Here is a 71122-nt window from a genome sequence, read left to right on the forward strand (position 1 = left end):
GACTTGAGACAGTGATCTTGGGTTTTCTCTATAGTGCCATAAAGGAAATCAAGGCTCCCCTCACGTTTGATGTGGAACACGGAATTGCTCTGCACGCAGTGCAGGGGAATCGGGCCTCATCTCGCGGCGAGGGGGAAGTCTCATGGTTTTTCTCGAGTTGCGGCTGGAACCTGGGGTATATTCTCAAGTTACGAAGGGGAGGGCCCTTACAGACACGTGTTTGTTCAGCGATGTCAGGACTCCTGCCTAGGTGCGAGGGACACCTCGGGATTCTCCTCGAGTCTTGGCATGGCAATTGGGACGCGTCTCCACGTGAGACGGGAGACACAGGGTCCCTTTCCACGTGCCACAGGTATCCTGGGACTCCTATCTATTTTCAAGAGGAGTCAGGCATCGTCTCCTTTGGAAGCATTGATCTCCGCGGACCTCTCGAGTTTTCAATGATGTGAGGCCTCCGATCGCGATGAGGCGGAGAACTAGGTCTTTCTCTGTGGTCTCCACAGGGGATTCAGACATCCCTTCGTCGTGGTAGATGCAAAAGAGGCCTGCATTCAATTCACTGCAGGGATATCCGGCCTTCTTTCGAGTCAGAGCATCACGGTGTCCATTCCACTTGAGGCCACAAACTCAGGGTCCCTCTCACATACCTGTAGCTGAGAGAAGCCTCCTCTTGAGGTGCTTGTGGAAAGTGGGTATTCCTCTTGAGTCGAAGCCAGGGACGAAGCTCGCATCTCGAGTTGATTTGGGGTCCACGGAGCCCTTTCGTGTTGCTACAGTGACCTCAGTATCCCTCTAGACATGAGACAGTGATCTTGGGTGTTCTCTGGAGTGCCATCAAGGAAATCAAGGCTCCTTTCATGATTGATGTGGAACACAGAATTAGTCTGCACGCAGTGCAGGGGAATCGGGCCTCATCTCCCGACGAGGGGGAAGTCTCATGGTTTTTCTCGAGTTGCGGCCGGAACCTGGGGTATATTCTCGAGTTACGACGGGGAGGGCCCTTCCAGACCCGTGTTTGTTCAGCGACGTCAGGACTCCTGCCTCGGTGCGAGGGACACCTTGGGATTCTCCTCGAGTCTTGGCATGGCCATTGGGACGCGTCTCCATGAGAGGCGGGAGACCCAGGGTCCCTTTCCACGTGCCACAGGGATCCTGGGACTCCTATCCATTTTCAAGAAGAGTCAGGCATCGTCTCCTTTGGAAGCATTGATCTCCGCGGACCTCTCGAGTTTTTAAAGGACGTGAGGCCTCCGGTCGCGATGAGGTGGAGAACTAGGTCTTTCTCCTCGGTCTCCACATGGGATTCAGACATCCCTTCGTCGTGAAAGATGCAAGACGAGCCTGCATTCAATTCACTGCAGGGATATCCGGCCTTCCTTCGAGTCAGAGCATCTCGGTGTCCATTCCACTTGAGGCCACAAACTCAGGGTCCCTCTCACATACCTGTAGCTGAGAGAAGCCTCCTCTTGAGGTGCTTGTGGAAAGTGGGTATTCCTCTTGAGTCGAAGCCAGGGACGAAGCTCTCATCTCGAGTTGTTTTGGGGTCCACGGAGCCCTTTCGTGTTGCTACAGTGACCTCAGGATCCCTCTAGACTTGAGACAGTCATCTTGGGTTTTCTCTGGAGTGCCATCAAGGAAATCAAGGCTCCTTTCATGTTTGATTTGGAACACGAAATTGCTCTGCACGCAGTGCAGGGGAATCGGGCATCATCTCGCAGCGAGGGGGAAATCTCATGGTTTTTCTCGAGTTGCGGCCGGAACCTGGGGTACATTCTCGAGTTTCGACCAGAAGGGCCTTTCCAGACACGTGTTTATTCAGCGACGTCAGGACTCCTGCCTGGGTGCGAGGGACCCCTCGGGATTCTCCTCGAGTCTTGGCATGGCCATTGGGACGCGTCTCCACGAGAGGCGGGAGACCCAGGGTCCCTTTCCACGTGCCACAGGGATCCTGGAACTCCTATCCATTTTCAAGAGGAGTCAGGCATCGTCTCCTTTGGAAGCCTTGTTCTCCGCGGACCTCTCGAGTTTTCAAAGGACGGGAGACCGCCAGTCGCGATGAGGCGGAGAACTAGGTCTTTCTCTGTGGTCTCCACAGGGGATTCAGACAGCCCTTCGTCGTGGGAGATGCAAGACGAGCCTGCATTCAATTCACTGCAGGGATATCCGGCCTTACTTCGAGTCAGAGCATCTCAGTGTCCATTCCACTTGAGGCCACAAATTCAGGGTCCCTCTCACATACCTGTAGCTGAGAGAAGCCTCCTCTTGAGGTGCTTGTGGAAAGTGGGTATTCCCCTTGAGTCGAAGCCAGAGACGAAGCTCGCATCTCGAGTTGATTTGGGGTCCACGGAGCCCTTTCGTGTTGCTACAGTGACCTCAGGATCCCTCTAGACATGAGACAGTGATCTTGGGTGTTCTCTGGAGTGCCATCAAGGAAATCAAGGCTCCTTTCATGATTGATGTGGAACACGGAATTGCTCTGCACACAGTGCAGGGGAATCGGGCCTCATCTCGCGGCGAGGGGGAAGTCTCATGGTTTTTCTCTAGTTGCGGCCGGAACCTGGGGTATATTCTCGAGTTACGACGGGGAGGGCCCTTCCAGACCCGTGTTTCTTCAGCGACGTCATGACTCCTGCCTAGGTGCGAGGGACACCTCAGGATTCTCCTCGAGTCTTGGCATGGCCATTGGGACGCGTCTCCATGTGAGGCGGGAGACCCAGGGTCCCTTTCCACGTGCCACAGGGATCCTGGGACTCCTATCCATTTTCAAGAAGAGTCAGGCATCGTCTCCTTTGGAAGCATTGATCTCCGCGGACCTCTCGAGTTTTCAAAGGACGTGAGGCCTCCGATCGCGATGAGGGGGAGAACTAGGCCTTTCTCTGTGGTCTCCACAGGGGATTCAGACATCCCTTCGTCTGGGGAGATGCAAAAGAGGCCTGCATTCAATTCACTGCAGGGATATCCGGCCTTACTTCGAGTCAGAGCATCTCGGTGTCCATTCCACTTGAGGCCACAAACGGAGGGTCCCACTCACATACCTGTAGCTGAGAGAAGCCTCCTCTTGAGGTGCTTGTGGAAAGTGGGTATTCCTCTTGAGTCAAAGCCAGGGACGAAGCTCGAATCTCGAGTTGATTTGGGGTCCACGGAGCCCTTTCGTGTTGCTACAGTGACCTCAGGATCCCTCTAGACATGAGACAGTGATGTTGGGTGTTCTCTGGAGTGCCATCAAGGAAATCAAGGCTTCTTTCATGTTTGATGTGGAACACGGAATTGCTCTGCACGCAGTGCAGGGGAATCGGGCCTCATCTCGCGGCGAGGGGGAAGTCTCATGGTTTTTCTCGAGTTGCGACCGGAACCTGGGGTATATTCTCGAGTTACGACGGGGAGGGCCCTTCCAAACACGTGTTTCTTCAGCGACCTCAGATCTCCTGCCTAGGTGCGAGGGACACCTCGGGATTCTCCTCGAGTCTTGCCATGGCCATTGGGACGCGTCTCCACGTGAGACGGGAGACCCACCGTCCCTTTCCACGTGCCACAGGGATCCTGGGACTCCTATCCATTTTCAAGAAGAGTCAGGCATCGTCTCCTTTGGAAGCATTGATCTCCGCGGACCTCTCGAGTTTTTAAAGGACGTGAGGCCTCCGGTCGCGATGAGGTGGAGAACTAGGTCTTTCTCCTTGGTCTGCACATGGGATTCAGACATCCCTTCGTCGTGGGAGATGCAAGACGAGCCTGCATTCAATTCACTGCAGGGATATCCGGCCTTCCTTCGAGTCAGAGCATCTCGGTGTCCATTCCACTTGAGGCCACAAACTCAGGGTCCCTCTCACATGCCTGTAGCTGACAGAAGCCTCCTCTTGAGGTGCTTGTGGAAAGTGGGTATTCCTCTTGAGTCGAAGCCAGGGACGAAGCTCGCATCTCGAGTTGATTTGGGGTCCACGGAGCCCTTTCGTGTTGCTCCAGTGACCTCAGTATCCCTCTAGACATGAGACAGTGATCTTGGGTGTTCTCTGGAGTGCCATCAAGGAAATCAAGGCTCCTTTCATGTTTGATTTGGAACACGGAATTGCTCTGCACGCAGTGCAGGGGAATCGGGCCTCATCTCGCGGCGAGGGGGAAGTCTCATGGTTTTTTCGAGTTGCGGCCGGAACCTGGGGTATATTCTCGAGTTACGACGTGGAGGACCCTTCCAGACCCGTGTTTGTTCAGCGATGTCAGGACTCCTGCCTAGGTGCGAGGGACACCTTGGGATTCTCCTCGAGTCTTGGCATGGCCATTGGGACGCTTCTCCACGTGAGGAGGGAGACCCAGGGTCCCTTTCCACGTGCCACAGGGATCCTGGGTGTCCTATCCATTTTCGAGAGGAGTCAGGCATCGTCTCCTTTGGAAGCATTGATCTCCACGGACCTCTCGAGTTTTCAAAGGACGTGAGGCCTCCGATCGCGATGAGGCGGAGAACAGGTCTTTCTCTGTGGTCTCCACAGGGGATTCAGACATCCCTTCGTCGTGGGAGATGCAAAAGAGGCCTGCATTCAATTCACTGCAGGGATATCCGGCCTTCCTTCGAGTCAGAGCATCTCGGTGTCCATTCCACTTGAGGCCAAAAACTCAGGGTCCCTCTCACAAACCTGTAGCTGAGAGAAGCCTCCTCTTGAGGTGCTTGTGGAAAGTGGGTATTCCTCTTGAGTTGAGGCCAGGGACGAAGCTCTCATCTCGAGTTGATTTGGGGTCCATGGAGACCTTTCCTGTTCCTACAGTGACCTCAGTATCCCTCTAGACTTGAGACAGTGATCTTGGGTTTTCTCTGGAGTGCCATCAAGGAAATCAAGGCTCCTTTCATGTTTGATTTGGAACACGGAATTGCTCTGCACGCAGTGCAGGGGAATCGGGCCTCATCTCGTGGCGAGGGGGTAGTCTCATTGTTTTTCTCGAGTTGCGGCCGGAACCTGGGGTACATTCTCGAGTTACGACCAGAAGGGTCTTTCCAGACACGTCTTTATTCAGCGATGTCAGGACTCCTGCCTGGGTGCGAGGGACAACTCGGGATTCTCCTCGAGTCTTGGCATGGCCATTGTGACGCGTCTCCACGTGAGGCGGGAGACCCAGGATACCTTTCCACGTGCCACAGGGATCCTGGGACTCCTATCCATTTTCAAGAGGAGTCAGGCATCGTCTCCTTTGGAAGCATTGATCTCCAAGGATCTCTCGAGGTTTCAAAGGACGTGAGGCCTCCGGTCGCGATGAGGCGGAGAACTAGGTCTTTCTCCTTGGTCTCCACAGGGGATTCAGACATACCTTCGTCGTGGGAGATGCAAGACGAGCCTGCATTCAATTCACTGTAGAGATATCCGGCCTTCCTTCGAGTCAGAGCATCTCGGAGTCCATTCCATTTGAGGCCACAAACTCAGGGTCCCTCTCACATACCTGTAGCTGAGAGAAGCCTCCTCTTGAGGTGCTTGTGGAAAGTGGGTATTCCTCTTGAGTCGAAGCCAGGGACGAAGCTCTCATCTCGAGTTGTTTTGGGGTCCACGGAGCCCTTTCGTGTTGCTACAGTGACCTCAGAATCCCTCTAGACTTGAGACAGTGATCTTGGGTGTTCTCTGGAGTGCCATCAAGAAATCAAGTCTCATTTCACGTTTGATTTGGAACACGGAGTTGCTCTGCAGGCAGTGCAGGGGAATCGGGCTTCATCTCGCGGCGAGGGGGAAGTCTCATGGTTTTTCTCGAGTTGCGGCCGGAACCTGGGGTACACTCTCGAGTTACGACGGGAAGGGCCCTTCCAGACACGTGTTTGTTCAGCGACGTCAGGACTCCTGCCTAGGTGCGAGTGGCAACTCGGGATTCTCCTCGAGTCTTGGCATGGACATTTGGACGCATCTCCATGTGAGGCGGGAGACCCAGGGTCCCTTTCCACGTGCCACAGGGATCCTGGGACTCCTATCCATTTTCAAGAGGAGTCAGGCATCGTCTCCTTTGGAAGCATTGATCTCCGCGGACCTCTCGAGTTTTCAAATGACGTGAGGCCTCCGATCGCGATGAGGCGGAGAACAAGGTCTTTCTCTGTGGTCTCCACAGGGGATTCAGACATCCCTTCGTCGTGGGAGATGCAAGACGAGCCTGCATTCAATTCACTGCAGGGATATCCGGCCTTCCTTCGAGTCAGAGCATCTCGGTGTCCATTTCACTTGAGGCCACAAAATCAGGGTCCCTCTCACATACCTGTAGCTGAGAGAAGCCTCCTCTTGAGGTGCTTGTGGAAAGTGGGTGTTCCTCTTGAGTCGAAGCCAGGGACGAAGCTCGCATCTCGAGTTGATTTGGGGTCCACGGAGCACTTTCGTGTTGCTACAGTGACCTCAGTATCCCTCTAGACATGAGACAGTGATCTTGGATGTTCTCTGGAGTGCCATCAAGGAAATCAAGGCTCCTTTCATGATTGATGTGGAACACAGAATTGCTCTGCACGCAGTGCAGTGGAATCGGGCCTCATCTCGCGGCCAGGGGGAAGTCTCATGGTTTTTCTCGAGTTGCGGCCGGAACCTGGGGTATATTCTCGAGTTACGACGGGGAGGGCCCTTCCAGACACGTGTTTGTTCAGCGATGTCAGGACTCCTGCCTAGGTGCGAGGGACACCTCGGGATTATCCTCGAGTCTTGGCATGGCCATTGGGACGCATCTCCACGTGAGGCGGGAGACCCAGGTTCCCTTTCCACGTGCCACAGGGATCCTGGGACTCCTATCCATTTTCAAGAGGAGTCAGGCATCGTCTCCTTTGGAAGCATTGATCTCCGCGGACCTCTCGAGTTTTCAAAGGACGTGAGACCTCCGGTCGCGATGAGGCGGAGAACTAGGTCTTTCTCCTTGGTCTCCACAGGGGATTCAGACATCCCTTCTTCGTGGGAGATGCAAGACGAGCCTGCATTCAATTCACTGCAGGGATATCCGGCCTTCCTTCGAGTCAGAGCATCTCGGTGTCCATTCCACTTGAGGCCACACACTCAGGGTCCCTCTCACATACCTGTAGCTGAGAGAAGCCTCCCCCTGAGGTGCTTGTGGAAAGTGGGTATTCCTCTTGAGTCGAAGCCAGGGAGGAAGCTCGCATCTCGACTTGATTTGGGGTCAACGGAGCCCTTTCGTGTTGCTACAGTGACCTCAGTATCCCTCTAGACATGAGACAGTGATCTTGGGTGTTCTCTGGAGTGCCATCAAGGAAATCAAGGCTCCTTTCATGATTGATGTGGAACACGGAATTGCTCTGCACGCAGTGCAGGGGAATCGGGCCTCATCTCGCGGCGAGGGGGAAGTCTCATGGTTTTTCTCGAGTTGCGGCCGGAACCTGGGGTATATTCTCGAGTTACGACGGGGAGGGCCCTTCCAGACCCGTGTTTCTTCAGCGACGTCATGACTCCTGCCTAGGTGCGAGGGACACCTCGGGATTCTCCTCGAGTCTTGGCATGGCCATTGGGACGCGTCTCCATGTGAGGCGGGAGACCCAGGGTCCCTTTCCACGTGCCACAGGGATCCTGGGACTCCTATCCATTTTCAAGAAGAGTCAGGCATCGTCTCCTTTGGAAGCATTGATCTCCGCGGACCTCTCGAGTTTTCAAAGGACGTGAGGCCTCCGATCGCGATGAGGGGGAGAACTAGGCCTTTCTCTGTGGTCTCCACAGGGGATTCAGACATCCCTTCGTCGTGGGAGATGCAAAAGAGGCCTGCATTCAATTCACTGCAGGGATATCCGGCCTTACTTCGAGTCAGAGCATCTCGGTGTCCATTCCACTTGAGGCCACAAACGGAGGGTCCCACTCACATACCTGTAGCTGAGAGAAGCCTCCTCTTGAGGTGCTTGTGGAAAGTGGGTATTCCTCTTGAGTCAAAGCCAGGGACGAAGCTCGAATCTCGAGTTGATTTGGGGTCCACGGAGCCCTTTCGTGTTGCTACAGTGACCTCAGGATCCCTCTAGACATGAGACAGTGATGTTGGGTGTTCTCTGGAGTGCCATCAAGGAAATCAAGGCTTCTTTCATGTTTGATGTGGAACACGGAATTGCTCTGCACGCAGTGCAGGGGAATCGGGCCTCATCTCGCGGCGAGGGGGAAGTCTCATGGTTTTTCTCGAGTTGCGACCGGAACCTGGGGTATATTCTCGAGTTACGACGGGGAGGGCCCTTCCAAACACGTGTTTCTTCAGCGACCTCAGATCTCCTGCCTAGGTGCGAGGGACACCTCGGGATTCTCCTCGAGTCTTGCCATGGCCATTGGGACGCGTCTCCACGTGAGACGGGAGACCCACGGTCCCTTTCCACGTGCCACAGGGATCCTGGGACTCCTATCCATTTTCAAGAAGAGTCAGGCATCGTCTCCTTTGGAAGCATTGATCTCCGCGGACCTCTCGAGTTTTTAAAGGACGTGAGGCCTCCGGTCGCGATGAGGTGGAGAACTAGGTCTTTCTCCTTGGTCTGCACATGGGATTCAGACATCCCTTCGTCGTGGGAGATGCAAGACGAGCCTGCATTCAATTCACTGCAGGGATATCCGGCCTTCCTTCGAGTCAGAGCATCTCGGTGTCCATTCCACTTGAGGCCACAAACTCAGGGTCCCTCTCACATGCCTGTAGCTGACAGAAGCCTCCTCTTGAGGTGCTTGTGGAAAGTGGGTATTCCTCTTGAGTCGAAGCCAGGGACGAAACTCGCATCTCGAGTTGATTTGGGGTCCACGGAGCCCTTTCGTGTTGCTCCAGTGACCTCAGTATCCCTCTAGACATGAGACAGTGATCTTGGGTGTTCTCTGGAGTGCCATCAAGGAAATCAAGGCTCCTTTCATGTTTGATTTGGAACACGGAATTGCTCTGCACGCAGTGCAGGGGAATCGGGCCTCATCTCGCGGCGAGGGGGAAGTCTCATGGTTTTTTCGAGTTGCGGCCGGAACCTGGGGTATATTCTCGAGTTACGACGTGGAGGACCCTTCCAGACCCGTGTTTGTTCAGCGATGTCAGGACTCCTGCCTAGGTGCGAGGGACACCTTGGGATTCTCCTCGAGTCTTGGCATGGCCATTGGGACGCTTCTCCACGTGAGGAGGGAGACCCAGGGTCCCTTTCCACGTGCCACAGGGATCCTGGGTGTCCTATCCATTTTCGAGAGGAGTCAGGCATCGTCTCCTTTGGAAGCATTGATCTCCACGGACCTCTCGAGTTTTCAAAGGACGTGAGGCCTCCGATCGCGATGAGGCGGAGAACAGGTCTTTCTCTGTGGTCTCCACAGGGGATTCAGACATCCCTTCGTCGTGGGAGATGCAAAAGAGGCCTGCATTCAATTCACTGCAGGCATATCCGGCCTTCCTTTGAGTCAGAGCATCTCGGTGTCCATTCCACTTGAGGCCAAAAACTCAGGGTCCCTCTCACAAACCTGTAGCTGAGAGAAGCCTCCTCTTGAGGTGCTTGTGGAAAGTGGGTATTCCTCTTGAGTTGAGGCCAGGGACGAAGCTCTCATCTCGAGTTGATTTGGGGTCCATGGAGACCTTTCCTGTTCCTACAGTGACCTCAGTATCCCTCTAGACTTGAGACAGTGATCTTGGGTTTTCTCTGGAGTGCCATCAAGGAAATCAAGGCTCCTTTCATGTTTGATTTGGAACACGGAATTGCTCTGCACGCAGTGCAGGGGAATCGGGCCTCATCTCGTGGCGAGGGGGTAGTCTCATTGTTTTTCTCGAGTTGCGGCCGGAACCTGGGGTACATTCTCGAGTTACGACCAGAAGGGTCTTTCCAGACACGTCTTTATTCAGCGATGTCAGGACTCCTGCCTGGGTGCGAGGGACAACTCGGGATTCTCCTCGAGTCTTGGCATGGCCATTGTGACGCGTCTCCACGTGAGGCGGGAGACCCAGGATACCTTTCCACGTGCCACAGGGATCCTGGGACTCCTATCCATTTTCAAGAGGAGTCAGGCATCGTCTCCTTTGGAAGCATTGATCTCCAAGGATCTCTCGAGGTTTCAAAGGACGTGAGGCCTCCGGTCGCGATGAGGCGGAGAACTAGGTCTTTCTCCTTGGTCTCCACAGGGGATTCAGACATACCTTCGTCGTGGGAGATGCAAGACGAGCCTGCATTCAATTCACTGTAGAGATATCCGGCCTTCCTTCGAGTCAGAGCATCTCGGAGTCCATTCCATTTGAGGCCACAAACTCAGGGTCCCTCTCACATACCTGTAGCTGAGAGAAGCCTCCTCTTGAGGTGCTTGTGGAAAGTGGGTATTCCTCTTGAGTCGAAGCCAGGGACGAAGCTCTCATCTCGAGTTGTTTTGGGGTCCACGGAGCCCTTTCGTGTTGCTACAGTGACCTCAGAATCCCTCTAGACTTGAGACAGTGATCTTGGGTGTTCTCTGGAGTGCCATCAAGAAATCAAGTCTCATTTCACGTTTGATTTGGAACACGGAGTTGCTCTGCAGGCAGTGCAGGGGAATCGGGCTTCATCTCGCGGCGAGGGGGAAGTCTCATGGTTTTTCTCGAGTTGCGGCCGGAACCTGGGGTACACTCTCGAGTTACGACGGGAAGGGCCCTTCCAGACACGTGTTTGTTCAGCGACGTCAGGACTCCTGCCTAGGTGCGAGTGGCAACTCGGGATTCTCCTCGAGTCTTGGCATGGACATTTGGACGCATCTCCACGTGAGGCGGGAGACCCAGGGTCCCTTTCCACGTGCCACAGGGATCCTGGGACTCCTATCCATTTTCAAGAGGAGTCAGGCATCGTCTCCTTTGGAAGCATTGATCTCCGCGGACCTCTCGAGTTTTCAAATGACGTGAGGCCTCCGATCGCGATGAGGCGGAGAACAAGGTCTTTCTCTGTGGTCTCCACAGGGGATTCAGACATCCCTTCGTCGTGGGAGATGCAAGACGAGCCTGCATTCAATTCACTGCAGGGATATCCGGCCTTCCTTCGAGTCAGAGCATCTCGGTGTCCATTTCACTTGAGGCCACAAAATCAGGGTCCCTCTCACATACCTGTAGCTGAGAGAAGCCTCCTCTTGAGGTGCTTGTGGAAAGTGGGTGTTCCTCTTGAGTCGAAGCCAGGGACGAAGCTCGCATCTCGAGTTGATTTGGGGTCCACGGAGCACTTTCGTGTTGCTACAGTGACCTCAGTATCCCTCTAGACATGAGACAGTGATCTTGGATGTTCTCTGGAGTGCCATCAAGGAAATCAAGGCTCCTTTCATGATTGATGTGGAACACAGAATTGCTCTGCACGCAGTGCAGTGGAATCGGGCCTCATCTCGCGGCCAGGGGGAAGTCTCATGGTTTTTCTCGAGTTGCGGCCGGAACCTGGGGTATATTCTCGAGTTACGACGGGGAGGGCCCTTCCAGACACGTGTTTGTTCAGCGATGTCAGGACTCCTGCCTAGGTGCGAGGGACACCTCGGGATTATCCTCGAGTCTTGGCATGGCCATTGGGACGCATCTCCACGTGAGGCGGGAGACCCAGGTTCCCTTTCCACGTGCCACAGGGATCCTGGGACTCCTATCCATTTTCAAGAGGAGTCAGGCATCGTCTCCTTTGGAAGCATTGATCTCCGCGGACCTCTCGAGTTTTCAAAGGACGTGAGACCTCCGGTCGCGATGAGGCGGAGAACTAGGTCTTTCTCCTTGGTCTCCACAGGGGATTCAGACATCCCTTCTTCGTGGGAGATGCAAGACGAGCCTGCATTCAATTCACTGCAGGGATATCCGGCCTTCCTTCGAGTCAGAGCATCTCGGTGTCCATTCCACTTGAGGCCACACACTCAGGGTCCCTCTCACATACCTGTAGCTGAGAGAAGCCTCCCCCTGAGGTGCTTGTGGAAAGTGGGTATTCCTCTTGAGTCGAAGCCAGGGAGGAAGCTCGCATCTCGACTTGATTTGGGGTCAACGGAGCCCTTTCGTGTTGCTACAGTGACCTCAGTATCCCTCTAGACATGAGACAGTGATCTTGGGTGTTCTCTGGAGTGCCATCAAGGAAATCAAGGCTCCTTTCATGATTGATGTGGAACACGGAATTGCTCTGCACGCAGTGCAGGGGAATCGGGCCTCATCTCGCGGCGAGGGGGAAGTCTCATGGTTTTTCTCGAGTTGCGGCCGGAACCTGGGGTATATTCTCGAGTTACGACGGGGAGGGCCCTTCCAGACCCGTGTTTCTTCAGCGACGTCATGACTCCTGCCTAGGTGCGAGGGACACCTCGGGATTCTCCTCGAGTCTTGGCATGGCCATTGGGACGCGTCTCCATGTGAGGCGGGAGACCCAGGGTCCCTTTCCACGTGCCACAGGGATCCTGGGACTCCTATCCATTTTCAAGAGGAGTCAGGCATCGTCTCCTTTGGAAGCATTGATCTCCGTGGACCTCTCGAGTTTTCAAAGGACGTGAGGCCTCCAATCGCGATGAGGCGGAGAACTAGGTCTTTCTCTGTGGTCTCCACAGGGGATTCAGACATCCCTTCGTCGTGGGAGATGCAAGACGAGCCTGCATTCAATTCACTGCAGGGATATCCGGCCTTCCTTCGAGTCAGAGCATCTCGGTGTCCATTCCACTTGAGGCCACAAACTCAGGGTCCCTCTCACATACCTGTAGCTGAGAGAAGCCTCCTCTTGAGGTGCTTGTGGAAAGTGGGTATTCCTCTTGAGTCGAAGCCAGGGACTAAGCTCTCATCTCGAGTTGATTTGGGGTCCACGGAGCCCTTTCGTGTTGCTACAGTGACCTCAGGATCCCTCTAGACTTGAGACAGTGATCTTGGGTGTTCTCTGGAGTGCCATCAAGGAAATCAAGGCTCCTTTCATGTTTGATTTGGAACACGGAGTTGCTGTACACGCAGTGCAGGGGAATCGGGCCTCGTCTCGCGGCCAGGGGGAAGTCTCATGGTTTTTCTCGAGTTGCGGCCGGAACCTGGGGTACACTCACGAGTTACGACCGGAAGGGCCCTTCCAGACACGTGTTTGTTCAGCGACGTCAGGACTCCTGCCTAGGTGTGAGGGGCAACTCGGGATTCTCCTCGAGTCTTGGCATGGCCATTTGGACGCGTCTCCACGTGAGGCGGGAGACCCAGGGTCCCTTTCCACGTGCCCCAGGGATCCTGGGACTCCTATCCATTTTCAAGAGGAGTCAGGCATCGTCTCCTTTGGAAGCATTGATCTACGCAGACCTCTCGAGTTTTCAAATGACGTGAGGCCTCCGATCGCGATGAGGCGGAGAACTAGGTCTTTCTCTGTGGTCTCCACAGGGGATTCAGACATCCCTTCGTCGTGGGAGATGCAAAAGAGGCCTGCATTCAATTCACTGCAGGGATATCCGGCCTTACTTCGAGTCAGAGCATCTCGGTGTCCATTCCACTTGAGGCCACAAACTCAGGGTCCCTCTCACATACCTGTAGCTGAGAGAAGCCTCCTCTTGAGGTGCTTGTGGAAAGGGGGTATTCCTCTTGAGTCAAAGCCAGGGACGAAGCTCGAATCTCGAGTTGATTTGGGGTCCACGGAGCCCTTTCGTGTTGCTACAGTGACCGCAGTATCCTTCTAGACATGAGACAGTGATGTTGGGTGTTCTCTGGAGTGCCATCAAGGAAATTAAGGCTTCTTTCATGTTTGATGTGGAACACGGAATTGCTCTGCACGCAGTGCAGGGGAATCGGGCCTCATCTCGCGGCGAGGGGGAAGTCTCATGGTTTTTCTCGAGTTGCGGCCGGAACCTGGGGTATATTCTCGAGTTACGACGGGGAGGGCCCTTCCAGACACGTGTTTCTTCAGCGAACTCAGGACTCCTGCCTAGGTGTGAGGGACACCTCGGGATTCTCCTCGAGTCTTGCCATGGCCATTGGGACGCGTCTCCACGTGAGGCGGGAGACCCACGGTCCCTTTCCACGTGCCACAGGGATCCTGGGACTCCTATCCATTTTCAAGAGGAGTCAGGCATCGTCTCCTTTGGAAGCATTGATCTCCGCGGACCTCTCGAGTTTTCAAAGGATGTGAGGCCTCCGGTCGCGATGAGGCGGAGAATTAGGTCTTTCTCTGTGGTCTCCACAGGGGATCAGACATCCCTTCGTCTTGGGAGTTGCATGACGAGCCTGCATTCAATTCACTGCAGGGATATCCGGCCTGACTTCGAGTCAGACCATCTCGGTGTCCATTCCACTTGAGGCCAGCAACTCAGGGTCCCTCTCACATACCTGTAGCTGAGAGAAGCCTCCTCTTGAGGTGCTTGTGGAAACTTGGTATTCCTCTTGACTCGAAGCCAGGGACTAAGCTCTCATCTCGATTTGATTTGGGGTGCACGGAGCTTTTTACTGTTGATCCAGTGACCTGAGGATCCCTCTAGATTTGAGACAGTGATCTTGGGTTTTCTCTGGAGTGCCATCAAGGAAATCAAGGCTCCTTTCACGTTTGATGTGGAACACGGAATTGCTATGCACCCATTGCAGGGGAATCGGGCCTCATCTCGCGGTGAAGCGGAAATCTTACGGTTTTTCTCGAGTTGCGGCCGGAACCTGGCGTATATTCTCGAGTTACGACAGGGAGGGCCCTTCCAGACACGTGTTTATTCAGCGATGTCAGGATTCCTGCCTAGGTGCGAGGGACACCTCGGGATTCTCCTCGAGTCTTGGCATGGCAATGGGACGCGTCTCCATGTGAGGCGGGAGACTCAGGGTCCCTTTCCACGTGCCGAAGGAATCTGGGACTCCTATACATTTTCAAGAGGAGTCAGGCATCGTCTCCTTTGGAAGCATTGATCTCCGCGGACCTCTCGAGTTTTCAAAGGACGTGAGGCCTCCGGTCGCGATGAGGCGGAGAACTAGGTCTTTCTCTGTTGTCTCCACAGGGGATTCAGGCATCCCTTATTCGTGGGAGATGCGAGACGAGCCGGCATTCAATTCACTGCAGGGATATCCGGCCTTCCTCCGAGTCAGAGCATCTCGGTGTCCATTCCACTTGAGGCCACAAACTCAGGGTCCCTCTCACATACCTGTAGCTGAGAGAAGCCTCCTCTTGAGGTGCTTGTGGAACGTGGGGATTCCTCTTGAGTCGAAGCCAGGGACGAAGCTCTCATCTCGAGTTGATTTGGGGTCCACGGCGCCCTTTCGTGTTGCTACAGTGACCTCAGGATCCCTCTGGACTTGAGACAGTGATCTTGGGTGTTCTCTGGAGTGCCATCAAGGAAATCAAGGCTCCTTTCATGTTTGATGTGGAACCCGGAATTGCTCTGCATGCAGTGCAGGGGAATCAGGCCTCATCTCGCGGCGAGGGGGAAGTCTCATGGTTTTTCTCGAGTTGCGGCCGGAACCTGGGGTATATTCTCGAGTTACGACGTGGAGGGCCCTTCCAGACACGTGTTTTTTCAGCGACATCAGGACTCCTGCCTAGGTGCGAGGGACACCTCGGGATTCTCCTCGAGTCTTGGCATGGACATTGGGACGCGTCTCCACGTGAGGCGGGAGACCCAGGGTCCCTTTCCACGTGCCACAGGGATCCTGTCACTCCTATCCATTTTCAAGAGGAGTCAGGCATCGTCTCCTTCGGAAGCATTGATTTCCGCGGACCTCTCGAGATTTCAAAGGACGTTAGGACTCCGGTCGCGATGAGGCGGAGAACTAGGTCTTTCTCCTTGGTCTCCACAGGGGATTCAGACATCCCTTCGTCGTGGGAGATGCAAGACGAGCCCGCATTCAATTCACTGCAGGGATATCCGGCCTTCCTTCGAGTCAGAGCATCTCGGTGTCCATTCCACTTGAGGCCACAAACTCAGGGTCCTTCTTACATACCTGTAGCTGAGAGAAGCCTCCTCTTGAGGTGCTTGTGGAAAGTGGGTATTCCTCTTGAGTCGAAGCCAGGGACGAAGCTTTCATCTCGAGTCGATTTGGGGTCCACGGAGCCCTTTCGTGTTGCTACAGTGACCTCAGGATCCCTCTAGACTTGAGACAGTGATCTTGGGTGTTCTCTGGAGTGCCATCAAGGAAATCAAGGCTCCTTTCATGTTTGATGTGGAACTCGGAATTGCTCTGCACGCAGTGCAGGGGAATCGGGCCTCATCTCGCAGCGAGGGGGAAGTCTCATGGTTTTTCTCAAGTTGCGGCCAGAACCTGGGGTATATTCTCGAGTTACGACGGGGAGGGCCCTTCCAGACGCGTGTTTGTTCAGCGACGTCAGGACTCCTGCCTAGGTGCGAGGGACACCTCGGGATTCTCCTCGAGTCTTGCCATGGCCATTGGGACGCGTCTCCACGTGAGGCTGGAGACCAAGTGTCCCTTTCCACGTGCCACAGGGATCATGGGACTCCTATCCATTTTCAAGAGAAGTCAGGCATCGTCTCCTTTGGAATCATTCATCTCCGCGGACCTCTCGAGTTTTCAAAGGACGTGAGGCCTCAGGTCGCGATGAGGCGGAGAACTAGGTCTTTCTCTGTGGTCTCCACAGGGGATTCAGACATCCCTTCGTCGTGGGAGATGCAAGACGAGCGTGCATTCAATTCACTGTAGGGATATCCGGCCTTCCTTTGAGTCAGAGCATATCGGTGTCCATTCCACTTGAGGCCACAAACTCAGGGTCACTCTCACATACCTGTAGCTGAGAGAAGCCTCCTCTTGAGGTCCTTGTGGAAAGTGGGTATTCCTCTTGAGTCGAAGCCAGGGACTAAGCTCTCATCTCGAGTTGATTTGGGGTCCACGGAGCCCTTTCGTGTTGCTACAGTGACCTCAGGATCCCTCTAGACTTGAGACAGTGATCTTGGGTGTTCTCTGGAGTGCCATCAAGGAAATCAAGGCTCCTTTCATGTTTGATTTGGAACACGGAGTTGCTCTGCACGCAGTGCAGGGGAATCGGGCCTCATCTCGCGGCGAGGGGGAAGTCTCATGGTTTTTCTCGAGTTGCGGCCGGAACCTGGGGTACACTCTCGAGTTACGACCGGAAGGGCTCTTCCAGACACGTGTTTGTTCAGTGACGTCAGGACTCCTGCCTAGGTGCGAGGGCCAACTCGGGATTCTCCTCGAGTCTTGGCATGGCCATTGGGACGCGTCTCCACGTGAGGCGGGAGACCCAGGGTCCCTTTCCACGTGCCACAGGGATCCTGGGACTCCTATCCATTTTCAAGAGGAGTCAGGCATCGTCTCCGTTGGAAGCATTGATCTCGTCGGACCTCTCGAGTTTTCAAAGGACGTGAGGGCTCCGGACGCGATGAGGCGAAGAACTAGGTCTTTCTCTGTGGTCTCCACAGGGGATTCAGACATCCGTTCGTCTTGGGAGATGCAAGACGAGCCTGCATTCAATTCACTGCAGGGATATCCGGCCTTCCTCCAAGTCAGAGTATCTCGGTGTCCATTCCACTTGAGGCCACAAACTCATTGTCCCTCTCACATACCTGTAGATGAGAGAAGCCTCCTCTTGAGCTGCTTGTGGAACGTGGGTATTCCTCTTGAGTCGAAGCCAGGGACGAAGCTCTCATCTCGAGTTGATTTGGGGTCCACGGAGCCCTTTCGTGTTGCTGCAGTGACCTCAGGATCCCTCTGGACTTGAGACAGTGATCTTGGGTGTTCTCTGGAATGCCATCAAGGAAATCAAGGCTCCTTTCACGTTTAATGTGGAACACGGAATTGCTCTGCACGCAGTGCAGGGGAATCGGGCCTCATATCGCGGCGAGGGGGAAGTCTCATGGTTTTTCTCGAGTTGCGGCCGGAACCTGGGGTATATTCTCGAGTTACGACGGGGAGGGCCCTTCGAGACACGTGTTTGTTCAGCGATGTCAGGACTCTTGCCTAGGTGCGAGGGACACCTCGGGATTCTCCTCGAGTTTTCGCATGGCAATTGGGACGCGTCTCCACGTTAGGCGGGAGCCCCAGGGTCCCTTTGCACGTGCCACAGGGTCCTGGGACTCCTATCCATTTTCAAGAGGAGTCAGGCATCTTCTCCTTTGGAAGCATTGATCTCTGCAAACCTCTCGAGTTTTCAAAGGATGTGAGGCCTCCGGTCGCGATGAGGCGGACGACTAGGTCTTTCTCTGTGGTCTCCACAGGGGATTCAGACATCCCTTCGTCTTGGGAGATGCAAGACGAGCCTGCATTTAATTCATTGCAGCGATATCCGGCCTAACTTCGAGTCAGAGCATCTCAGTGTCCATTCCACTTGAGGCCACAAACTCAGGGTCCCTGTCACATACCTGTAGTTGAGAGAAGGCTCCTCTTGAGGTGCTTGTGGAAACTTGGTATTCCTCTTGAGTCGAAGCCAGGGACTAAGCTCTCATGTCGAGTTGATTTGGGGTCCACGGAGCCCTTTCGTGTTGCTCCTGTGACCTCACGATCCCTCTAGATTTGAGACAGTGATCTTGGGTTTCCTCTGGAGTGCCATCAAGGAAATCAAGGCTCCTTTCACGTTTGATGTGGAACACGGAATTGCTCTGCACGCATTGCAGGGGAATCGGGCCTCATCTCGCGGCGAGGGGGAATTCTCATGGTTTTTCTCCAGTTGCGGCCGGAACCTGGGGTATATTCTCGAGTTACGACGGGGAGGGCCCTTCCGGACACGTGTTTGTTCAGCGACGTCAGGACTCCTGCCTAGGTGCGAGGGACACCTCGGGATTCTCCTCGAGTCTTGGCATGGCAATTGGGACGCGTCTTCACGTGAGGCGGGAGACCCTGGGTCCCTTTCCATGTACCACAAGGATTCTGGGACTCCTATCCATTTTCAAGAGGAGTCAGGCATCGTCTCCTTTGAAAGCATTGACCTCCGCGGACCTCTCGATTTTTCAAAGGATATGAGGCCTCTGGTCGCGATGAGGTGGAGGACTAGGTCTTTCTCTGTCGTCTCCACAGGGGATTCAGACATCCCTTCGTCTTGGGAGATGCAAGATGAGCCTGCAGTCAATTCACCGTTGGGATATCCGGCCTTACTTCGAGTCAGAGCATCTCGGTGTCCATTCCACTTGAGGCCACAAACTCAGGGTCCCTCTCACATACCTGTAACTGAGAGAAGCCTCCTCTTGAGGTGCTTGTGGAAAGTTGGTAATCCACTTGAGTCGAATCCAGGGACTAAGCTCTCATCTCGAGTTGATTTGGGGTCCACGGAGCCCTTTCGTGTTGCTCCAGTGACCTGAGGATCCCTCTAGACTTGAGACAGTGATCTTGTGTTTTCTCTGGAGTGCCATCAAGGAAATCAAGGCTCCTTTCACTTTTGATGTCGAACACGGAATTGCTCTGCACCCATTGCAGGGGAATCGGGCCTCATCTCGCGGTGAAGCGGAAATCTTACGGTTTATCTCGAGTTGCGCCCGGAACCTGGGGTATATTCTCGAGTTACGACGGGGAGGGCCCTTCGAGACACGTGTTTGTTCAGCGATGTCAGGACTCTTGCCTAGGTGCGAGGGACACCTCGGGATTCTCCTCGAGTTTTCGCATGGCAATTGGGACGCGTCTCCACGTTAGGCGGGAGCCCCAGGGTCCCTTTGCACGTGCCACAGGGTCCTGGGACTCCTATCCATTTTCAAGAGGAGTCAGGCATCTTCTCCTTTGGAAGCATTGATCTCTGCAAACCTCTCGAGTTATCAAAGGATGTGAGGCCTCCGGTCGCGATGAGGCGGACGACTAGGTCTTTCTCTGTGGTCTCCACAGGGGATTCAGACATCACTTCGTCTTGGGAGATGCAAGACGAGCCTGCATTTAATTCATTGCAGCGATATCCGGCCTAACTTCGAGTCAGAGCATCTCAGTGTCCATTCCACTTGAGGCCACAAACTCAGGGTCCCTGTCACATACCTGTAGTTGAGAGAAGGCTCCTCTTGAGGTGCTTGTGGAAACTTGGTATTCCTCTTGAGTCGAAGCCAGGGACTAAGCTCTCATGTCGAGTTGATTTGGGGTCCACGGAGCCCTTTCGTGTTGCTCCTGTGACCTCACGATCCCTCTAGATTTGAGACAGTGATCTTGGGTTTCCTCTGGAGTGCCATCAAGGAAATCAAGGCTCCTTTCACGTTTGATGTGGAACACGGAATTGCTCTGCACGCATTGCAGGGGAATCGGGCCTCATCTCGCGGCGAGGGGGAATTCTCATGGTTTTTCTCCAGTTGCGGCCGGAACCTGGGGTATATTCTCGAGTTACGACGGGGAGGGCCCTTCCGGACACGTGTTTGTTCAGCGACGTCAGGACTCCTGCCTAGGTGCGAGGGACACCTCGGGATTCTCCTCGAGTCTTGGCATGGCAATTGGTACGCGTTTCCACGTGAGGCGGGAGACCCAGGGTCCCTTTGCACGTGCCACAGGGATCCTGGGACTCCTATCTATTTTCAAGAGGAGTCAGGTATCGTCTCCTTTGGAAGCATTGATCTCCGCGGACCACTCGAGGTTTCAAAGGATGTGAGGCCTCCGGTCGCGATGAGGCGGAGAACTAGGTCTTTCTCTGTGGTCTCCCCAGGGGATTCAGACATCCCTTTGTCTTGGGAGATGCAAGACGAGCCTGCATTCAATACACTGCAGGGATATCTGGCCTTACTTCGAGTCAGAGCATCTCGGTGTCCATTCCACTTGAGGCCACAAACTTAGGGTCCCTCTCACATACATTTAGCTGAGAGTTGCCTCCTCTTGAGGTGCTTGTGGAAAGTTGGTATTCCTCTTGAGTCGAAGCCAAGGAATAAGTTCTCATCTCGAGTTGATTTGGGGTCCACGGAACCCTTTCGTGTTGCTCCAGTGACCTCAGGATCCCTCCAGACTAGAGACAGTGATCTTGGGTTTTCTCTGGCGTGCCATCAAGGAAATCAAGTCTCCCTTCACGTTTGCTGTGGAACGCGGAATTGCTCTGCACGCAGTGCAGGGGAATCGGTCCTCATCTCGCGGCAAGGGGGAAGTCTCATGGATTTTTACGAGTTGCAGCCGGAACCTGTGGTATATTCTCGAGTTACGACGGGGAGGGCCCTTCCCACGTGTTTGTTCAGCGATGTCAGGACTCCTGCCTAGGTGCGAGGGACAACTCGGGACTCTCCTCGAGTCTTGGCATGGCAATTGGGACACGTCTCCAAATGAGGCGGGAGACCCAGGGTCCCTTTCCACGTGCCACAGGGATCCTGGGACTCCTATCCATTTTCAAGAGGAGTCAGGCATCGTCTCCTTTGGAAGCATTGATCTCCGCGGACCTCTCGAGTTTTCAAAGGATGTGAGGCCTCCGGTCTTAATGAGGCGGAGAATTAGGTCTTTCTCTGTGGTCTCCACAGGGGATTCAGACATCCCTTCATTTGGGAGATGCAAGACGGGCCTGCATTCAATTCACTGCAGGGATATCCGGCCTTACTTCGAGTCAGAGCATCTCGGTGTCCATTCCACTTGAAGCCAGAAACTCAGGGTCCCTCTCACATCCCTGTAGCTGAGAGAAGGCTCCTCTTGAGGTGCTTGTGGAAACTTGGTATTCCTCTTGAGTCGAAGCCAGGGACTAAGCGCTCATCTCGAGTTGATTTGGGGTCCACGGAGCCCTTTCGTGTTGCTCCTGTGACCTCAGGATCCCTCTAGACTTGACACAGTGATCTTGGGTTTTCTCTGGAGTGCCATCAAGGAAATCAAGGCTCCTTTCACGTTTGATGTGGAACACGGAATTGCTCTGCACGCTGTGCAGGGGAATCGGTCCTCATCTCGCGGCGAGGGGGAAGTCTCATGGTTTTTCTCGAGTTGCGGCCGGAACCTGGGGTATATTCTCGAGAAACGACGGGGAGGACCCTTCCAGACATGTGTTTGTTAAGCGACATCAGGACTCCTGCCTAGGTGCGAGGGACACCTCGGGATTCTCCTCGAGTCTTGGCATGGTAATTGGGACGCGTCTCCACGTGAGGCGGGAGACCTAGGGTCCCTTTCCACGTGCCACAGAGATCCTGGGTCTCCTATCCATTTTCATGAGGAGTCAGGCATCGTCTCCTTTGGAAGCATTGATCTCCGCGGACCTCTCGAGTTTTCAAAGGATGTGAGGCCTCCGTTCGCGATGAGGCGGAGAACTAGGTCTTTCTCTGTGGTCTCCACAGGGGATTCAGACATCCCTTCGTCTTGGGAGATGCAAGACGAGCCTGCATTCAATTCACTGCAGGGATATCCGGCCTTACTTCGAGTCAGAGCATCTCGGTGTCCATTCGACTTGAGGCCACAAACTCAGGGTCCCTCTCACATACCTGTAGCTGAGAGAAGCCTCCTCTTGAGGTGCTTGTGGAAAGTTGGTATTCCTCTTGAGTCGAAGCCAGGGACTAAGCTCTCATCTCGAGTTGATTTGGGGTCCACGGAGCCCTTTCCTGTTGCTACAGTGACCTCAGGATCCCTCTAGACTTGAGACCGTGATCTTGGGTTTTCTCTGGAGTGCCATCAAGGAAATCAAGGCTCCTTTCACGTTTGATGTGGAACACGGAATTGCTCTGCGCGCAGTGCAGGGGAATCGGGCCTCATCTCGCGGCGAGGGGGAATTCTCATGGTTTTTCTCGAGTAGCGGCCGGAACCTGGGGTATATTCTCGAGTTACGACGGGGAGGGCCCTTCCAGACACGTGTTTGTTCAGTGCCGTCATGACTCCTGCCTAGGTGCGAGGGACACATCGGGATTCTCCTCGAGTCTTGGCATGGCAATTGGGACGCGTCTCCACGTGTGGAGGGAGAACCAGGGTCTCTTTCCACGTGACACAGCGATCCTGGGAATCCAATCCATTTTCAAAAAGAGTCAGACATCGTCTCCTTAGGAAGCATTGATCTCCGCGGACCTCTCGCATTTTCAAAGCATGTGAGGCCTCCGGTCGCGATGAGGCGGAGAATGAGGTCTTTCTCTGTGGTCTCCCCAGGGGTTTCAGACTTCCCTTCGTCTTGGGAGATGCAAGACGAGCCTGCATTCAATTCACTGCAGGGATATCCGGCCTTACTTCGAGTCAGAGCATCTCAGTGTCCATTCCACTTGAGGCCAAAAACTCAGGGTCCTTCTCACATACTTGTACCTGAGAGAAGCCTCCCCTTGAGGTGCTTGTGGAAAGTTGGTATTCCTCTTGAGTTGATGCCAGGTACTAAGCTCTCACCTCGAGTTGATTTGGGGTCACAGAGCCCTTTGGTGTTGCTACAGTGACGTCAGGATCCCTCTAGATTTGAGACAGTGATCTTGGATTTTCTCTGGAGTGCCATCAAGGAAATCAAAGCTCCTTTCACGTTTGATGTGGAACAAGGAATTGCTCTGCACGCAGTGCAGGGGAATCGGGCCTCATCTCGCGTCGAGGGGGAACTCTCATGGTTTTTCTCGATTTGCGGCCGGAACCTGGGGTATATTCTCGAGTTACGACGGGGAGGGCCCTTCCAGACACGTCTTTGTTCAGCGATGTCAGGACTCCTGCCTAGGTGCGAAGGACACCTCGGGATTCTCCTCGAGTCTTGGCATGGCAATTGGGACACGTTTCCACGTGAGGCGGGAGACCCAGGTTCCCTTTCCACGTGTCACAGGGATCCTGGTACTCCTATCCATTTTCAAGAGGAGTCAGGCATCATCTCCTTTGGAAGCATTGATCTCCGCGGACCTCTCGAGTTTTCAAAGGATGTGAGTCGTCCGGTCGCGATGAGGCGGAGAACTAGGTCTTTCTCTGTGGTCTCCACAGGGAATCAGACATCCCTTCGTCTTGGGAGATGCAAGACGAGCCTGCATTCAATTCACTGCAGGGATATCCGGCCTTACTTCGAGCAGAGCATCTCGGTGTCCATTCCACTTGAGGCCACAAACTCAGGGACCCTCTCACATACCTGTAGCTGAGAGAAGCCTCCTCTTGAGGTGCTTGTGGAAAGTTGGTATTCCTGTTGAGTCGAAGCCAGGGACTAAGCTCTCATCTCGAGTTGATTTGAGGTCCACGCAGCCCATTCATGTTGCTCCAGTGACCTCAGGATCCCTCTAGACTTGAGACAGTGATCTTGGGTTTTCTCTGGAGTGCCATCAAGGAAATCAAGGCTCCTTTCACGTTTGATGTGGAACACGGAATTGCTCTGCACGCAGTGCAGGGGAATCGGGCCTCATCACGCAGCGAGGGTGAAGTCTCATGGTTTTTCTCGAGTTGCAGCCGGAAGCTGGGGTATATTGTCGAGTTACGACGGGGAGGGCAATTCCAGACACGTGTTTGTTCAGCAACGTCAGGACTCCTGCCTAGGTGCGAGGGACACATCGGGATTTTCCTCGAGGCTTGGTATGGCAATTGGGACGCGTCTCCACGTGAGGCGGGAGACCCAGGGTCCCTTTCCACGTGCCACATGGATCCTGGGACTCCTGTCCATTTTCAAGAGGAGTCAGGCATCGTCTCCTTTGGAAGCATTGATCTCCGCGGACCTCTCGAGTTTTCAAAGGATGTGAGGCCTCCGGTCGCGATGAGGCGGAGAACTAGGTCTTTCTCTGTAGTCTCCACAGGGGATTCAGACATCCCTTCGTCTTGGGAGATGCAAGACGAGCCTGCATTCAATTCACTGCAGGGATATCCGGCCTTACTTCGAGTCAGATCATCTCGCTGTCCATTCGACTTGAGGCCACAAACTCATGGTCCCTCTCACATGCCTGTCGCTGAGAGAAGCCTCTCCTTGAGGTGCTTGTGGAAAGTTGGTATTCCTCTTGAGTCGAAGCCAGGGATTCAGCTCTCATCTCGAGGTGGTTGGGTCCACGGAGCCCTTTCCTTTTGCTACAGTGACCTCAGGATCCCTCTAGACTTGAGACAGTGATTTTGGGTTTTCACTGGAGTGCCATCAAGGAAATCAAGGCTCCTTTCACGTTTGATGTGGAACACGGAATTGCTCTGCAGGCAGTGCAACGGAATCGGGCCTCATCTCGCGGCGAGGGGGAAGTCTCATGGTTTTTCTCGAGTTGCGGCCGGAACCTGGGGTATATTCTCGAGTTAGGACGGGGAGGGCCCTTCCAGACACGTGTTTGTTCAGCGACGTCAGGACTCCTGCCTAGGTATGAGGGACACCTCGGGATTCTCCTCGAGTCTTGGCATGGCAATTGGGACACGTCTCCACGTGAGGCGGGAGACCCAGTGTCCTTTTCCATGTGCCACAGGGATGCTGGGACTCCTATCCATTTTCTGAAGCAGTCAGGCACCGTCTCCTTTGGAAGCATTGATCTCCACAGACCTCTTGAGTTTTCAAAGGATGTGAGGCCTCCGGTCGCGATGAGACGGAGAACTAGGTCTTTCTCTGTAGTCTCCACAGGGGATTCAGACATCCCTTCGTCTTGGGAGATGCTAGACGAGCCTTCATTCAATTCACTGCAGGGATATCCGGCCTTACTTTGAGTCAGAGCATCTCGGTGTCCATTCCACTTGAGGCCACAAACTCAGGGTCCCTCTCACATGCCTGTAGCTGAGAGAAGCCTCCCCTTGAGGTGCTTGTGGAAAGTTGTATTCCGCTTGAGTCGAAGCCAGGGACTAAGCTTTCATCTCGAGTTGATTTGGGGTCCACGGAGCCCCTTCCTGTTGCTCCAGTGACCTCAGGATCCCTCTAGACTTGAGACAGTGATCTTGGGTTTTCTCTGGAGTGCCATCAAGGAAATAAAGGCTCCTTTCACGTTTGATGTGGAACACAGAATTGCTCTGCACGCAGTGCAGGGGAATCGGGCCTCATCTCGCGGCGAGGGGGAAGTCTCATGGTTGTTCTCGAGTTGCGGCCGGAACCTGGGGTATTCTCTCGAGTTACGACTGGGAGGGCCCTTCCAGACACGTGTTTGTTCAGCGACGTCAGGACTCCTGCCTAGGTGCGAGGGACATCTCAGGATTCTCCTCGAGTCTTCGCATGGCAATTGGGACGCGTCTCCACGTGAGGCGGGAGACCCAGGATCCCTTTCCACGTCCCACAGGGATCCTGGGACTCCTATCCATTTTCAAGAGGAGTCAGTATCCTCTCCTTTGGAAGCATTGATCTCTAAGGAACTCTCGAGTTTTCCAAGGATGTGAGGCCTCAGGTCGCGATGAGGCTGAGAACTAGGTCTTTCTCTGTGGTTCCAAAGGGGATTCAGACCTCCCTTCGTCTTGGGAGATGCAAGACGAGCCTGCATTCAATTCACTGCAGGGATATCCGGGCTTACTTCAAGTCAGAGCACCTCGGTGTCCATTCCACTTGGGGCCACAAACTCAGGGTCCCTCTCACATACCTGTTGCTGAGAGAAGCCTCCTCTTGAGGTGCTTGTGGAAAGTTGGTATTCCTCTTGAGTCGAAGCCAGGGACTAAGCTCTCATCTCGAGTTGATTTGGGGTCCATGGAGCCCTTTCGAGTTGCTCCAGTGACCTCAGGATCCCTCTAGACTTGAGACAGTGATCTTGGGTTTTCTCTGGAGTGCCATCAAGGAAATCAAGGCTCTTTTCACGTTTGATGTGGAACACGGAATTGCTCTGCATGCAGTGCAGGGGAATCGGGCCTCAACTCGCGGCGAGGGGGAAATCTCATGGTTTTTCTCGAGTTGCGACCGGAACCTGGGGTATATTCTCGAGTTACGACGGGGAGGGCCCTTCCAGACACGTGTTTGTTCAGCGACGTCAGGACTCCTGCCTAGGTGCGAGGGACACCTCGGGATTCTCCTCGAGTCTTGGCATGGCAACTGGGACGCGTCTCCACCTGAGGCGGGAGACCCAGTGTCCCTTTCCACGTGCCACAGGCATCCTGGGATTCCTATCCATTTTCAAGAGGAGTCAGGCATCGTCTCCTTCGGAAGTATTGATCTCAGCGGACCTCTCGAGTGTTCAAAGTATATGAGGCCTCCGGTCGCGATGACGCGGAGGACTAGGTTTTTCTCTGTGGTCTCCACAGGGGATTCAGACAACCCTTCGTCTTGGGAGATGCAAGATGAGCCTGCATTCAATTCACTGCAGGGATATCCGGCCTTACTTCGAGTCAGAGCATCTCGGTGTCCATTCCAGTTGAGGCCACAAACTCAGGGTATCTCTCACATACCTGTAGCTGAGAGAAGCCTCCCCTTGAGGTGCTTGTGGAAAGTTGGCTTTCCTCTTGAGTCGAAGCCAGGGACTAAGCTCTCATCTCGAGTTGATTTGTGGTCCACGGAGACCTTTAGTGTTGCTCCAGTGACCACAGGATCCCTCTAGACTTGAGACAGTGATCTTGGGTTTCCTCTGGAGTGCCATCAAAGAAATCAAGGCTCCTTTACCGTTTGATGTGGAACACGGAATTGTTCTGCACGCAGTGCAGGGGAATCGGGCCTCATCCAGCGGCGAGGGGGAAGTCTCATGGTTTTTCTCGAGTTGCGGCCAGAACCTGGGGTATATTCTCGAGTTACGACGGGGAGGGCCCTTCCAGACACGTGTTTGTTCAGCGACGTCAGGACTCCTGCCTAGGTGTGAGGAACACCTCGGGATTCTCCTCGAGTCTTGGTATGGCAATGGGGACGCGCCTCCACGTGAGGTGGGAGACCCAGGGTCCCTTTCCACGTGCCACAGGGATCCTGGGACTCCTGTCCATTTTCAAGAGGAGTCAGGCATCGTCTCCTTTGGAAGCATTGATCTCCGCGGACCTCTCGAATTTTCAAAGGATGTGAGGCCTCCGGTCGCGATGAGGCGGAAAATTAGGTCTTTCTCTGTCGTCTCCACAGGGGATTCAGACATCCCTTCGTCTTGGGAGATGCAAGACGAGCCTGCATTCAATTCACTGCAGGGATATCCGGCCTTCCTTCGAGTCAGAGCATCTCGGTGTCCATTCCACATGAGGTCACAAACTCAGGGTCCCTCTCACATACCTGTAGCTGAGAGAAGCCTCCTCTTGAGGTGCTTGTGGAAACTTGGTATTCCTCTTTAGTCGAAGCCTGGGAATAAGCTCTCATCTCGAGTGGATTTTGGGTCCACGGAGCCCTTTCGTGTTGCTCCAGTGACCTCAGGATCCCTCTAGACTTGAGACAGTGATCTTGGGTTTTCTCTGGAGTGCCATCAAGGAAATCTAGGCTCCTTTCACGTTTGATGTGGAACACGGAATTGTTCTGCACGCAGTGCAGGGGAATCGGGCCTCATCTCGCATCGAGGGGGAAGTCTCATGGTTTTTCTCGATTTGCAGCCGGAACCTGGGGTATATTCTCCAGTAGAAGGGGAGGGACCTTCCACGCACGTGATTGTTCAGCGACGTCAGGACTCCTGCCTAGGTGCTAGGGACACCTCGGGATTCTCTTCGAGTCTTGGCATGGCAATTGGGACGCATCTCCTCGTGAAGCGGGTGACCCAGTGTCCCTTTCCAAGTTCCACAGGAGTCCGGAAACTCCTATCCATTTTCAAGAGGAGTCAGGCATCGTCTCCTTTGGAAGCATTGATCTCCGCGGACCTCTCTAGTTTTCAAAGGATGTGAGGCCTCCGGCCGCGATGAGGCGGAGAATTAGGTCTTTCTCTGTGGTCTCCACATGGGATTAAGACATCCCTTCGTCTTGGAAGATGCAAGACGAGCCTGCATTCAATTCACTGCAGGGATATCCGGCCTTACTTCCAGTCAGAGTATCTCGGTGTCCATTCCACTTGAGGCCACAAACTCAGGGTCCCTCTCACATACCTGTAGCTGAGAGAAGCCTCGTCTTAAGGTGCTTGTGGAAAGTTGGTATTCCTCTTGAGTCGATGCCAGGGACTAAGCTCTCATCTCGAGTTGATTTGGGGTCCACGGAGCCCTTTCATGTTGCTCCAGTTACCTCAGGATTCCTCTAGAATTGAGACAGTGATCTTGAGTTTTCTCTGGAGTGCCATCAAGGAAATCAAGGCTCCTTTCACGTTTGATGTGGAACACGGAATTGCTCTTCACGCAGTCCAGGGGAATCAGGCCTCATGTCGCGGCGAGGGGGAAGTCTCATGGTTTTTCTCGAGTTGCGGCCGGAACCTGGGGTATATTCTCGAGTTACGACGGGGAGGGCCCTTCCAGACACGTGTTTGTTCAGCCACGTCAGGACTCCTGCCTAGGTGCGAGGGAAACCTCGGGATTCTCCTCGAGTCTTGGCAAGGGAATTGGGACTCGTCTCCACGTGAGGCGGGAGACCCAGGGTCCCTTTCCACGTGCCACAGGGATCCAGGGACTCCTATCCATTTTCAAGAGGAGTCAGGCATCGTCTCCTTTGGAAGCATTGATCTCCGCGGACCGCTCGAATTTTCAAAGGATGTGAGGACTCCGGTCGCGATGAGGCGGAGAACTAGGTCTTTCTCTGTGGTCTCCACAGGGGATTCAGACATCCCTTCGTCTTGGGAGATGCAAGACGAGCCTGCATTCAATTCACTGCAGGGATATCCGGCCTTACTTCCAGTCAGAGCATCTCGGTGTACAGTCCACTTGAGGCCACTAACTCAGGGTCCCTCTCACATACATGTAGCTGAGAGAAGCCTCCTCTTGAGGTGCTTGTGGAAAGTTGGTAATCCACTTGAGTCGAAGCCAGACACTAAGCTCTCATCTCGAGTTGATTTGGGGTCCAAGGAGCCCTTTCGTGTTGCTCCAGTGACCTCAGGATCCCTCTAGACTTGAGACAGTGATCTTGGGTTTTCTCTGGAGTGCCATCAAGGAATTCAAGGCTCCTTTCACGTTTGATGTAGAACAGGGAATTGCTCTGCACGCAGTGCAGGGTAATCGGGCCTCATCTCGCTACGAGGGGGAAGTCTCATGGTTTTTCTCGAGTTGCGGACCGAACCTGGGGTATATTCTCGAGTTACCACGGGGAGGGCCCTTCCAGACACGTGTTTGTTCAGCGACGTCAGGATTCCTGCCTAGGTGCAAGGGACACCTCGGGCTTCTCCTCGAGTCTTGGCATGGCAATTGGGATGCGTATCCACGTGAGGCGGGAGACCCAGGGTCCCTTTCCACGTGCCACAGGCTTCCTGGGACTCCTATCCATTTTCAAGAGGAGTCAGGCATCGTCTTCTTTGGAAGCATTGATCTCGGCGGACCTTTCCAGTTTTCAAAGGATGTGAGGCCTCCGGTCGCGATGAGGCGGAGAACTAGGTCTTTCTCTGTGGTCTCCACAGGGGATTCAGACATCCCTTCGTCTGGGGAGATGCAAGACGAGCCTGCATTCAATTTACTGCAGGGATATCCGGCCTTACCTCCAGTCAGAGCATCTCGGTGTACAGTCCACTTGAGGCCACAAACTCAGGGTCCCTCTCACATACCTGTAGCTGAGAGAAGCCTCCTCTTGAGTTGCTTGTGGAAAGTTGGTATTCCTCTTGAGTCGAAGCCAGGTACTAACCTCTCATCTCGAGTTGATTTGGGGTCCACGGAGCCCTTTCGTGTTCCTACAGGGACCTCGGGAACCCTCTAGACTTGAGACCGTGATCTTGGGATTTCTCTGGAGTGCCATCAAGGAAATCAAGGCTCCTTTCATGTTTGATGTGGAACACGGAATTGCTTTGCACGCAGTTCAGTGGAATCGGGCGTCATCTCGCGGCGAGGGGGAAGTCTAATGGTTTTTCACGAATTGCGGCCGGAACCAGGGGTATATTCTCGAGTTACGACGGGGAGGTCCCTTCCAGACACGTGTTTGTTCAGCGACGTCAGGACTCGGGCCTAGGTGTGAGGGACAACTCGGGATTCTCCTCGAGTCTTGGCATGGCAATTGGGACTCGTCTCCACGTGTGGCGGGAGACCCTGGGTCCCTTTCCACGTGCCACAGGGATCCTGGGACTCCTATCCATTTTCAAGAGGAGTCAGGCATCGTCTCCTTTGGAAGCATTGATCTCCTCGGACCTCTCGAATTTTCAAAGGATGTGAGGCCTCTGCTCGCGATGAAGCAGAGAACTAGGTCTTTCTCTGTGGTCTCCACAGGGGATTCAGACATCTCTACGTCTTGGGAGATGCAAGACGAGCCTGCATTCAATTCACTGTTGAGATATCCGGCCTTACTTCGAGTCAGAGCATCACGGTGTCCATTCCACTTGAGGCCACAAATTCAGGGTCCCTCTCACATACCTGTAGCTGATAGAAGCCTCCTCTTGAGGTGCTTGTGGAAAGTTGGTATTCCACTTTAGTCGAAGCCAGGGACTAAGCTCTCATTTCGAGTGGATTTCGGGTCCACGGAGCCCTTTCGTGTTGCTCCAGTGACCTCAGGATCCCTCTAGACTTGAGACAGTGATCTTGGGTTTTCTCTGGACTGCCATCAAGGAAATCAAGGCTCCTTTCACGTTTGATGTGGAACACGGAATTACTCTGCACGCAGTGCAGGGGAATCGGGCCTCATCTCGCAGCGAGGGGGAAGTCTCATGGTTTTTCTCGAGTTGCGGCCGTAACCTGGGGTATATTCTCCAGTTAGAAGGGGAGGGACCTTCCAGACACGTGTTTGTTCAGCGACATCAGGACTCCTGCCTAGGTGCTAGGGAAACCTCGGGATTCTCTTCGAGTCTTGGCATGGCAATTGGGACACCTTTCCACGTGAGGCGGGTGACCCAGGGTCCCTTTCCAAGTTCCACAGGAGTCCGGAAACTCCTATCCATTTTCAAGAGGAGTCAGGCATCGTCTCCTTTGGAAGCATTGATCTCCGCGGACCTCTCGAGTTTTCAAAGGATGTGAGGCCTCCGGCCGCGATGTGGCGAAGATCTAGGTCTTTCTCTGTGGTCTCCACAGGGGATTCAGACATCCCTTCGTCTTGGGAGATGCAAGACGAGCCTGCATTCAATTCACTGCAGGGATATCCGGCCTTACTTCGAGTCAGAGTATCTCGGTGTCCATTCCACTTGAGGCCACAAACTCAGGGTCCCTCTCCCATACCTGTAGCTGAGAGAAGCCTCCTCTTGAGGTGCTTGTGGAAAGTTGGTATTCCTCTTCAGTCGAAGCCAGGGACTAAGCTCTCATCTCGAGTTGATTTGGGGTCCACGGAGCCCTTTCGTGTTGCTCCAGTGACCTCAGGATCCCTCTAGACTTGAGACAGTGATCTTGGGTTTTCTCTGGAGTGCCATCAAGGAAATCAAGGCTCCTTTACCGTTTGATGTGGAACACGGAATTGTTCTGCACGCAGTGCAGGGGAATCGGGCCTCATCTCGCGGCGAGGGGGAAGTCTCATGCTTTTTCTCGAGTTGCGGCCGGAACCTGGGGTATAATCTCGAGTTACGACGGGGAGGGCCCTTCCAGACACGTGTTTGTTCAGCGACGTCAGGACTTCTGCCTAGGTGCGAGGGAAACCTCGGGATTCTCCTCGAGTCTTTGCATTGCAATTGGGACGCGTCTCCACGTGAGACGGGAGACCCAGGGTCCCTTTCCACGTGCCACAGACATCCTGGGACTCCTATCCATTTTCAAGAGGAGTCAGGCATCGTCTCCTTCGGAAGTATTGATCTCAGCGGACCTCTCGAGTGTTCAAAGTATGTGAGGACTCCGGTCGCGATGAGGCGGAGGACTAGGTCTTTCTCTGTGGTCTCCACATCGGATTCAGACTTCCCTTCGTCTTGGGAGATGCAAGACGAGCCTCCATACAATTCACTGCAGGGATATCCGGCCTTACTTCTAGTCAGAGCATCTCGGTGTCCATTCCAGTTGAGGCCACAAACTCAGGGTCCCTCTCACATACATGTAGCTGAGAAAAGCCTCATCTTGAGGTGCTTGTGGAAAGTTGGCATTCCTCTTGAGTCGAAGCCAGGGACTAAGCTCTCATCTCGAGTTGATTTGTGGTCCACGGAGACCTTTCCTGTTGCTCCAGTGACCTCAGGATCCCTCTAGACTTGAGACAGTGATCTTGGGTTTTCTCTGGAGTGCCATCAAGGAAATCAAGGCTCCTTTCACGTTTGATGTGGAACACGGAATTGCTCTGCACGCAGTGCAGGGGAATCGGGCCTCATCTCGCCGCGAGGGGGAAGTCTCATGGTTTTTCTCGAGTTGCGGCCGGAATCTGGGGTATATTCTCGAGTTACGATGGGGAGGGCCTTTCCAGACACGTGTTTGTTCATCGACGTCAGGACTCCTGCCTAGGTGCGAGGGACACCTTGGGATTCTCCTCGAGTCTTGGCATGGCAATTTGGACGAGTCTCCACGTGAGGCGGGAGACCCAGGGTCCCTTTCCACGTGCCACAGGGATCCTGGGACTCCTATCCATTTTCAAGAGGAGTCAGGCATCATCTCCTTTGGAAGCATTGATCTCCGCATACCTCTCGAATTTTCAAAGGATGTGAGGCCTCGGGTCGCGATGAGTCGGAGGACTAGGTCTTGGTCTTTCGCCTCCACAGCGGATTCAGACAACCCTTCATCTTGGGAGATGCAAGACGAGCCTGCATTCAATTCACTGCAGGGATATCTGGCCTTACTTCGAGTCAGAGCATCTCGGTGTCCATTCCAGTTGAGGCCACAGATTCAGGGTCCCTCTCACATACCTGTAGCTGAGAGAAGCCTCCTCTTGAGGTGCTTGTGGAAAGTTGGTATTCCTCTTGAGTCGAAGCCAGGGACTAAGCGCTCATCTCGAGTTGATTTGGGGTCCACGGAGCCCTTTCGTGTTGCTCCAGTGACCTCAGGATCCCTCTAGACTTGAGACAGTGATCTTGGGTTTTCTCTGGAGTGCCATCAAGGAAATCAAGGCTCCTTTCACGTTTGATGTGGAACACGGAATTGCTCTGCACGCTGTGCAGGGGAATCGGTCCTCATCTCGCGGCGAGGGGGAAGTCTCATGGTTTTTATCGAGTTGCGGCCGGAACCTGGGGTATATTCTCGAGTTATGACGGGGAGTGCCCTTCCAGACATGTGTTTGTTAAGCGACATCAGGACTCCTGCCTATGTGCGAGGGACACCTCGGGATTCTCCTCGAGTCTTGGCATGGTAATTGGGACGCGTCTCCACGTGAGGCGGGAGACCTAGGGTCCCTTTCCACGTGCCACAGAGATCCTGGGTCTCCTATCCATTTTCATGAGGAGTCAGGCATCGTCTCCTTTGGAAGCATTGATCTCCGCGGACCTCTCGAGTTTTCAAAGATGTGAGGCCTCCGTTCGCGATGAGGCGGAGATCTAGGTCTTTCTCTGTGGTCTCCACAGGGGATTCAGACATCCGTTCGTCTTGGGAGATGCAAGACGAGCCTGCATTCAATTCACTGCAGGGATATCCGGCCTTACTTCGAGTCAGAGCATCTCGGTGTCCATTCGACTTGAGGCCACAAACTCAGGGTCCCTCTCACATACCTGTAGCTGAGAGAAGCCTCCTCTTGAGGTGCTTGTGGAAAGTTGGTATTCCTCTTGAGTCGAAGCCAGGGACTAAGCTCTCATCTCGAGTTGATTTGGGGTCCACGGAGCCCTTTCCTGTTGCTACAGTGACCTCAGGATCCCTCTAGACTTGAGACCGTGATCTTGGGTTTTCTCTGGAGTGCCATCAAGGAAATCAAGGCTCCTTTCACGTTTGATGTGGAACACGGAATTGCTCTGCGCGCAGTGCAGGGGAATCGGGCCTCATCTCGCGGCGAGGGGGAAGTCTCATGGTTTTTCTCGAGTAGCGGCCGGAACCTGGGGTATATTCTCGAGTTACGACGGGGAGGGCCCTTCCAGACACGTGTTTGTTCAGTGCCGTCATGACTCCTGCCTAGGTGCGAGGGACACATCGGGATTCTCCTCGAGTCTTGGCATGGCAATTGGTACGCGTCTCCACGTGTGGAGGGAGAACCAGGGTCTCTTTCCACGTGACACAGCGATCCTGGGACTCCAATCCATTTTCAAAAAGAGTCAGACATCGTCTCCTTAGGAAGCATTGATCTCCGCGGACCTCTCGCATTTTCAAAGCATGTGAGGCCTCCGGTCGCGATGAGGCGGAGAATGAGGTCTTTCTCTGTGGTCTCCCCAGGGGTTTCAGACTTCCCTTCGTCTTGGGAGATGCAAGACGAGCCTGCATTCAATTCACTGCAGGGATATCCGGCCTTACTTCGAGTCAGAGCATCTCAGTGTCCATTCCACTTGAGGCCAAAAACTCAGGGTCCTTCTCACATACTTGTACCTGAGAGAAGCCTCCCCTTGAGTTGCTTGTGGAAAGTTGGTATTCCTCTTGAGTTGATGCCAGGTACTAAGCTCTCACCTCGAGTTGATTTGGGGTCACAGAGCCCTTTGGTGTTGCTACAGTGACGTCAGGATCCCTCTAGATTTGAGACAGTGATCTTGGATTTTCTCTGGAGTGCCATCAAGGAAATCAAAGCTCCTTTCACGTTTGATGTGGAACAAGGAATTGCTCTGCACGCAGTGCAGGGGAATCGGGCCTCATCTCGCGTCGAGGGGGAACTCTCATGGTTTTTCTCGATTTGCGGCCGGAACCTGGGGTATATTCTCGAGTTACGACGGGGAGGGCCCTTCCAGACACGTCTTTGTTCAGCGATGTCAGGACTCCTGCCTAGGTGCGAAGGACACCTCGGGATTCTCCTCGAGTCTTGGCATGGCAATTGGGACACGTTTCCACGTGAGGCGGGAGACCCAGGTTCCCTTTCCACGTGTCACAGGGATCCTGGTACTCCTATCCATTTTCAAGAGGAGTCAGGCATCATCTCCTTTGGAAGCATTGATCTCCGCGGACCTCTCGAGTTTTCAAAGGATGTGAGTCGTCCGGTCGCGATGAGGCGGAGAACTAGGTCTTTCTCTGTGGTCTCCACAGGGGATTCAGACATCCCTTCGTCTTGGGAGATGCAAGACGAGCCTGCATTCAATTCACTGCAGGGATATCCGGCCTTACTTCGAGCAGAGCATCTCGGTGTCCATTCCACTTGAGGCCACAAACTCAGGGACCCTCTCACATACCTGTAGCTGAGAGAAGCCTCCTCTTGAGGTGCTTGTGGAAAGTTGGTATTCCTGTTGAGTCGAAGCCAGGGACTAAGCTCTCATCTCGAGTTGATTTGAGGTCCACGCAGCCAATTCATGTTGCTCCAGTGACCTCAGGATCCCTCTAGACTTGAGACAGTGATCTTGGGTTTTCTCTGGAGTGCCATCAAGGAAATCAAGGCTCCTTTCACGTTTGATGTGGAACACGGAATTGCTCTGCACGCAGTGCAGGGGAATCGGGCCTCATCACGCAGCGAGGGTGAAGTCTCATGGTTTTTCTCGAGTTGCAGCCGGAAGCTGGGGTATATTGTCGAGTTACGACGGGGAGGGCAATTCCAGACACGTGTTTGTTCAGCAACGTCAGGACTCCTGCCTAGGTGCGAGGGACACATCGGGATTTTCCTCGAGGCTTGGTATGGCAATTGGGACGCGTCTCCATGTGAGGCGGGAGACCCAGGGTCCCTTTCCACGTGCCACATGGATCCTGGGACTCCTGTCCATTTTCAAGAGGAGTCAGGCATCGTCTCCTTTGGAAGCATTGATCTCCGCGGACCTCTCGAGTTTTCAAAGGATGTGAGGCCTCCGGTCGCGATGAGGCGGAGAACTAGGTCTTTCTCTGTAGTCTCCACAGGGGATTCAGACATCCCTTCGTCTTGGGAGATGCAAGACGAGCCTGCATTCAATTCACTGCAGGGATATCCGGCCTTACTTCGAGTCAGATCATCTCGCTGTCCATTCGACTTGAGGCCACAAACTCATGGTCCCTCTCACATGCCTGTCGCTGAGAGAAGCCTCTCCTTGAGGTGCTTGTGGAAAGTTGGTATTCCTCTTGAGTCGAAGCCAGGGATTCAGCTCTCATCTCGAGGTGGTTGGGTCCACGGAGCCCTTTCCTTTTGCTACAGTGACCTCAGGATCCCTCTAGACTTGAGACAGTGATCTTGGGTTTTCACTGGAGTGCCATCAAGGAAATCAAGGCTACTTTCACGTTTGATGTGGAACACGGAATTGCTCTGCAGGCAGTGCAACGGAATCGGGCCTCATCTCGCGGCGAGGGAGAAGTCTCATGGTTTTTCTCGAGTTGCGGCCGGAACCTGGGGTATATTCTCGAGTTAGGACGGGGAGGGCCCTTCCAGACACGTGTTTGTTCAGCGACGTCAGGACTCCTGCCTAGGTATGAGGGACACCTCGGGATTCTCCTCGAGTCTTGGCATGGCAATTGGGACACGTCTCCACGTGAGGCGGGAGACCCAGTGTCCTTTTCCATGTGCCACAGGGATGCTGGGACTCCTATCCATTTTCTGAAGCAGTCAGGCACCGTCTCCTTTGGAAGCATTGATCTCCACAGACCTCTTGAGTTTTCAAACGATGTGAGGCCTCCGGTCGCGATGAGACCGAGAACTAGGTCTTTCTCTGTAGTCTCCACAGGGGATTCAGACATCCCTTCGTCTTGGGAGATGCTAGACGAGCCTTCATTCAATTCACTGCAGGGATATCCGGCCTTACTTTGAGTCAGAGCATCTCGGTGTCCATTCCACTTGAGGCCACAAACTCAGGGTCCCTCTCACATGCCTGTAGCTGAGAGAAGCCTCCCCTTGAGGTGCTTGTGGAAAGTTGTATTCCGCTTGAGTCGAAGCCAGGGACTAAGCTCTCATCTCGAGTTGATTTGGGGTCCACGGAGCCCCTTCGTGTTGCTCCAGTGACCTCAGGATCCCTCTAGACTTGAGACAGTGATCTTGGGTTTTCTCTGGAGTGCCATCAAGGAAATAAAGGCTCCTTTCACGTTTGATGTGGAACACAGAATTGCTCTGCACGCAGTGCAGGGGAATCGGGCCTCATCTCGAGGCGAGGGGGAAGTCTCATGGTTGTTCTCGAGTTGCGGCCGGAACCTGGGGTATTCTCTCGAGTTACGACTGGGAGGGCCCTTCCAGACACGTGTTTGTTCAGCGACGTCAGGACTCCTGCCTAGGTGCGAGGGACATCTCAGGATTCTCCTCGAGTCTTCGCATGGCAATTGGGACGCGTCTCCACGTGAGGCGGGAGACCCAGGATCCCTTTCCACGTCCCACAGGGATCCTGGGACTCCTATCCATTTTCAAGAGGAGTCAGTATCCTCTCCTTTGGAAGCATTGATCTGTAAGGAACTCTCGAGTTTTCCAAGGATGTGAGGCCTCAGGTCGCGATGAGGCTGAGAACTAGGTCTTTCTCTGTGGTTCCAAAGGGGATTCAGACATCCCTTCGTCTTGTGAGATGCAAGACGAGCCTGCATTCAATTCACTGCAGGGATATCCGGCCTTACTTCGAGTCAGAGCATCTCGGTGTCCATTCCACTTGAGGCCACAAACTCAGGGTCCCTCTCACATACCTGTAGCTGAGAGAAGCCTCCTCTTGAGGTGCTTGTGGAAAGTTGGTATTCCTCTTGAGTCAAAGCCAGGGACCAGGCTCTCAGGTCGAGTTGATTTGGGGTCCACGGAGCCCTTTAGTGTTGCTACAGTGACCTCAGGATCCCTCTAGACTTGAGACAGTGATCTTGGGTTTTCTCTGGAGTGCCATCAAGGAAATCAAGGCTCCTTTCACGTTTGATGTTGATCACGGAATTGCTCTGCACGCAGTGCAGGGGAATCGTGCCTCATCTCGCGGGGAGGGGGAAGTCTCATGGTTTTTCTCGAGTTGCGGCCGGAACCTGGGGTATATTCTCGAGTTATGACTGGGAGGGCCCTTCCAAACACGTGTTTGTTCAGCGACGTCAGGACTCCTGCCTAGGTGCGAGGGACACCTCGGGATTCTCCTCGAGTATTGGCATGGCAATTGGGACGCGTCTCCACGGGCGGCGGGGACCCAGGGTCCCTTTCCACGTGCCACAGGGATCCTGGGACTCCTATCCATTTTCAAAAGGAGTCAGGCATCGTCTCCTTTGGAAGCATTGATCTCCGCAGACCTCTCGAGTTTTTAAAGGATGTGAGGCATCCGGTCGCGATGAGGCGGAGAACTAGGTCTTTCTCTGTGGTCTCCACAGCGGATTCGGACATCCCTTCGTCTTGGGAGATGCAAGACGAGCCTGCATTCAATTCACTGCAGGGATATCCGGCCTTACTTCGAGTCAGAGCATCTCGGTGTCCATTCCACTTGAGGCCACAAACTCAGTGTCCTTCTCTCATACCTGTGGCTGCGAGAAGCCTCCTCTTGAGGTGCTTGTGGAAAGTTGGTATTCCTCTTGAGTCGAAGCCAGGAACTAAGCTCTCATCTCGAGTTGATTTTTGGTCCAAGGAGCCTTTTCGAGTTGCTACAGTGACCTCAGGATGCCTCTAGATTTGAGACAGTGATCTTGGGTTGCTCTGGAGTGCCATCAAGGAAATCAAGGATCCTTTCACGTTTGATGTGAAACACGAAATTGCTCTGCAAGCAGTGCAGGGGAATTGGGCCTCATCTCGCGGCGAGGGGGAAGTCTCATGGTTTTTCTCGAGTTGCTGCCGGAACCTGGGTTATATTCTCGAGTCATGACGGGGAGGGCCCTTCCAGACACGTGTTTGTTCAGGGAAGTCAGGACTCCTGCCTTGGTGCGAGGGACACCTCGGGATTCTTGTCGAGTCTTGGCATGGCAATTGGGACGCGTCTCCACATGAGGCGGGAGACCCAGGGTCCCTTCTCACGTGCCACAGGGATCCTGGGACTCCTATCCATTTTCAAGAGGAGTCAGGCATCATTTCCTTTGGAAGCATTGATCTCCGCGGTCCTCTCGAGTTTTCAAAGGATGTGAGGCCTCCGGTCGCGATGAGGCGGGAACTAGGTCTTTCTCTGTTGTCTCCACAGGGCATTCAGACATCCCTTCGTCTTGGGAGATGCAAGCCGAGCCTGCATTCAATTCACCTCAGGGATATGCGGCCTTACATCGAGTCAGAGCATCTCGGTGTCCATTCCCCTTGAGGCCACAAACTCAGGGTTCCTCTCACATACCTGTACATGAGAGAAGCCTCCTCTTGAGGTGTTGTGGAAAGTTGGTATTCCTCTTGAGTTGAAGCCAGGGACTAAGCTCTCATCTCGAGTTGAATTGGGGTCCACGGAGTCCTTTCATGTTGCGACAGTGACCTCAGAATCCCTCTAGACTTGAGACAGTGATCTTGGGTTTTCTCTGGAGTGCCATCAAGGAAATCAAGGCTCCTTTCACGTTTGATGTGGAACAAGGAATTGCTCTGCACGCAGTGCAGGGGAATCGGGCCTCATCTCGCGGCGAGGGGGAAGTCTTATGGTTTTTCTCGAGTTGCGGCCGGAACCTGGGGTATATTCTCGAGTTACGACGGGGAGGGCCCTCCAGACACGTGTTTGTTCAGCGACGTTAGGACTCCTGCCTAGGTGCGAGGGAAACCTCGGGATTCTCCTCGAGTCTTGGCATGGCAATTGGGACGGGTCTCCACGTGAGGCGGGAGACTCAGGGTCCCTTTCCACGTGCCACAGGGATCCTGGGACTCCTATCCATTTTCAAGAGGAGTCCGGCATCATCTCCTTTGGAAGCATTGTTCTCGGCGGACCTCTCGAGTTTTCAAAGGATGTGAGGCCTCCGGTCGCGATGAGGCGGAGAACTAGGTCTTTCTCTGTGGTCTCCACAGGGGATTCAGACATCCCTTCGTCTTGGGAGATGCAAGACGAGCCTGCATTCAATTCACTGCAGGGATATCCGGCCTTACTTCGAGTCAGAGCATCTCGGTGTCCATTCCACTTGAGGCCACAAACTCAGGGTCCCTCTCACATACCTGTAGCTGAGAGAAGCCTCCTCTTGAGGTGCTTGTGGAAAGTTGGTATTCCTCTTGAGTCGAAGCCAGGGACCAGGCTCTCAGGTCGAGTTGATTTGGGGTCCACGGAGCCCTTTAGTGTTGCTACAGTGACCTCAGGATCCCTCTAGACTTGAGACAGTGATCTTGGGTTTTCTCTGGAGTGCCATCAAGGAAATCAAGGCTCCTTTCACGTTTGATGTGGATCACGGAATTGCTCTGCACGCAGTGCAGGGGAATCGTGCCTCATCTCGCGGGGAGGGGGAAGTCTCATGGTTTTTCTCGAGTTGCGGCCGGAACCTGGGGTATATTCTCGAGTTACGACGGGGAGGGCCCTTCCAGACACGTGTTTGTTCAGCGACGTCAGGACTCCTGCCTAGGTGCGAGGGACACCTCGGGATTCTCCTCGAGTATTGGCATGGCAATTGGGATGCGTCTCCACGTGCGGCGGGGACCCAGGCTCCTTTCCACGTGTTACAGGGATCCTGGGACTCCTATCCATTTTCAAAAGGAGCCAGGCATCGTTTCCTTTGGAAGCATTGATCTCCGCAGACCTCTCGAGTTTTTAAAGGATGTGAGGCATCCGGTCGCGATGAGGCGGAAAACTAGGTCTTTCTCTGTGGTCTCCACAGCGGATTCAGACATCCCTTCGTCTTGGGAGATGCAAGACGAGCCTGCATTCAATTCACTGCAGGGATATCCGGCCTTCCTTCGAGTCAGAGCATCTCGGTGTCCATTCCACTTGAGGCCACAAACTCAGTGTCCCTCTCACATACCTGTGGCTGCGAGAAGCCTCCTCTTGAGGTGCTTGTGGAAAGTTGGTATTCCTCTTGAGTCGAAGCCAGGAACTAAGCTCTCATCTCGAGTTGATTTTGGGTCCAAGCAGCCTTTTCGTGTTGCTACAGTGACCTCAGGATGCCTCTAGATTTGAGACAGTGATCTTGGGTTGCTCTGGAGTGCCATCAAGGAAATCAAGGATCCTTTCACGTTTGATGTGGAACACGGAATTGCTCTGCAAGCAGTGCAGGGGAATCGGGCCTCATCTCGCGGCGAGGGGGAAGTCTCATGGTTTTTCTCGAGTTGCTGCCGTAACCTGGCTTATATTCTCGAGTCACGACGGGGAGGGCCCTTCCAGACACGTCTTTGTTCAGCGAACTCAGGACTCCTGCCTTGGTGCGAGGGACACCTCGGGATTCTTGTCGAGTCTTGGCATGGCAATTGGGACGCGGCTCCACATGAGGCGGGAGACCAAGGGTCCCGTCTCACGTGCCACAGGGATCCTGGGACTCCTATCCATTTTCAAGAGGAGTCAGGCATCATCTCCTTTGGAAGCATTGATCTCTGCGGTCCTCTCGAGTTTTCAAAGGATGTGAGGCCTCCGGTCGCGATGAGGCGGGAACTAGGTCTTTCTCTGTTGTCTCCACAGGGCATTCAGACATCCCTTCGTCTAGGGAGATGCAAGACGAGCCTGCATTCAATTCACTGCAGGGATATGCGGCCTTACATCGAGTCAGAGCATCTCGGTGTCCATTCCCCTTGAGGCCACAAACTCAGGGTTCCTCTCACATAACTGTACATGAGAGAAGCCTCCTCTTGAGGTGTTGTGGAAAGTTGGTATTCCTCTTGAGTCGAAGCCAGGGACTAAGCTCTCATCTAGAGTTGATTTGGGGTCCACGGAATCCTTTCATGTTGCGACAGTGACCTCAGAATCCCTCTAGACTTGAGACAGTGATCTTGGGTTTTCTCTGGAGTGCCATCAAGGAAATAAAGGCTCCTTTCACGTTTGATGTGGAACAAGGAATTGCTCTGCACGCAGTGCAGGGGAATCGGGCCTCATCTCGCGGCGAGGGGGAAGTCTCATGGTTTTTCTCGAGTTGCGGCCGGAACCTGGGGTATATTCTCGAGTTACGACGTGGAGGGCCCTCCAGACACGTGTTTGTTCAGCGACGTCAGGACTCCTGCCTAGGTGCGAGGGACACCTCGGAATTCTCCGCCAGTCTTGGCATGGCAATTGGGACGCGTCTCCACGTGAGGCGGGAGACCCAGGGTCCCTTTCCACGTGCCACAGGGATCCTGGGACTATTATCCATTTTCAAGAGGAGTCAGGCATCGACTCCTTTGGAAGCATTGATCATGCGGACGTCTCGAGTTTTCAAAGGATGTGAGGCCTCCGGTCTCGATGAGGCGGAGAACGAGGTCTTTCTCTGTGGTCTCCACAGGGGATTTAGACATCCCTTCCTGTTGGGAGATGCACGACGAGCCTGCATTCAATTCACTGCAGGGATATCCGGCCTTACTTCGAGTCAGAGTATCTCGGTGTCCATTCCACTTGAGGCCACAAAATCAGGGTCCCTCTCACATACCTGTAGCTGAGAGAAGCCTCCTCTTGAGGTGCTTGTGGAAAGTTTGTATTCCTCTTGAGTCGAAGTCAGGGTCTAAGCTCTCATCTCGAGTTGATTTGGGGTCCACCTAGCCCTTTTGTGTTGCTCCAGTGACCTCATGATCCCTGTAGACTTGAGACGGTGATCTTGTGTTTTCTCTGGAGTGGCATCAAGGAAATCAAGGCTCCTTTCACGTTTGATGTGGAACACGGAATTGCTCTGCACGCAGTGCAGGGGAATCGGGCCTCATCTCGCGACGAGGTGCAAGTCTCATGGTTTTTCTCGAGGTACAGCTGGAACCTGGGGTATATTCTCGAGTTACAAGGGGGAGGGCCCTTCCAGACACGTGTTTTTTCAGCGACGTCAGGACTCCTGCCTAGGTGCGAGGGACACCTCGGGATTCTCCTCGAGTCTTGGCATGGCAATTGGAACGCGTCTCCATGTGAGGCGGGAGACCCAGGGTCCCTTTCCACGTGCCACAGGGATCCTGGGACTCCTATCCAAATTCAAGAGGAGTCAGGCATCGTCTCCTTTGGAAGCATTGATCTCCGTGGACCTCTCGAGTTTTCAAAGATGTGAGGCCTGCGGTCGCGATAAGGGGGAGATCTAGGTCTTTCTCTGTGGTCTCGACAGGGGATTCAGACATCCCTTCCTCTTGGGAGATGCAAGACGAGCCTGCATTCAATTCACTGCAGGGATATCCGGCCTTACTTCGAGTCAGAGTATCTCGGTGTCCATTCCACTTGAGGCCACAAACTCAGTGTCCCTCTCACATACCTGTAGCTGAGAGAAGCCTCCTCTTGAGGTGCTTGTGGAAAGTTTGTATTCCTCTTGAGTCGAAGCCAGGGACTAAGCTCTCATCTCGAGTTGATTTGGGGTCCACGGAGCCCTTTTGTGTTGCTACAGTGACCGCAGGATCCCTCTAGACTTGAGACAGTGATCTTGGGTTTTCTCTGGAGTGCCATCAAGGAAATAAAGGCTCCTTTCACGTTTGATGTGGAACACAGAATTGCTCTGCATGCAGTGCAGGGGAATCGGGCCTCATCTCGCGGCGAGGGGGAAGTCTCATGGTTTTTCTCGACTTGCGGCCGGAACCTGGGGTATACTCTCGAGTTACGACTGGGAGGGCCCTTCCAGACACGTGTTTGTTCAGCGACGTCAGGACTCCTGCCTAGGTGCGAGGGACATCTCAGGATTCTCCTCGAGTCTTCGCATGGCAATTGGGACGCGTCTCCACGTGAGGCGGGAGACCCAGGGTCCCTTTCCACGTCCCACAGGGATCCTGGGACTCCTATCCATTTTCAAGAGGAGTCAGGTATCCTCTCCTTTGGAAGCATTGATCTCTAAGGACCTCTCGAGTTTTCCAAGGATGTGAGGCCTCAGGTCGCGATGAGGCTGAGAACTAGGTCTTTCTCTGTGGTCTCCAAAGGGGATTCAGACATCCCTTCGTCTTGTGAGATGCAAGACGAGCCTGCATTCAATTCACTGCAGGGATATCCGGCCTTACTTCGAGTCAGAGCATCTCGGTGTCCATTCCACTTGAGGCCACAAACTCAGGGTCCCTCTCACATACCTGTAGCTGAGAGAAGCCTCCTCTTGAGGTGCTTGTGGAAAGTTGGTATTCCTCTTGAGTCGAAGCCAGTGACCAGGCTCAAAGGTCGAGTTGATTTGGGGTCCACGGAGCCCTTTAGTGTTGCTACAGTGACCTCAGGATTCCTCTAGACTTGAGAGAGTGATCTTGGGTTTTCTCTGGAGTGCCATCAAGGAAATCAAGGCTCCTTTCACGTTTGATGTGGATCACGGAATTGCTCTGCACGCAGTGCTGGGGAATCGTGCCTCATCTCGCGGGGAGGGGAAAGTCTCATGGTTTTTCTCGAGTTGCGGCCGGAACCTGGGGTATATTCTCGAGTTACGACGGGGAGGGCCCTTCCAGACTCGTGTTTGTTCAGTGACGTCAGGACTCCTGCCTAGGTGCGAGGGACACCTCGGGATTCTTGTCGAGTCTTGGCATGGCAATTGGGACGCGTCTCCACATGAGGCGGGAGACCCAGTGTCCCGTCTCACGTGCCACAGGGATCCTGGGACTCCTATCCATTTTCAAGAGGAGTCAGGCATCATCTCCTTTGGAAGCATTGATCTCCGCGGTCCTCTCGAGTTTTCAAAGGATGTGAGGCCTCCGGTCGCGATGAGGCGGGAACTAGGTCTTTCTCTGTTGTCTCCACAGGGCATTCAGACATCCCTTCGTCTTGGGAGATGCAAGACAAGCCTGCATTCAATTCACTGCAGGGATATGCGGCCTTACATCGAGTCAGAGCATCTCGGTGTCCATTCCCCTTGAGGCCACAAACTCAGGGTTCCTCTCACATACCTGTACATGAGAGAAGCCTCCTCTTGAGGTGTTGTGGAAAGTTGGTATTCCTCTTGAGTCGAAGTCAGGGACTAAGCTCTCATCTCGAGTTGATTTGGGGTCCACGGAGTCCTTTCATGTTGCGACAGTGACCTCAGAATCCCTCTAGACTTGAGACAGTGATCTTGGCTTTTCTCTGGAGTGCCATTAAGGAAATCAAGGCTCCTTTCACGTTTGATGTGGAACACGGAATTGCTCTGCACGCAGTGCAGGGGAATAGGGCCTCATCTCGCGGGGAGGGGAAAGTCTCATGGTTTTTCTCGAGTTGCGGCCGGAACCTGGGGTATATTCTCGAGTTACGACGGGGAGGGCCCTCCAGACACGTGTTTGTTCAGCGAATTCAGGACTCCTGCCTAGGTGCGAGGGACACCTCGGAATTCTCCTCCAGTCTTGGCATGGCAATTGGGACGCGTCTCCACGTGAGGCGGGAGACCCAGGGTCCCTTTCCACGTGCCACAGGGATCCTGGGACTCCTATCCATTTTCAAGAGGAGTCAGGCATCGACTCCTTTGGAAGCATTGATCATGAGGACCTCTCGAGTTTTCAAAGGATGTGAGGCCTCCGGTCTCGATGAGGCGGAGAACGAGGTCTTTCTCTGTGGTCTCCACAGGGGATTTAGACATCCCTTCGTGTTGGGAGATGCACGACGAGCCTGCATTCAATTCACTGCAGGGATATCCGGCCATACTTCGAGTCAGAGCATCTGGGTGTACATTCCACTTGAGGTCACAAACTCAGGGTCCCTCTCACATACCTGTAGCTGAGAGAAGCCTCCTCTTGAGGTGCTTGTGGAAAGTTGGTATTCCTCTTGAGTCGAAGCCAGGGACTAAGCTCTCATCTCGAGTTGATTTGGGGTCCACGGAGCCCTTTGGTGTTGCTACAGTGACCTCAGGATCCCTCAAGACTTGAGACAGTGATCTTGGGTTTTCTCTGGAGTGCCATTAAGGAAATCAAGGCTCCTTTCACGTTTGATGTGGAACACGGAATTGCTCTGCACGCAGTGCAGGGGAATAGGGCCTCATCTCGCGGCCAGGGGGAAGTCTCATGGTTTTTCTCGAGTTGCGCCCGGAACCTGGGGTATATTCTCGAGTTAGGACGGGGAGGGCCCTTCCAGGCACGTGTTTGTTCAGCGACGTTAGGACTCCTGCCTAGGTGCGAGGGACACCTCGGGATTCTCCTCGAGTCTTGGCATGGCAATTGGGAGGCGTCTCCACGTGAGGCGGGAGACTCAGGGTCCCTTTCCACGTGCCACAGGGATCCTGGGACTCCTATCCATTTTCAAGAGGAGTCCGGCATCATCTCCTTTGGAAGCATTGTTCTCGGCGGACCTCTCGAGTTTTCAAAGGATGTGAGGCCTCCGATCGCGATGAGGCTCAGAACGAGGTCTTTCTCTGCGGTCTCCACAGGGGATTCAGACATGCCTTCGTCTTGGGAGATGCAAGACGAGCCTGCATTCAATTCACTGCAGGGATATCCGGCCTTACTTCGAGTCAGAGCATCTCGGTGTCCATTCCACTTGAGGCCACAAACTCAGGGTCCCTCTCACATACCTGTAGCTGAGAGCAGCCTCCTCTTGAGGTGCTTGTGGAAAGTTGGTATTCCTCTTGATTCGAAGCCAGGGACTAAGCTCTCATCTCGAGTTGATTTGGGGTCCACGGAGCCCTTGCATGTTGCTGCAGTGACCTCAGGATCCCTCTAGACTTGAGACAGTGATCTTGGGTTTTCTCTGGAGTACCATCAAGAAAATCAAGGCTCCTTTCACGTTTGATGTGGAACACGGAATTGCTCTGCACGCAGTGCAGGGGAATCGGGCCTCATCTCGCGGCGAGAGGCAAGTCTCATGGTTTCTCTCGAGTTGCGGCCGGAACCTGGGGTATATTCTCGAGTTACGACGGGGAGGGCCCTTCCAGGCACGTGTTTGTTCAGCGACGTCAGGACTCCTGCCTAGGTGCGAGGGACCCCTCGGGATTCTCCTCGAGTCTTGCCATGGCAATTGGGACGCGTCTCCAGGTGAGGCGGGAGACCCAGGGTCCCTTTCCACGTGCCAAAGGGATCCTGGGACTCCTATACATTTTCCAGAGGAGTCAGGCATCGTCTGCTTTGAAGCATTGATCTCCGCCAACCTCTCGAGTTTTCAAAGGTTATGAGGCCTCCGGTCGCGATGAGGCGGAGAACGAGGTCTTTCTCTGTGATCTCCACAGGGGATTCAGACATCCCTTCGTCTTGGGAGATGCAAGACGAGCCTGCATTCAGGTAACTGCAGAGATATCCGGCCTTACTTCGAGTCAGAGCATCTCGGTGTCCATTCCACTTGAGGCCACAAACTCAGGGTCCTTCTAACATACTTGTACCTGAGAAAAGCCTCCTCTTGAGGTGCTTGTGGAAAGTTGATATTCCTCTTGAGTCGAAGCCAGGTACTAAGCTCTCATCTCGAGTTGATTTGGGGTCCACGGAGCCCTTTGGTGTTGCTACAGTGACCTCTGGATCCCTCTAGACTTGAGAGAGTGATCTTGGATTTTCTCTGGAGTGCCATCAAGGAAATTAAAGCTCCTTTCACGTTTGATGTGGAACACGGAATTGCTCTGCACGCAGTGCAGGGGAATCGGGCCTCATCTCTCGGCGAGGGGCAAGTCTCATGGTTTTTCTCGTGTTGCGGCCGGAAGCTGGGGTATATTCTCGAGTTACCACGGGGAGGGCCCTTTCAGGCACGTGTTTGTTCAGCGACGTCAGGACTCCTGCCTAGGTGCGAGGAACACCACGGAATTCTCCTCGAGTCTTGGCATGGAAATTGGGACGCGTCTCCACGTGAGGCGGGAGACCCAGGGTCCCTTTCCACGTGCCACAGGGATCCTGGGACTCCTATCCATTTTCAAGAGGAGTCAGGCAACGTCTCCTTTGGAAGCATTGATCTCCGCGGTCCTCTCGAGTTTTCAAAGATTGTGAGGCCTCCGGTCGCGATGAGGCGGAGAACTAGGAATTTCTCTGTGGTCTCCACAGGTGATTCAGACATCCCTTCGTCTTCGGAGATGCAAGACGAGCCTGCATTCAATTCACTGCAGGGATATCCGGCCTTAATTTGAGTCAGAGAATCTCGGTGTCCATTCCACTTGAGGCCACAAACTCAGGGTCCCTCTCACATACCTGTAGCTGAGAGAAGCCTCCTCTTGAGGTGCTTGTGGAAAGCTGGTATTCCTCTTGAGTCGAAGTCAGGGACTAAGCTCTCATCTCGAGTTGATTTGGGGTCCACAGAGACCTTTCATGTTGCTACAGTGACCTCAGGATCCCTCTAGACTTGAGACAGTGATCTTGGGTTTTCTCTGGAGTGCCATCAAGGAAATCAAGGATCCTTGCACGTTTGATGTGGAACATGGAATTGCTCTGCAAGCAGTGCAGGGGAATCGGGCCTCATCTCGCGGCGAGGGGGATGTCTCATGGTTTTTCTCGAGTTGCTGCCGGAACCTGGCTTATATTCTCGAGTCACGACGGGGAGGGCCCTTCCAGAAACGTCTTTGTTCACCGAAGTCAGGACTCCTGCCTAGGTGCGAGGAACACCACGGAATTCTCCTCGAGTCTTGGCATGGCAATTGGGACGCGTCTCCACGTGCGGCGGGGACCCAGGGTCCCTTTCCACGTGCCACAGGGATCCTGGGACTCCTATCCATTTTCAAAAGGAGTCAGGCATCGTCTCCTTTGGAAGCATTGATCTCCGCAGACCTCTCGAGTTTTTAAAGGATGTGAGGCATCCGGTCGCGATGAGGCGGAGAACTAGGTCTTTCTCTGTGGTCTCCACAGCGGATTCGGACATCCCTTCGTCTTGGGAGATGCAAGACGAGCCTGCATTCAATTCACTGCAGGGATATCCGGCCTTACTTCGAGTCAGAGCATCTCGGTGTCCATTCCACTTGAGGCCACAAACTCAGTGTCCCTCTCACATACCTGTGGCTGCGAGAAGCCTCCTCTTGAGGTGCTTGTGGAAAGTTGGTATTCCTCTTGAGTCGAAGCCAGGAACTAAGCTCTCATCTCGAGTTGATTTTTGGTCCAAGGAGCCTTTTCGAGTTGCTACAGTGACCTCAGGATGCCTCTAGATTTGAGACAGTGATCTTGGGTTGCTCTGGAGTGCCATCAAGGAAATCAAGGATCCTTTCACGTTTGATGTGAAACACGAAATTGCTCTGCAAGCAGTGCAGGGGAATTGGGCCTCATCTCGCGGCGAGGGGGAAGTCTCATGGTTTTTCTCGAGTTGCTGCCGGAACCTGGGTTATATTCTCGAGTCATGACGGGGAGGGCCCTTCCAGACACGTGTTTGTTCAGGGAAGTCAGGACTCCTGCCTTGGTGCGAGGGACACCTCGGGATTCTTGTCGAGTCTTGGCATGGCAATTGGGACGCGTCTCCACATGAGGCGGGAGACCCAGGGTCCCTTCTCACGTGCCACAGGGATCCTGGGACTCCTATCCATTTTCAAGAGGAGTCAGGCATCATTTCCTTTGGAAGCATTGATCTCCGCGGTCCTCTCGAGTTTTCAAAGGATGTGAGGCCTCCGGTCGCGATGAGGCGGGAACTAGGTCTTTCTCTGTTGTCTCCACAGGGCATTCAGACATCCCTTCGTCTTGGGAGATGCAAGCCGAGCCTGCATTCAATTCACCTCAGGGATATGCGGCCTTACATCGAGTCAGAGCATCTCGGTGTCCATTCCCCTTGAGGCCACAAACTCAGGGTTCCTCTCACATACCTGTACATGAGAGAAGCCTCCTCTTGAGGTGTTGTGGAAAGTTGGTATTCCTCTTGAGTTGAAGCCAGGGACTAAGCTCTCATCTCGAGTTGAATTGGGGTCCACGGAGTCCTTTCATGTTGCGACAGTGACCTCAGAATCCCTCTAGACTTGAGACAGTGATCTTGGGTTTTCTCTGGAGTGCCATCAAGGAAATCAAGGCTCCTTTCACGTTTGATGTGGAACAAGGAATTGCTCTGCACGCAGTGCAGGGGAATCGGGCCTCATCTCGCGGCGAGGGGGAAGTCTTATGGTTTTTCTCGAGTTGCGGCCGGAACCTGGGGTATATTCTCGAGTTACGACGGGGAGGGCCCTCCAGACACGTGTTTGTTCAGCGACGTTAGGACTCCTGCCTAGGTGCGAGGGAAACCTCGGGATTCTCCTCGAGTCTTGGCATGGCAATTGGGACGGGTCTCCACGTGAGGCGGGAGACTCAGGGTCCCTTTCCACGTGCCACAGGGATCCTGGGACTCCTATCCATTTTCAAGAGGAGTCCGGCATCATCTCCTTTGGAAGCATTGTTCTCGGCGGACCTCTCGAGTTTTCAAAGGATGTGAGGCCTCCGGTCGCGATGAGGCGGAGAACTAGGTCTTTCTCTGTGGTCTCCACAGGGGATTCAGACATCCCTTCGTCTTGGGAGATGCAAGACGAGCCTGCATTCAATTCACTGCAGGGATATCCGGCCTTACTTCGAGTCAGAGCATCTCGGTGTCCATTCCACTTGAGGCCACAAACTCAGGGTCCCTCTCACATACCTGTAGCTGAGAGAAGCCTCCTCTTGAGGTGCTTGTGGAAAGTTGGTATTCCTCTTGAGTCGAAGCCAGGGACCAGGCTCTCAGGTCGAGTTGATTTGGGGTCCACGGAGCCCTTTAGTGTTGCTACAGTGACCTCAGGATCCCTCTAGACTTGAGACAGTGATCTTGGGTTTTCTCTGGAGTGCCATCAAGGAAATCAAGGCTCCTTTCACGTTTGATGTGGATCACGGAATTGCTCTGCACGCAGTGCAGGGGAATCGTGCCTCATCTCGCGGGGAGGGGGAAGTCTCATGGTTTTTCTCGAGTTGCGGCCGGAACCTGGGGTATATTCTCGAGTTACGACGGGGAGGGCCCTTCCAGACACGTGTTTGTTCAGCGACGTCAGGACTCCTGCCTAGGTGCGAGGGACACCTCGGGATTCTCCTCGAGTATTGGCATGGCAATTGGGATGCGTCTCCACGTGCGGCGGGGACCCAGGCTCCTTTCCACGTGTTACAGGGATCCTGGGACTCCTATCCATTTTCAAAAGGAGCCAGGCATCGTTTCCTTTGGAAGCATTGATCTCCGCAGACCTCTCGAGTTTTTAAAGGATGTGAGGCATCCGGTCGCGATGAGGCGGAAAACTAGGTCTTTCTCTGTGGTCTCCACAGCGGATTCAGACATCCCTTCGTCTTGGGAGATGCAAGACGAGCCTGCATTCAATTCACTGCAGGGATATCCGGCCTTCCTTCGAGTCAGAGCATCTCGGTGTCCATTCCACTTGAGGCCACAAACTCAGTGTCCCTCTCACATACCTGTGGCTGCGAGAAGCCTCCTCTTGAGGTGCTTGTGGAAAGTTGGTATTCCTCTTGAGTCGAAGCCAGGAACTAAGCTCTCATCTCGAGTTGATTTTGGGTCCAAGCAGCCTTTTCGTGTTGCTACAGTGACCTCAGGATGCCTCTAGATTTGAGACAGTGATCTTGGGTTGCTCTGGAGTGCCATCAAGGAAATCAAGGATCCTTTCACGTTTGATGTGGAACACGGAATTGCTCTGCAAGCAGTGCAGGGGAATCGGGCCTCATCTCGCGGCGAGGGGGAAGTCTCATGGTTTTTCTCGAGTTGCTGCCGGAACCTGGCTTATATTCTCGAGTCACGACGGGGAGGGCCCTTCCAGACACGTCTTTGTTCAGCGAACTCAGGACTCCTGCCTTGGTGCGAGGGACACCTCGGGATTCTTGTCGAGTCTTGGCATGGCAATTGGGACGCGGCTCCACATGAGGCGGGAGACCAAGGGTCCCGTCTCACGTGCCACAGGGATCCTGGGACTCCTATCCATTTTCAAGAGGAGTCAGGCATCATCTCCTTTGGAAGCATTGATCTCTGCGGTCCTCTCGAGTTTTCAAAGGATGTGAGGCCTCCGGTCGCGATGAGGCGGGAACTAGGTCTTTCTCTGTTGTCTCCACAGGGCATTCAGACATCCCTTCGTCTAGGGAGATGCAAGACGAGCCTGCATTCAATTCACTGCAGGGATATGCGGCCTTACATCGAGTCAGAGCATCTCGGTGTCCATTCCCCTTGAGGCCACAAACTCAGGGTTCCTCTCACATAACTGTACATGAGAGAAGCCTCCTCTTGAGGTGTTGTGGAAAGTTGGTATTCCTCTTGAGTCGAAGCCAGGGACTAAGCTCTCATCTAGAGTTGATTTGGGGTCCACGGAATCCTTTCATGTTGCGACAGTGACCTCAGAATCCCTCTAGACTTGAGACAGTGATCTTGGGTTTTCTCTGGAGTGCCATCAAGGAAATAAAGGCTCCTTTCACGTTTGATGTGGAACAAGGAATTGCTCTGCACGCAGTGCAGGGGAATCGGGCCTCATCTCGCGGCGAGGGGGAAGTCTCATGGTTTTTCTCGAGTTGCGGCCGGAACCTGGGGTATATTCTCGAGTTACGACGTGGAGGGCCCTCCAGACACGTGTTTGTTCAGCGACGTCAGGACTCCTGCCTAGGTGCGAGGGACACCTCGGAATTCTCCGCCAGTCTTGGCATGGCAATTGGGACGCGTCTCCACGTGAGGCGGGAGACCCAGGGTCCCTTTCCACGTGCCACAGGGATCCTGGGACTATTATCCATTTTCAAGAGGAGTCAGGCATCGACTCCTTTGGAAGCATTGATCATGCGGACGTCTCGAGTTTTCAAAGGATGTGAGGCCTCCGGTCTCGATGAGGCGGAGAACGAGGTCTTTCTCTGTGGTCTCCACAGGGGATTTAGACATCCCTTCCTGTTGGGAGATGCACGACGAGCCTGCATTCAATTCACTGCAGGGATATCCGGCCTTACTTCGAGTCAGAGTATCTCGGTGTCCATTCCACTTGAGGCCACAAAATCAGGGTCCCTCTCACATACCTGTAGCTGAGAGAAGCCTCCTCTTGAGGTGCTTGTGGAAAGTTTGTATTCCTCTTGAGTCGAAGTCAGGGTCTAAGCTCTCATCTCGAGTTGATTTGGGGTCCACCTAGCCCTTTTGTGTTGCTCCAGTGACCTCATGATCCCTGTAGACTTGAGACGGTGATCTTGTGTTTTCTCTGGAGTGGCATCAAGGAAATCAAGGCTCCTTTCACGTTTGATGTGGAACACGGAATTGCTCTGCACGCAGTGCAGGGGAATCGGGCCTCATCTCGCGACGAGGGGCAAGTCTCATGGTTTTTCTCGAGGTACAGCTGGAACCTGGGGTATATTCTCGAGTTACAAGGTGGAGGGCCCTTCCAGACACGTGTTTTTTCAGCGACGTCAGGACTCCTGCCTAGGTGCGAGGGACACCTCGGGATTCTCCTCGAGTCTTGGCATGGCAATTGGAACGCGTCTCCATGTGAGGCGGGAGACCCAGGGTCCCTTTCCACGTGCGACAGGGATCCTGGGACTCCTATCCAATTTCAAGAGGAGTCAGGCATCGTCTCCTTTGGAAGCATTGATCTCCGTGGACCTCTCGAGTTTTCAAAGATGTGAGGCCTGCGGTCGCGATAAGGGGGAGATCTAGGTCTTTCTCTGTGGTCTCGACAGGGGATTCAGACATCCCTTCCTCTTGGGAGATGCAAGACGAGCCTGCATTCAATTCACTGCAGGGATATCCGGCCTTACTTCGAGTCAGAGTATCTCGGTGTCCATTCCACTTGAGGCCACAAACTCAGTGTCCCTCTCACATACCTGTAGCTGAGAGAAGCCTCCTCTTGAGGTGTTTGTGGAAAGTTTGTATTCCTCTTGAGTCGAAGCCAGGGACTAAGCTCTCATCTCGAGTTGATTTGGGGTCCACGGAGCCCTTTTGTGTTGCTACAGTGACCGCAGGATCCCTCTAGACTTGAGACAGTGATCTTGGGTTTTCTCTGGAGTGCCATCAAGGAAATAAAGGCTCCTTTCACGTTTGATGTGGAACACAGAATTGCTCTGCATGCAGTGCAGGGGAATCGGGCCTCATCTCGCGGCGAGGGGGAAGTCTCATGGTTTTTCTCGACTTGCGGCCGGAACCTGGGGTATACTCTCGAGTTACGACTGGGAGGGCCCTTCCAGACACGTGTTTGTTCAGCGACGTCAGGACTCCTGCCTAGGTGCGAGGGACATCTCAGGATTCTCCTCGAGTCTTCGCATGGCAATTGGGACGCGTCTCCACGTGAGGCGGGAGACCCAGGGTCCCTTTCCACGTCCCACAGGGATCCTGGGACTCCTATCCATTTTCAAGAGGAGTCAGGTATCCTCTCCTTTGGAAGCATTGATCTCTAAGGACCTCTCGAGTTTTCCAAGGATGTGAGGCCTCAGGTCGCGATGAGGCTGAGAACTAGGTCTTTCTCTGTGGTCTCCAAAGGGGATTCAGACATCCCTTCGTCTTGTGAGATGCAAGACGAGCCTGCATTCAATTCACTGCAGGGATATCCGGCCTTACTTCGAGTCAGAGCATCTCGGTGTCCATTCCACTTGAGGCCACAAACTCAGGGTCCCTCTCACATACCTGTAGCTGAGAGAAGCCTCCTCTTGAGGTGCTTGTGGAAAGTTGGTATTCCTCTTGAGTCGAAGCCAGTGACCAGGCTCAAAGGTCGAGTTGATTTGGGGCCCACGGAGCCCTTTAGTGTTGCTACAGTGACCTCAGGATTCCTCTAGACTTGAGAGAGTGATCTTGGGTTTTCTCTGGAGTGCCATCAAGGAAATCAAGGCTCCTTTCACGTTTGATGTGGATCACGGAATTGCTCTGCACGCAGTGCAGGGGAATCGTGCCTCATCTCGCGGGGAGGGGAAAGTCTCATGGTTTTTCTCGAGTTGCGGCCGGAACCTGGGGTATATTCTCGAGTTACGACGGGGAGGGCCCTTCCAGACTCGTGTTTGTTCAGTGACGTCAGGACTCCTGCCTAGGTGCGAGGGACACCTCGGGATTCTTGTCGAGTCTTGGCATGGCAATTGGGACGCGTCTCCACATGAGGCGGGAGACCCAGTGTCCCGTCTCACGTGCCACAGGGATCCTGGGACTCCTATCCATTTTCAAGAGGAGTCAGGCATCATCTCCTTTGGAAGCATTGATCTCCGCGGTCCTCTCGAGTTTTCAAAGGATGTGAGGCCTCCGGTCGCGATGAGGCGGGAACTAGGTCTTTCTCTGTTGTCTCCACAGGGCATTCAGACATCCCTTCGTCTTGGGAGATGCAAGACAAGCCTGCATTCAATTCACTGCAGGGATATGCGGCCTTACATCGAGTCAGAGCATCTCGGTGTCCATTCCCCTTGAGGCCACAAACTCAGGGTTCCTCTCACATACCTGTACATGAGAGAAGCCTCCTCTTGAGGTGTTGTGGAAAGTTGGTATTCCTCTTGAGTCGAAGTCAGGGACTAAGCTCTCATCTCGAGTTGATTTGGGGTCCACGGAGTCCTTTCATGTTGCGACAGTGACCTCAGAATCCCTCTAGACTTGAGACAGTGATCTTGGCTTTTCTCTGGAGTGCCATCAAGGAAATAAAGGCTCCTTTCACGTTTGATGTGGAACAAGGAATTGCTCTGCACGCAGTGCAGGGGAATCGTGCCTCATCTCGCGGGGAGGGGAAAGTCTCATGGTTTTTCTCGAGTTGCGGCCGGAACCTGGGGTATATTCTCGAGTTACGACGGGGAGGGCCCTCCAGACACGTGTTTGTTCAGCGAATTCAGGACTCCTGCCTAGGTGCGAGGGACACCTCGGAATTCTCCTCCAGTCTTGGCATGGCAATTGGGACGCGTCTCCACGTGAGGCGGGAGACCCAGGGTCCCTTTCCACGTGCCACAGGGATCCTGGGACTCCTATCCATTTTCAAGAGGAGTCAGGCATCGACTCCTTTGGAAGCATTGATCATGAGGACCTCTCGAGTTTTCAAAGGATGTGAGGCCTCCGGTCTCGATGAGGCGGAGAACGAGGTCTTTCTCTGTGGTCTCCACAGGGGATTTAGACATCCCTTCGTGTTGGGAGATGCACGACGAGCCTGCATTCAATTCACTGCAGGGATATCCGGCCATACTTCGAGTCAGAGCATCTGGGTGTACATTCCACTTGAGGCCACAAACTCAGGGTCCCTCTCACATACCTGTAGCTGAGAGAAGCCTCCTCTTGAGGTGCTTGTGGAAAGTTGGTATTCCTCTTGAGTCGAAGCCAGGGACGAAGCTCTCATCTCGAGTTGATTTGGGGTCCACGGAGCCCTTTGGTGTTGCTACAGTGACCTCAGGATCCCTCAAGACTTGAGACAGTGATCTTGGGTTTTCTCTGGAGTGCCATTAAGGAAATCAAGGCTCCTTTCACGTTTGATGTGGAACACGGAATTGCTCTGCACGCAGTGCAGGGGAATAGGGCCTCATCTCGCGGCGAGGGGGAAGTCTCATGGTTTTTCTCGAGTTGCGCCCGGAACCTGGGGTATATTCTCGAGTTAGGACGGGGAGGGCCCTTCCAGGCACGTGTTTGTTCAGCGACGTTAGGACTCCTGCCTAGGTGCGAGGGACACCTCGGGATTCTCCTCGAGTCTTGGCATGGCAATTGGGAGGCGTCTCCACGTGAGGCGGGAGACTCAGGGTCCCTTTCCACGTGCCACAGGGATCCTGGGACTCCTATCCATTTTCAAGAGGAGTCCGGCATCATCTCCTTTGGAAGCATTGTTCTCGGCGGACCTCTCGAGTTTTCAAAGGATGTGAGGCCTCCGATCGCGATGAGGCTCAGAACGAGGTCTTTCTCTGCGGTCTCCACAGGGGATTCAGACATGCCTTCGTCTTGGGAGATGCAAGACGAGCCTGCATTCAATTCACTGCAGGGATATCCGGCCTTACTTCGAGTCAGAGCATCTCGGTGTCCATTCCACTTGAGGCCACAAACTCAGGGTCCCTCTCACATACCTGTAGCTGAGAGCAGCCTCCTCTTGAGGTGCTTGTGGAAAGTTGGTATTCCTCTTGATTCGAAGCCAGGGACTAAGCTCTCATCTCGAGTTGATTTGGGGTCCACGGAGCCCTTGCATGTTGCTGCAGTGACCTCAGGATCCCTCTAGACTTGAGACAGTGATCTTGGGTTTTCTCTGGAGTACCATCAAGAAAATCAAGGCTCCTTTCACGTTTGATGTGGAACACGGAATTGCTCTGCACGCAGTGCAGGGGAATCGGGCCTCATCTCGCGGCGAGAGGCAAGTCTCATGGTTTCTCTCGAGTTGCGGCCGGAACCTGGGGTATATTCTCGAGTTACGACGGGGAGGGCCCTTCCAGGCACGTGTTTGTTCAGCGACGTCAGGACTCCTGCCTAGGTGCGAGGGACCCCTCGGGATTCTCCTCGAGTCTTGCCATGGCAATTGGGACGCGTCTCCAGGTGAGGCGGGAGACCCAGGGTCCCTTTCCACGTGCCAAAGGGATCCTGGGACTCCTATACATTTTCCAGAGGAGTCAGGCATCGTCTGCTTTGAAGCATTGATCTCCGCCAACCTCTCGAGTTTTCAAAGGTTATGAGGCCTCCGGTCGCGATGAGGCGGAGAACGAGGTCTTTCTCTGTGATCTCCACAGGGGATTCAGACATCCCTTCGTCTTGGGAGATGCAAGACGAGCCTGCATTCAGGTAACTGCAGAGATATCCGGCCTTACTTCGAGTCAGAGCATCTCGGTGTCCATTCCACTTGAGGCCACAAACTCAGGGTCCTTCTAACATACTTGTACCTGAGAAAAGCCTCCTCTTGAGGTGCTTGTGGAAAGTTGATATTCCTCTTGAGTCGAAGCCAGGTACTAAGCTCTCATCTCGAGTTGATTTGGGGTCCACGGAGCCCTTTGGTGTTGCTACAGTGACCTCTGGATCCCTCTAGACTTGAGAGAGTGATCTTGGATTTTCTCTGGAGTGCCATCAAGGAAATTAAAGCTCCTTTCACGTTTGATGTGGAACACGGAATTGCTCTGCACGCAGTGCAGGGGAATCGGGCCTCATCTCTCGGCGAGGGGCAAGTCTCATGGTTTTTCTCGTGTTGCGGCCGGAAGCTGGGGTATATTCTCGAGTTACCACGGGGAGGGCCCTTTCAGGCACGTGTTTGTTCAGCGACGTCAGGACTCCTGCCTAGGTGCGAGGAACACCACGGAATTCTCCTCGAGTCTTGGCATGGAAATTGGGACGCGTCTCCACGTGAGGCGGGAGACCCAGGGTCCCTTTCCACGTGCCACAGGGATCCTGGGACTCCTATCCATTTTCAAGAGGAGTCAGGCAACGTCTCCTTTGGAAGCATTGATCTCCGCGGTCCTCTCGAGTTTTCAAAGATTGTGAGGCCTCCGGTCGCGATGAGGCGGAGAACTAGGAATTTCTCTGTGGTCTCCACAGGTGATTCAGACATCCCTTCGTCTTCGGAGATGCAAGACGAGCCTGCATTCAATTCACTGCAGGGATATCCGGCCTTAATTTGAGTCAGAGAATCTCGGTGTCCATTCCACTTGAGGCCACAAACTCAGGGTCCCTCTCACATACCTGTAGCTGAGAGAAGCCTCCTCTTGAGGTGCTTGTGGAAAGCTGGTATTCCTCTTGAGTCGAAGTCAGGGACTAAGCTCTCATCTCGAGTTGATTTGGGGTCCACAGAGACCTTTCATGTTGCTACAGTGACCTCAGGATCCCTCTAGACTTGAGACAGTGATCTTGGGTTTTCTCTGGAGTGCCATCAAGGAAATCAAGGATCCTTGCACGTTTGATGTGGAACATGGAATTGCTCTGCAAGCAGTGCAGGGGAATCGGGCCTCATCTCGCGGCGAGGGGGATGTCTCATGGTTTTTCTCGAGTTGCTGCCGGAACCTGGCTTATATTCTCGAGTCACGACGGGGAGGGCCCTTCCAGACACGTCTTTGTTCACCGAAGTCAGGACTCCTGCCTTGGTGCGAGGGACACCTCGGGATTCTTGTCGAGTCTTGGCATGGCAATTGGGACGCGTCTCCACATGAGGCGGGAGACCCAGGGTCCCGTCTCACGTGCCACAGGGATCCTGGGACTCCTATCCATTTTCAAGAGGAGTCAGGCATCATCTCCTTTGGAAGCATTGATCTCCACGGTCCTCTCGAGTTTTCAAAGGATGTGAGGCCTCCGGTCGCGATGAGGCGGGAACTAGGTCTTTCTCTGTTGTCTCCACAGGGCTTTCAGACATCCCTTCGTCTTGGGAGATGCAAGACGAGCCTGCATTCAATTCACTGCAGGGATATGCGGCCTTACATCGAGTCAGAGCATCTCGGTGTCCATTCCCCTTGAGGCCACAAACTCAGGGTTCCTCTCACATACCTGTACATGAGAGAAGCCTCCTCTTGAGGTGTTGTGGAAAGTTGGTATTCCTCTTGAGTCGAAGCCAGGGACTAAGCTCTCATCTCGAGTTGATTTGGGGTCCACGGAGTCCTTTCATGTTGCGACAGTGACCTCAGAATCCCTCTAGACTTGAGACAGTGATCTTGGGTTTTCTCTGGAGTGCCATCAAGGAAATCAAGGCTCCTTTCACGTTTGATGTGGAACAAGGAATTGCTCTGCACGCAGTGCAGGGGAATCGGGCCTCATCTCGCGGCGAGGGGGAAGTCTCATGGTTTTTCTCGAGTTGCGGCCGGAACCTGGGGTATATTCTCGAGTTACGACGGGGTGGGCCCTCCAGACACGTGTTTGTTCAGCGAATTCAGGACTCCTGCGTAGGTGCGAGGGACACCTCGGAATTCTCCTCCAGTCTTGGCATGGCAATTGGGACGCGTATCCACGTGAGGCGGGAGACCCAGGGTCCCTTTCCACGTGCCACAGGGATCCTGGGACTATTATCCATTTTCAAGAGGAGTCAGGCATCGACTCCTTTGGAAGCATTGATCATGCGGACCTCTCGAGTTTTCAAAGGGTGTGAGGCCTCCGGTCTCGATGAGGCGGAGAACGAGGTCTTTCTCTGTGGTCTCCACAGGGGATTTAGACATCCCTTCGTGTTGGGAGATGCACGACGAGCCTGCATTCAATTCACTGCAGGGATATCCGGCCATACTTCGAGTCAGAGCATCTGGGTGTACATTCCACTTGAGGCCACAAACTCAGGGTCCCGCTCACATACCTGTAGCTGAGAGAAGCCTTCTCTTGAGGTGCTTGTGGAAAGTTGGTATTCCTCTTGAGTCGAAGCCAGGGACTAAGCTCTCATCTCGAGTTGATTTGGGGTCCACGGAGCCCTTTGGTTTTGCTACAGTGACCTCAGGATCCCTCAAGACTTGAGACAGTGATCTTGGGTTTTCTCTGGAGTGCCATTAAGGAAATCAAGGCTCCTTTCACGTTTGATGTGGAACACGGAATTGCTCTGCACGCAGTGCAGGGGAATAGGGCCTCATCTCGCGGCGAGGGGGAAGTCTCATGGTTTTTCTCGAGTTGCGGCCGAAACCTGGGGTATATTCTCGAGTTACGACGGGGAGGGCCCTTCCAGGCACGTGTTTGTTCAGCGACGTTAGGACTCCTGCCTAGGTGCGAGGGACACCTCGGGATTCTCCTCGAGTCCTGGCATGGCAATTGGGACGCGTCTCCACGTGCGTCGGGGACCCAGCGTCCCTTTCCACGTGCCACAGGGATCCTGGGACTCCTATCCATTTTCAAGTTGAGTTAGGCATCGTCTCCTGTGGAAGCATTGATCTTCGCGGACCTCTCGAGGTTTCAAAGGATGGAGGCCTCCGGTCGCGATGAGGGGGAGAACTAGGTCTTTCTCTGTGGTCTCCAAAGGGCATTCAGACATCCCTTCGTCTTGGGAGATGCAAGACGAGCCTGCATTCAATTCACTGCAGGGATATCCGGCCTTACTTCGAGTCAGAGCATCTCGGTGTCCATTCCACTTGAGGCCACAAAATCAGGGACCCTCTCACATACCTGTAGCTGAGAGAAGCCTCTTCTTGATGTGCTTGTGGAAAGTTGGTATTCCTCTTGAGTCGAAGCCAGGGACTAAGCTCTCATCTCGAGTTGATTTGGGGTCCACGGAGCCCTTTGCTGTTGCTACAGTGACCTCAGGATCCCTCTAGACTTGAGACAGTGATCTTGGGTTTTCTCTGGAGTGCCATCAAGGAAATCAAGGCTCCTTTCACGTTTGATGTGGAACACGGAATTGCTCTGCACGCAGTGCAGGGGAATCGGGCCTCATCTCGCGGCGATGGGGAAGTCTCATGGTTTTTCTCGAGTTGCGGCCGGAACCTGTGGTATATTACCGAGTTACGACGTGGAGGGCCCTTCCAGACACGTGTTTGTTCAGCGACGTCAGGACTCCTGCCTAGGTGCGAGGGACACCTCGGGATTCTCCTCGAGTCTTGGCATGGCAATTGGGGCGCGTCTCCAAGTGAGGCGGGAGACCCAGGGACCCTTTCCACGTGCCACAGGGATCTTGGGACTCCTATCCATTTTCAAGAGGAGTCAGGCATCTTCTCCTGTGGAAGCATTGATCTCCGCGGACCTCTCGAGTTTTCAAAGGATGTGAGGCCTCCGGTCGCGATGAGGCAGAGAACTCGGTCTTTCTCTGTGGTCTCCACATGGTATTCAGACATCCCTTCGTCTTGGGAGATGCAAGACGAGCCTGCATTCAATTCGCTGCAGGGATATCCGGCCTTACTACGAGTCAGAGCATCTCGGTGTGCATTCCACTTGAGGCCACAAACTCAGGGGCCCTCTCACATACCTGTAGCTGAGAGAAGCCTCCTCTTGAGGTGCTTGTGGAAAGTTTTTATTCCTCTTGAGTCGAAGCCAGGGACTAAGCTCTCATCTCGAGTTGATTTGGGGTCCACGGAGCCCTTTTGTGTTGCTACAGTGACCGCAGGATCCCTCTAGACTTGAGACAGTGATCTTGGGTTTTCTCTGGAGTGCCATCAAGGAAATCAAGGCTCCTTTCACGTTTGATGTGGATCACGGAATTGCTCTGCACGCAGTGCAGAGGAATCGGGCCTCATCTCGCGGCGAGGGGCAAGTCTCATGGTTTTTCTCGAGTTGTGGCCGGAACCTGGGGTACATTCTCGCTTTAGGACGGGGAGGGCCCTTCCAGACACGTGATTATTCAGTGACATCAGGACACCTGCCTAGGTGCGAGGGACACCTCGGGATTCTCCTCGAGTCTTTGCATGGCAATTGGGAGGCGTCTCCACGTGCGTCGGGGACCCAGCGTCCCTTTCCACGTGCCACAGGGATCCTGGGACCTCTATCCTTTTTCAAGAGGAGTCAGGCATCGTCTCCTGTGGAAGCATTGATCTCCGCGGACCTCTCGAGTTTTCAAAGGATGTGAGGCCTCCGGTCGCGATGAGGCGGAGAACGAGGTCTTTCTCTGTGGTCTCCACAAGGGACTCAGATATCCCTTCATCTTGGGAGATGCAAGACGAGCCTGCCTTCAATTCGCTGCAGGGATATCCGGCCTTACTTCGAGTCAGAGCATCTCGGTGTCCATTCGACTTGACGCCACAAACTCAGGGTCCCTCTCACATACCTGTAGCTGAGAGAAGCCTCCTCTTGATGTGCTTGTGTAAAATTGGTATTCCTCTTGAGTCGAAGCCAGGGACTAAGCTCTCATCTCGAGCTGATTTTGGGTCCAAGGAGCCTTTTCGTGTTGCTACAGTGCCCTCAGGATGCCTCTAGACTTGAGACAGTGATCTTGGATTTTCTCTGGAGTGCCATCAAGGAAATCAAGGATCCTTTCACGTTTGATGTGGAACACGGAATTGCTCTGCACGCAGTGCAGGGGAATCGGGCCTCATCTCGCGGCGAGGGGAAGTCTCATAGTTTTTCTCGAGTTGCGGCCGGAACCAGGGGTATATTCTCGAGTTACGATGGGGAGGGCCCTTCCAGACACGTGTTTGTTCAGCGACGTCAGGACTCCTGCCTAGGTGCGAGGGACACCTGGGGATTCTCCTCGAGTGTTGGCATGGCAATTGGGACGAGTCTCCACGTGCGGCGGAGACCCAGGGTCCCTTTCCACGTGCCACAGGGATCCTGGGACTCCTGTCCATTTTCAAGAGGAGTCAGGCATCGTCTCCTTTGGAAGCATTGATCTCCGCGGACCTCTCGAGTTTTCAAAGGATGTGAGGCCTCCGGGCGCGATGAGGCAGTGAACTAGGTCTTTCTCTGTGATCTCCACAGGGGATTCAGACATCCCTTCGTCTTGGGAGATGCAAGACGAGCCTGCATTCAGGTCACTGCAGAGATATCCGGCCTTACTTCGAGTCAGAGCATCTCGGTGTCCATTCCACTTGAGGCCACAAACTCAGGGTCCTTCTAACATACTTGTACCTGAGAAAAGCCTCCTCTTGAGGTGCTTGTGGAAAGTTGTTATTCCTCTTGAGTCGAAGTCAGGGACTAAGCTCTCATCTCGAGTTGATTTGGGGTCCACGGAGCCCTTTGGTGTTGCTACAGTGACCTCTGGATCCCTCTAGACTTGAGAGAGTGATCTTGGATTTTCTCTGGAGTGCCATCAAGGAAATTAAAGCTCCTTTCACGTTTGATGTGGAACACGGAATTGCTCTGCACGCAGTGCAGGGGAATCGGGCCTCATCTCTCGGCGAGGGGGAAGTCTCATGGTTTTTCTCGTGTTGCGGCCGGAAGCTGGGGTATATTCTCGAGTTACCACGGGGAGGGCCCTTTCAGGCACGTGTTTGTTCAGCGACGTCAGGACTCCTGCCTAGGTGCGAGGAACACCACGGAATTCTCCTCGAGTCTTGGCATGGAAATTGGGACGCGTCTCCACGTGAGGCGGGAGACCCAGGGTCCCTTTCCACGTGCCACAGGGATCCTGGGACTCCTATCCATTTTCAAGAGGAGTCAGGCAACGTCTCCTTTGGAAGCATTGATCTCCGCGGACCTCTCGAGTTTTCAAAGATTGTGAGGCCTCCGGTCGCGATGAGGCGGAGAACTAGGACTTTCTCTGTGGTCTCCACAGGTGATTCAGACATCCCCTCGTCTTCGGAGATGCAAGACGAGCCTGCATTCAATTCACTGCAGGGATATCCGGCCTTACTTTGAGTCAGAGCATCTCGGTGTCCATTCCACTTGAGGCCACAAAATCAGGGTCCCTCTCACATACCTGTAGCTGAGAGAAGCCTCCTCTTGAGGTGCTTGTGGAAAGCTGGTATTCCTCTTGAGTCGAAGTCAGGGACTAAGCTCTCATCTCGAGTTGATTTGGGGTCCACAGAGACCTTTCATGTTGCTACAGTGACCTCAGGATCCCTCTAGACTTGAGACAGTGATCTTGGCTTTTCTCTGGAGTGCCATCAAGGAAATCAAGGCTCCTTTCACGTTTGATGTGGAACACGGAATTGCTCTACGTGCAGTGCAGGGGAATCGGGCCTCATCTCGCGGAGAGGGGGAAGACTAATGGTTTTTCTCGATTGCGGCCAGAACCTGGGGTATATTCTCGAGTTACGACGGGGAGGGCCCTTCCAGACACGTGTTGGTTCAGCGACGTCAGGACTCCTGCCTAGGTGCGAGGGACACCTCGGGATTCTCCTCGAGTCTTGGCATGGCAATTGGGACGCGTCTCCACGTGAGGCGGGAGACCCAGGGTGCCTTTCCACGTTCCACAGGGATCCTGGGACTCCTATCCATTTTCAAGAGGAGTCAGGCATCGTCTCCTTTGGAAGCATTGATCTCCGAGGACCTCTCGAGTTTTCAAAGGATGTGAGGCCTCCGGTCGCGATGAGGCGCAGAACGAGGTCTTTCTCTGTGGACTCCACAGGGGATTCAGACATCCCTTCCTCTTGGAAGATGCAAGACGAGCCTGCATTCAATTCACTGCAGGGATATCCGGCCTTACTTCGCGACAGAACATCTCGGTGTCCATTCCACTTGAGGCCACAACCTCAGGGTACCTCTCATATACCTGTAGCTGAGAGAAGCCTCCTCTTGAGGTGCTTGTGGAAAGTTGGTATTCCTCTTGAGTCGAAGCCAGGGACTAAGCTCTCATCTCGGGTTGTTTTGGGGTCCACGGAGCCCTTTCTTGTTTCTACAGTGACCTCAGGATCCCTCTAGACATGAGACAGTGATCTTGGGTTTTCTCTGGAGTGCCATCAAGGAAATCAAGGCTCCTTTCACGTTTGATGTGGAAAACGGTATTGCTCTGAACACAGTGCAGCGGAATCGGGCCTCATCTCGCGGGGATGGGGAAGTCTCATGGTTTCTCTCGAGTTGCGGCCGGAACCTGGGGTATATTCTCGAGTTACGACGGGGAGGGCCCTTCCAGACACGTTTTTGTTCAGCGAATTCAGGACTCCTGCCTAGGTGCGAGGGACACCTCGGGATTCTCCTCGAGTCTTGGCATGGCAATTGGGATGCGTCTCCACGTGCGGCGGGGACCCAGGGTCCCTTTCCACGTGCCAAAGGGATCCTGGGACTCCTATCCATTTTCAAAAGGAGCCAGGCATCGTCTCCTTTGGAAGCATTGATCTCCGCAGACCTCTCGAGTTTTTAAAGGATGTGAGGCATCCGGTCGCGATGAGGCGGAGAACTAGGTCTTTCTCTGTGGTCTCCACAGCGGATTCAGACATCCCTTCGTCTTGGGAGATGCAAGACGAGCCTGCCTTCAATTCACTGCAGGGATATCCGGCCTTACTTCGAGTCAGAGCATCTCGGTGTCCATTCCACTTGAGGCCACAAACTCAGTGTCCCTCTCACATACCTGTGGCTGAGAGAAGCCTCCTCTTGAGGTGCTTGTGGAAAGTTGGTATTCCTCTTGAGTCGAAGCCAGGAACTAAGCTCTCATCTCGAGTTGATTTTGGGTCCAAGGAGCCTTTTCGTGTTGCTACAGTGACCTCAGGATGCCTCTAGATTTGAGACAGTGATCTTGGGTTGCTCTGGAGTGCCATCAAGGAAATCAAGGATCCTTTCACGTTTGATGTGGAACACGGAATTGCTCTGCAAGCAGTGCAGGGGAATCGGGCCTCATCTCGCGGCGAGGGGGAAGTCTCATGGTTTTTCTCGAGTTGCTGCTGGAACCTGGCTTATATTCTCGAGTCACGACGGGGAGGGCCCTTCCAGACACGTCTTTGTTCAGCGAAGTCAGGACTCCTGCCTTGGTGCGAGGGACACCTCGGGATTCTTGTCGAGTCTTGGCATGGCAATTGGGACGCGTCTGCACATGAGGCGGGAGACCCAGGGTCCCGTCTCACGTGCCACAGGGATCCTGGGACTCCTATCCATTTTCAAGAGGAGTCAGGCATCATCTCCTTTGGAAGCATTGATCTCCGCGGTCCTCTCGAGTTTTCAAAGGATGTGAGGCCTCCGGTCGCGATGAGGCGGGAACTAGGTCTTTCTCTGTTGTTTCCACAGGGCTTTCAGACATCCATTCGTCTTGGGAGATGCAAGACGAGCCTGCATTCAATTCACTGCAGGGATATGCGGCCTTACATCGAGTCAGAGCATCTCGGTGTCCATTCCCCTTGAGGCCACAAACTCAGGGTTCCTCTCACATACCTGTACATGAGAGAAGCCTCCTCTTGAGGTGTTGTGGAAAGTTGGTATTCCTCTTGAGTCGAAGCCAGGGACTAAGCTCTCATCTCGAGTTGATTTGGGGTCCACGGAGTCCTTTCATGTTGCGACAGTGACCTCAGAATCCCTCTAGACTTGAGACAGTGATCTTGGGTTTTCTCTGGAGTGCCATCAAGGAAATAAAGGCTCCTTTCACGTTTGATGTGGAACAAGGAATTGCTCTGCACGCAGTGCAGGGGAATCGGGCCTCATCTCGCCGCGAGGGGGAAGTCTCATGGTTTTTCTCGAGTTGCGGCCGGAACCTGGGGTATATTCTCGAGTTACGACGGGGAGGGCCCTCCAGACACGTGTTTGTTCAGCGAATTCAGGACTCCTGCCTAGGTGCGAGGGACACCTCGGAATTCTCCTCCAGTCTTGGCATGGCAATTGGGACGCGTCTCCACGTGAGGCGGGAGACCCAGGGTCCCTTTCCACGTGCCACAGGGATCCTGGGACTCCTATCCATTTTCAAGAGGAGTCAGGCATCGACTCCTTTGGAAGCATTGATCATGCGGACCTCTCGAGTTTTCAAAGGATGTGAGGCCTCCGGTCTCGATGAGGCGGAGAACGAGGTCTTTCTCTGTGGTCTCCACAGGGGATTTAGACATCCCTTCGTGTTGGGAGATGCAAGACGAGCCTGCATTCAATTCACTGCAGGGATATCCGGCCTTACTTCGAGTCAGAGTATCTCGGTGTCCATTCCACTTGAGGCCACAAAATCAGGGTCCCTCTCACATACCTGTAGCTGAGAGAAGCCTCCTCTTGAGGTGCTTGTGGAAAGTTTGTATTCCTCTTGAGTCGAAGTCAGGGACTAAGCTCTCATCTCGAGTTGATTTGGGGTCCACCTAGCCCTTTTGTGTTGCTGCAGTGACCTCAGGATCCCTCTAGACTTGAGTCGGTGATCTTGGGTTTTCTCTGGAGTGGCATCAAGGAAATCAAGGCTCCTTTCACGTTTGATGTGGAACACGGAATTCCTCTGCACGCAGTGCAGGGGAATCGGGCCTCATCTCGCGACGAGGGGCAAGTCTCATGGTTTCTCTCGAGTTACAGCTGGAACCTGGGGTATATTCTCGAGTTACAATGGGGAGGGCCCTTCCAGACACGTGTTTTTTCAGCGACGTCAGGACTCCTGCCTAGGTGCGAGGGACACCTCGGGATTCTCCTCGAGTCTTGGCATGGCAATTGGAACGCGTCTCCATGTGAGGCGGGAGATTCAGGGTCCCTTTCCACGTGCCACAGGGATCCTGGGACTCCTATCCAATTTCAAGAGGAGTCAGGCATCGTCTCCTTTGGAAGCATTGATCTCCGTGGACCTCTCGAGTTTTCAAAGGATGTGAGGCCTGCGGTCGCGATAAGGGGGAGATCTAGGTCTTTCTCTGTGGTCTCCACAGGGGATTCAGACATCCCTTCCTCTTGGGAGATGCAAGACGAGCCTGCATTCAATTCACTGCAGGGATATCCGGCCTTACTTCGAGTCAGACCATCTAGGTGTCCATTCCACTTGAGGCCACAAACTCTGGGTCCCTCTCACATACCTGAAGCTGAGAGAAGCCTCCTCTTGAGGTGCTTGTGGAAAGTTGGTATTCCTCTTGAGTTGAAGCCAGGGACTAAGCTCTCATCTCGAGGTGATTTGGGGTCCAGGCAGCCCATTACTGTTGCTACAGTGATCTCTGGATCCCTCTAGACTTGAGACAGTCATCTTGGGATTTCTCTGGAGTGCCATCAAGGAAGTCAAGGCTCCTTTCAGGTTTGATGTGGAACACAGAATTGCTCTGCAAACAGGCAGGGGAATCGGGCCTCATCTCGCGCGATGGGGAAGTCTCATGGTTTTTCTCGACTTGCGGCCGGAACCTGGGCTATATTCTCGAGTTACGATGGGGAGGGCTCTTCCAGACCCGTGTTTGGTCAGCGACGTCAGGACTCCTGCCTAGGTGCGAGGGACACCTCGGGATTCTCCTCGAGTCTTGGCATGGCAATTGGGACGCGTCTCCACGTGAGGCGGGAGACCCAGGGTCCCTTTCCACGTGCCACAGGGATCCTGGGACTCCAATCAATTTTCAAGAGGAGTCAGGCATCGTCTCCTTTGGAAGCATTGATCTCCGCGGACCTCTCGAGTTTTCAAAGGATGTGAGGCCTCCGGTCGCGATGAGGCGGAGAATTAGGTCTTTCTCTGTGGTCTCCACAGGGGATTCAGACATCCCTTCGTCTTGGGAGATGCAAGACGAGCCTGCATTCAATTCACTGCAGGGATATCAGGCCTTACTTCGAGTCAGAGCATCTCGGTGTCCATTCCACTTGAGGCCACAAACTCAGTGTCCCTCTCACATACCTGTAGCTGAGAGAAGCCTCCTCTTGAGGTGCTTGTGGAAAGTTTGTATTCCTCTTGAGTCGAAGCCAGGGACTAAGCTCTCATCTCGAGATGATTTGGGGTCCATGGAGCCCTTTTGTGTTTCTACAGTGACCGCAGGATCCCTCTAGACTTGAGACAGTGATCTTGGGTTTTCTCTGGAGTGCCATCAAGGAAATAAAGGCTCCTTTCACGTTTGATGTGGAACACAGAATTGCTCTGCACGCAGTGCAGGGGAATCGGGCCTCATCTCGCGGCGAGGGGGAAGTCTCATGAATTTTCTCGAGTTGTGGCCGGAACCTGGGGTATACTCTCGAGTTACGACTGGGAGGGCCCTTCCAGACACGTGTTTGTTCAGCGACGTCAGGACTCCTGCCTAGGTGCGAGGGACATCTCAGGATTCTCCTCGAGTCTTCGCATGGCAATTGGGACGCGTCTCCACGTGAGGCGGGAGACCCAGGGTCCCTTTCCACGTCCCACAGGGATCCTGGGACTCCTATCCATTTTCAAGAGGAGTCAGGTATCCTCTCCTTTGAAAGCATTGATCTCTAAGGACCTCTCGAGTTTTCCAAGGATGTGAGGCCTCAGGTCGCGATGAGGCTGAGAACTAGGTCTTTCTCTGTGGTCTCCACAGGGGATTCAGACATCCCTTCGTCTTGTGAGATGCAAGACGAGCCTGCATTCAATTCACTGCAGGGATATCCGGCCTTACTTCGAGTCAGAGCATCTCGGTGTCCATTCCACTTGAGGCCACAAACTCAGGGTCCCTCTCACATACCTGTAGCTGAGAGAAGCCTCCTCTTGAGGTGCTTGTGGAAAGTTGGTAATCCTCTTGAGTCGAAGCCAGGGACCAGGCTCTCAGGTCGAGTTGATTTGGGGTCCACGGAGCCCTTTAGTGTTGCTACAGTGACCTCAGGATCCCTCTAGACTTGAGACAGTGATCTTGGGTTTTCTCTGGAGTGCCATCAAGGAAATCAAGGCTCCTTTCACGTTTGATGTGGATCACGGAATTGCTCTGCACCCAGTGCAGGGGAATCGTGCCTCATCTCGCGGGGAGGGGGAAGTCTCATGGTTTTTCTCGAGTTGCTGCCGGAACCTGGGGTATATTCTCGAGTTACAATGGGGAGGGCCCTTCCAGACACGTTTTTGTTCAGCGAATTCAGGACTCCTGCCTAGGTGCGAGGGACACCTCGGGATTCTCCTCGAGTCTTGGCATGGCAATTGGGATGCGTCTCCACGTGCGGCGGGGACCCAGGGTCCCTTTCCACGTGCCACAGGGATCCTGGGACTCCTATCCATTTTCAAAAGGAGCCAGGCATCGTCTCCTTTGGAAGCATTGATCTCCGCAGACCTCTCGAGTTTTTAAAGGATGTGAGGCATCCGGTCGCGATGAGGCGGAGAACTAGGTCTTTTTCTGTGGTCTCCACAGCGGATTCAGACATCCCTTCGTCTTGGGAGATGCAAGACGAGCCTGCATTCAATTCACTGCAGGGATATCCGGCCTTACTTCGAGTCAGAGCATCTCGGTGTCCATTCCACTTGAGGCCACAAACTCAGTGTCCCTCTCACATACCTGTGGCTGAGAGAAGCCTCCTCTTGAGGTGCTTGTGGAAAGTTGGTATTCCTCTTGAGTCGAAGCCAGGAACTAAGCTCTCATCTCGAGTTGATTTTGGGTCCAAGGAGCCTTTTCGTGTTGCTACAGTGACCTCAGGATGCCTCTAGATTTGAGACAGTGATCTTGGGTTGCTCTGGAGTGCCATCAAGGAAATCAAGGATCCTTTCACGTTTGATGTGGAACACGGAATTGCTCTGCAAGCAGTGCAGGGGAATCGGGCCTCATCTCGCGGCGAGGGGGAAGTCTCATGGTTTTTCTCGAGTTGCTGCTGGAACCTGGCTTATATTCTCGAGTCACGACGGGGAGGGCCCTTCCAGACACGTCTTTGTTCAGCGAAGTCAGGACTCCTGCCTTGGTGCTAGGGACACCTCGGGATTCTTGTCGAGTCTTGGCATGGCAATTGGGACGCGTCTCCACATGAGGCGGGAGACCCAGGGTCCCGTCTCTCGTGCCACAGGGATCCTGGGACTCCTA

Source organism: Dama dama, chromosome 27 (assembly GCF_033118175.1).
Source record: "Dama dama isolate Ldn47 chromosome 27, ASM3311817v1, whole genome shotgun sequence".
NCBI classification, from domain to species: domain Eukaryota; kingdom Metazoa; phylum Chordata; class Mammalia; order Artiodactyla; family Cervidae; genus Dama; species Dama dama.